The 71,216-nt window shown below is 44.5% G+C and overlaps 3 protein-coding genes across 8 annotated transcripts in view; all 3 read left to right on the top strand.

Annotated features, from left to right (window-relative positions):
* The first annotated feature begins 13,976 nt into the window (after positions 1 to 13,976).
* Positions 13,977 to 48,901, top strand: EPS8L2 (EPS8 like 2). Its single transcript, XM_026073174.1, has 20 exons — positions 13,977 to 13,997; positions 15,846 to 15,901; positions 18,854 to 18,956; positions 24,032 to 24,193; positions 25,128 to 25,277; positions 26,014 to 26,093; positions 27,075 to 27,214; positions 29,809 to 29,888; positions 30,952 to 31,078; positions 31,429 to 31,517; positions 33,950 to 34,024; positions 35,678 to 35,826; positions 36,105 to 36,231; positions 37,223 to 37,338; positions 41,376 to 41,487; positions 42,696 to 42,803; positions 44,333 to 44,474; positions 47,322 to 47,505; positions 48,414 to 48,546; positions 48,830 to 48,901. Exons 1-20 carry the CDS (start codon positions 13,977 to 13,979, stop codon positions 48,899 to 48,901), a joined length of 2,226 nt encoding a protein of 741 aa, XP_025928959.1.
* Positions 48,902 to 52,766: 3,865 nt separating this feature from the next.
* On the top strand, positions 52,767 to 61,451 carry TALDO1 (transaldolase 1). Of its 3 annotated transcripts, none has more exons than XM_026073212.1 (8): positions 52,767 to 53,019; positions 56,758 to 56,881; positions 57,376 to 57,483; positions 58,192 to 58,323; positions 58,791 to 58,966; positions 59,131 to 59,328; positions 60,398 to 60,543; positions 61,215 to 61,451. In XM_026073212.1, exons 1-8 carry the CDS (start codon positions 52,923 to 52,925, stop codon positions 61,245 to 61,247), a joined length of 1,014 nt encoding a protein of 337 aa, XP_025928997.1. In that variant the 5' UTR covers positions 52,767 to 52,922; the 3' UTR covers positions 61,248 to 61,451. The 3 variants fall into 3 exon arrangements, with proteins under 3 accessions (XP_025928997.1, XP_025928998.1, XP_025928999.1); XM_026073213.1 differs by having other exon boundaries at positions 52,959 to 53,019; positions 56,739 to 56,881; XM_026073214.1 differs by lacking the exon at positions 52,767 to 53,019 and adding an exon at positions 53,331 to 53,401.
* Positions 61,452 to 62,294: 843 nt separating this feature from the next.
* The window catches only part of LOC112969688, a 25,966-nt gene continuing 17,044 nt past the window's right edge, over positions 62,295 to 71,216 (top strand). For 3 of the 4 annotated variants that reach the window (XR_003254775.1, XM_026073210.1, XM_026073209.1), the window contains exons 1-3: positions 62,295 to 64,485; positions 65,972 to 66,823; positions 69,193 to 69,374. Coding sequence is in view for 2 of the 4 variants with exons in the window: in XM_026073210.1 (XP_025928995.1) it covers positions 66,554 to 66,823; positions 69,193 to 69,374 (452 nt within the window). In the remaining 2 variants the exon portion in view is untranslated. Of the gene's footprint in view, positions 64,486 to 65,971; positions 66,824 to 69,192; positions 69,375 to 71,216 lie in introns of those variants that run through there. The other variant, XM_026073211.1, reaches the window with a different exon arrangement.

Genomic DNA, 71,216 nt, shown 5'->3' with positions numbered 1-71,216 from the left:
GTTTCTCAAATAAATCAGTATTGACACTGAATTTTTTTTCATAGGCAAATTTCACTGCGAACTGGACCTCTCCCATTTAATTCCAGCAAACCTTAAATGAGAGCTCTAAGTCCATGGGTCAAGTCCTCAAGAGGGTAAATCAGCATTGCTCCTCTGACTGTTGTAAATCAGTTGCCTGTTCTTTCCCTCCCACCTCTGAAGGGCAATATGAGGTCTGCACTAATTTACAGCATAAATCAGTGGCGGTTGGCTGGACCAGCCCAGTGTTGCATGCGTACGCCCCTGGAGTTTACGCCTGGCAGAACCTGAAACTCGCCCAGCTAATTCAGCATGCCTTTTGCAAAGGACACTCAGCATGTGTTGGTTTCCCAGAATTTAAATGTTTGGGTCCCCTTCTCACTTGGATCCTTCCTCCCCCAACATTAATTTCTGCTCTGAGTTGGCACTTTTGGGGGCAGAGGGTAGGCAAGAACTAAAATTCCAGGGAGAATTATTTTATAATGAAACAAATCACACAAAGCTGAGCTGGCCTTGATTATGTGATTACGATGCTGCTAAGGCATGTTTGGAGCTTACAAGACTTTACATTTCCATGTTTCTCCTCTATAATCAGGCTGGATCCTTAGCCTGTGTAAACTGCCAGATCTCCAAAGAAATAAGCACAATGCTTCCCAAATTCACACCACACAACCATCTGCTCCRTTTAAAGCTGGCTAGTTAATGTCCTTCTATCATCTGTAGATCCAATACAGAGAGATGTCTAAATATTAATTCTAGGTGAATGAGGCCTTGGATTTAGGCTTCTTCCAAGGATGTTTTCCATAATATAGTACCCCTTCAACACAAAGCAGGTATGGGAGGAAGGAGGGCATGTACTGAACCATTAGCTCAGCTACTTCGGCTCTCTTGGGTAGTTTCCATCCAAATGCTAACGCAGCCTGCCCCATAATTGCTTGCCTGACAGAACAGGAGTGCAACTTGCAGTGATATGACTGTTATCTGAGGGCCAAGATGGCCTCAGTAGGAATAGGGACTTAATGGCCGTATTAAAGCCAACTTAGGTGAAACCCAACAGAGTTGAACCTAGTGACATATAAGAGCATTGTGATCAGACTGAAGCAGAGCAGCAGCTCCAGGCTGTCCACAAAAAGCCAGCTGGACAACAGAGGCTTATACTGGTGGGGGATCTGGCTCTGTGGGGTGCAAGGACATAGCGTGAAACTCATAGCACAAGTCCCAGCCACTGGGCCATGTACGTCCACACAGGACACAGCCCCGCAGCTGGTTATGGATGAAGAAGGTGGCTGCCCCAGTGTCACACTTGGAATTTCCTTGATCTCTGTCGGAATTGCCTTGATCTTCAGATATCTAGCGTACTACCATGCTTTTTTTTCATTGTGGCGAAAACAGAAGGGTACAGAGAGATGTCCATAGTCACCAAGGAAATCTTCAGAGAAACTGGCTTAAAGCCCTCAGATATCCTGAGTTTTGATCAGAGTTGGGTAAACTTTCTAGGTGCTCAGCTGTCTGTTGAAAATGCCTCAGTGGCTGAAGGATGTTCATCTGTCAGTCCTCCTTCGTCACTCTGTGGTCTGGTGCACCATCTGAGACTCTCCCCAGCAGTATGGGGCTGTGCACAGAGCACCCAGCTGGAACTGGGGAGATCCCAGGTCTGAATTATCAGGGTATATCACTCAATTATTAGGGTATCAGCCTGCTTGTATGGACAGGTCAGTTGCCCTAAGTTTCCCAGAAAAGACAAAAACACTGACCTTCTTTGTAGCTTGATTTTCCACCAGTAGGTCTCAAAAACACTTTACAAATGAGGTAAATGCTTCTGTGCTGTCTGTAGTGGCAGGGACTGACTCAAGTCAACTAGAGACAAGGGAAATCTTTGATACATATTCATCCTTACCTCATCCATTGATGGGCTAAGTAAAAATATGAAAAGTGGCAGAGCAAAACTAAACAGGATTCAAGAAAACACTAGACACTGGATTCACTAGAACAGCCCTGCATTTTTGTGTCGCTGGATAAACAGAATGTATTGGCTATATATAAACTAGCGTGGGGTGTGGGTACATATGTATATAAGTACACACACATCTTTGTCGACCTATTTGTTTTAGTTATGGACAGTATATGATTAGCGTCCTCCTCAGATTAAGCTATTCTAGTAGGAGCAAGAGCAAATGGATGATGCCTCCTCTGTGTGCAGGCACAGAGGGTGAAAGTGCTGTCCCCAGCTAGCCTCTGGGGAGTTTTCTGGCTGTCATGAGAGCAGGATACTTATCCTTCCCACCTCCCCTTAACGAAATGGTATTGCATTTGCTCAGCTCCATATTCTGGAAGAGTCTGTGGTTGCTAATAGGGAGAGAGCCCTGGCTCCGTGGGCAGCAGGGAGAATGGCTGGCACCTATCATGTTGCCACCTTACTCAATGCACAGCAACCAGCTGAATAAATGTTAATGCATACCATAAATAAATAAAGCTCCTTCTCCACTTACTGGCTTCTGTTCTGAACCTAGATGAAAGGCTATGGGGGGGGAAACCATTGTGTCTCTGGCAGAAGCCAAGAGAAAGGCTAGAAAGGAAGTGTTTTTGCATAGCGCTTTCTACAGCAGGCTTTTACCACCCTTTTCTGTGGCGATAACTAGGTGGACTTCTGCAGGCATTTGCCTAAACTGTTGTCATGGTCTAACAGCTAGTCCTGTGTCTACTGAAGGATTTGTCACTGTAACCATGAGGAGATGCATGCAGTCAAAGGGAGTTCAATGAGTATAGCGGGTTTCGCATGGGGCTGGAAGAAGGAAATGGCTCTACAGAAGTGTTCAGAGCAGCCTGTTTCTGTTCTTCTACCATGTCTGTCCCTGTGATGCTCAAATGCCTTCCAGCACCCTGCCAAGAGTCATGTCTGACTGACTCCTCGGGTATCTCTGCCTCTCACACACAAGACAGAGTGGCATCACTTCAGGTGCTGGGGCACACACAAGCACAGCAGGAAAGGGCAAAGCGTGGCTGGGCAGATGCTCCCAGTTGGGCTCCTTGGCACAGGGGTGGCATGGTGGGGCACATAGATGGAGGGACATGGCAGAAGTGAGAGATGATGGCCTGGCAGGAGGGCAGTGCCCGCCTTGCACACAAACTGTTGAGATGCAGGCATTCGGCTCCAACCTCCCCAGCTTCCTGCTTGATACGCTTGTCTCTGGGGAAAGACCAAAATTCACTGGGGCAAAAGGCTAGAAAATGGATTTCACTGCCTGTAGCATGAGTTAGGCTGACAAAACGTGTAGTTGAAAATCAGCAGCCTGCAAGGCACGATCGCTTGACACTGCATGACTCTTGTAATCCAAGAAACGCTTTCATGCTGTAACAGGACACGGGGCTCTAGCACAAAGACAACAGCCATTCCTGCCGGCCTGGCGTGGCCCAGGGACATGTATCATCTGCCCAGGGAGCTGAGCTGGGAAGCAGAGAGCAGGGGACTCCATTGAGCAGGCTGCACCCAGGAGATGGTACCCACTGGTCTATCTCCATGGAGAAGGCACTGGTAGCTGCTTGGCAGAGGATGCTAGCCCTAACTAGGCAGAATGCACTGATGGCAAAGCAGTAAACTACTTTTAATGCTCACGAACCAATGCCACATTCCCATCTCCTAGGGTTCTCCATGGACCTCCCTTATCTCCTAATGGGGCTTTCATCCCCCAGCCATATGAGGATGCCTCTGAGATAAGACTCAACAGATCTCTGCATGGCCCCCAGACTGTAATTCCTTGATCTCCGCTCTCCCCCACCCTCACAAGCTTGCACCCTGCGTGGACATAGCTTGAAACAAGGTCTTGGGGTTGTTGTTTTGAGAAAACCATTACAGACAAGGCACAGGGTCAAGAATCACAGGTCAATAGAAGAAACAATCCAAGAATTAAATTTATCTTTTCTAACCTCGAAGAGCATCTAACATACAGCAGTATGAATCAAAACAAAACCCTTCTCAGTGGCATAGATGAGCATGGATCTTCTGATGTCCAGAGCCTTGGACTTGCTTGTGCTAACTCAGGAATGGCCCCAAAAGCAGAAAGACAGAAAAACTGAGTCGAGACAGTCTTTCTTTTTATAAAGCTGCACTGTAAATATGCATTTTCTATTGATGGCTTGGCATGATGACCAACAAAAGGATCATTATTTAGCAATAGTTAATGGGTTTTGCCTGCCCAAACCATGAGCTTGTTAATTATTTCAACTGAAGACCACATGGCAGTCACACAGTTATCAGTGCAAGCACAGTGGTGCTGCTTCTTTCCCACAACCCTTTAGAAGAGGGCTTTGTACATGGATTTAACATACAGAGATTTTGTCTGCAGTATATGACCATGTAAAGAGTGTTGACTAGAAATCAAGCTCAGTCAGCTACACAGTTCAGCAGGAGAGCATCCCACGCATGCATGAACCCAAATGGATCTGGGCAGTAGCTGAACTGTGCCACGCAGACATGAATTCACATTTTATACCACCATGCCACTTCCCTCTCACCATCATGTCTGCAAGAAAGGAAGTTCCTGAGCACATGGGTGGACTTGTCCTGTACAACCGACACCTTGCTCTAGCTTTGCTGGTTTGTCCATGGCCTTGTGGCCTTGCTTGGGAGTCCCTGGTGTACCCTTGCCCATCTGTGAGGTCTGCACCTTGCTCAACTGCAGACGTCCTCTGTGTCTTTTAACAAAGGCTAAAAATGGAAAGCACTGGCATCCACTGAGACAATGTCTGAGATTCAATAGCATGGCAGGAAGGCCAGATGTTTGCTTTTAGGCACTGTAGATCTTACTTCTCACTCCCATGAGAAGTCAGCAAATGCCCTAATGCAGAATTCTGTTACTATCAGTAAAGCAGCAAGGTTGCACCCTTAAAACTATCATTTTATAGGGAAGTAATGCCTGGGATCCAGCAAAGAGCAACAGCCCTTGCTGTAGAGAGGAAGTACCACTTCTCTCAGACTCCCCTGCAGATTCCCATTTGAGAAATGACAGTGCAACTGAGGGAGCTGATGCTGACCACAGTGGTAGCAACCTAACAGGGATTTACTGGACCCAGTTCTTCTCATATGTAACACTTTTCCCGAGGGACCTCATCTCAAAAGACCTTGTTGAGTGTTCTCAGCATGGGAATTTCTCCCTGCCTGAGTACCCAGGGGCAAATCCCAGGTGTTCCTCTCCACCTGCTGGAGGTAAGGAGGGACAGAGATGTCACACATTTCCTCTGGCAGACTGGCCTCACTCTTTGGCAGCATAAGCATGGTACAAAGGTGAATTGCTGCTTGTTCTCTGCTTGCCCAAGATCTCAAGAGCACAGGGCAGAGCACATGGACACATAGCTGTGTCTGCCTCCATTCAGCTGCATGACTGGGGCCAACTCACTTCACCCTTGGGTATTACTCTTTCCCCTGCTCCTTCCCATTGCCAGGATATTCTGAAAGCTGCTCAGAGGTGGGACTGTCACTTCATGTCTTTGCACAGTGCAATGGGGCACTGTCCCAAGAACAGGGAGCTAAAGTGCTCCTGCAGTTGGTGGAGCGCTGTGAGTGAAAGGCCCAGCTCCTGAAGCAGTGCAATTTTCCCATGTGCTATTGCTGTTTGCTTCCCCAGCCCACTGCAAGAAAGCCCTTGACAGCACCAATCTGCTCTCACAGGTCCATATCAGAGCAGTGCCTGAGACAGTAATTCCTCATCTTTCCCGCCACCTGGCCTTGAATAACTCCATTGTCCTCCACCACGGCTCCCTCCCTGCCATTTCAGCCTCGTTCTTCATGTCCTCTTTCCCATCAGATTCCAGCTTCAGATTACCCCTGCTTCCCTCCAATGTTGCCTTGTGGGTGACCCTTTTATTTAGAGCCTCAGACATTTAATACTCTGGCAGGAAACAGGGCTGGAAGTAAAAAGGGAAATCAGCATTTCTCTTGGTTCCTGCAGATCAAAACCTAACAGTGGGCAAGCCTGGAGATGCATAGGCTCAGCTCAGTACTGACCAGAGCTACTGCTAGGAGCAGGCTTTGCTCTGTGTGCTGCTGGCTGGAAGCCTGACTGGTTCGCTTGGCCCAAGATTACAGTAATCTCTAGTAGCACATGCTCCCCAAGCCTGATGAGAGGGCTTTCTCCTGTCCAGAAGCAGCCAAGTCCTTGCTGCTCCTCATGTCACCCAGCCCGACTACCCAAAGATTTCCACTCCATAAACCAAACTTCTTTCTCAGATACAGGCACCCATAAAGGGTAGAGCACAGCCTGCTCTTAAGATATGGCACAGGGAGAAGGGCTCTGTGCTGGGCTGCTGTTTCTGCTGGCCTGTGACCAGCTCCTGTCCCCAGACCTTAGAGCTGCCATGCTACTGCTCCAACCTCCCGCAGTTTCCACAGGGAAGCCTCATGCCTGCATTGCAATGCCTTTGAGATGATACTTGGTGACAGGGGCTCTGCAAAGAGGGTTTTTACACCTCTGACTCTGTAGTGCCCACCGTTCATCTCCAGGTCCTTTTTCCTTGCTACTTTGAGACTGCTGAGCACAATATCTCTCCTTCCAAGTAGGGACTGCTCAGGGTTTATTCACAGGAAGATTTTCTTAAATGAAACTGGTTGTTGGATAGGCCCGAATACATGGGGAACAAAAGCTGTATTATTTAATAATGGCCAAAAAAAAAAGAGGACACTTTTTATTATGAACTTTTTTGGTTCTCAGGTAAAGCCAATTCCTCAGTTTCTTTATTTAAATCAAGATCCTCCAAATACTAAATACTAGCATATGATCTTCTAAACGTATTCTGAAATTCAAAAATACTGTTACTGGCCATGAGAAATTCAGAAAAAAAATATTTTGAATTGTTTAGTGAAAAATAATTTGTCATCCAGCTCTGGTTATAAAAGAAAGGGGACTATCTCTGCCCATGAGCTTCCCCTGCGTTTTCTCAATAGTCTGATTATTTTCTGCTGAGTGCCCCCTGGGTTTTTGCCCAGTGGACAGCGCGCTACTGTACATATTGCTTTACATCCCTGCATTCCTTGGCAAGCTAGATACAAACACGCAGTGTTACTCGATGTACACAGTCCTTGCACAACCTGGGAGGTGGGTCAGTTTTTTATTTGCTCTCCTGGAGTGGGTTGTGTCTCCAGCTAATAAAAAAGGAATGTGAGCACTTGGATTTGAGCTAGTGGCAAATGTTAAGCATGCCGAGGAGGAATTTAGCCTCATGACATCTACTAACGGCTGCTGACACACTATCAACAAAGCAGCTGACCCAAAGTCAATGAGAGGAGCCTTTAATTCATTTCAAGAGCTTCCAGGTCGTGCACTAAAGCACCACCAAAGAGTGATAGCTGCACCATGCACAGATTCCCAGTGTCACTGCAACCTTTACAGACAATTTCTGGCTGTTCTTAGGGCCAACAAAAAGTACCATGGTGGTAACAGGAAAAACAGGGAGCCTGATGCTTCGAAAGAAGCTGCAGAGATGCTTCCAAACTGGAGCCTGGGCAGCTGCTACAAAGCATTTGGTGGTGTATTGTTCCTGCTGCCTCTCTCCTTTCACTGGTTAACAGATATTCTTGCAATGATACAGATTTACTCGTCTTTTCAAGTTAATTTCTGCCTTGCAGGAAAGCAGCAGTCATGTCCAAGCATATAAGCAAGCCACAGGCCATGCAGCTAAGGTTGAAGGAGGACTCTTTGGCAGGCTTTTGGCATGGCACTGCTGCTACCAGCAAAACTTTTCTGTGGCATTGCTTATTCCAGCTCCTTCGTGCAAAACAAGTTGTGCTGGCCCAAGGGCTGTTAGGCAGCACAACACGGCACCTTTGCAAGCAATATTATTCCAGCCTCTTGCAGTTTTTCCTTCCTTGAAATAGTTATGCATTGTGGAGAAGAGTGGGGCAATGGGTGGCACATGGCAGGGCAGGAGAGGGGGGAGGCAGTCAGTATATCCCACGAGTCCTCCTCTGCACTGAGGCTCTGCCAGCCAGCCATGGGAACTCCAGAGGAAGGAAGTCTCCGCAACAGCATAAGCAAGATACAGACCTGCAAATGCCTCGCTGCTAGGAGCTCAGACACAGCAGGTCTGTGCAATGACAGAAATCAGAACCTTGACTAACCCTGCAGAACCTGGAGCATCGCCCTACCCCATAAAGAAGCAGGAACCTGTCAGATTGGCAAAGCTGTACTACCGAAGATAAGTGATCAGACTGCCAGATCAGATCTGGCTTAGTACTCAGATCCTGGGAATAGGTGCTATTTCATAAGTGCTTTGTAACTCAGGCCCAGCAAATCTGCATGATTTTCATTAGCAAACAGAGGCACTTGCTGCTTCGTTTCTCCTTCAGAGGGCTGTGTCCTGACCTGTTTGTTTGGCACAAGGACCAGCTCATGCTACACTGGCAGGTTACTATAAACACTGTGTGCACTGATATATAATATATAGATAATATATAAAATTGACAAGCTCCAGAAGGCAACAGTTAGGGCTTTCCCTAGGCTGTTCTAATGGATGTGGAGGCCAGAAAGGGCTCTAGTGGGATACAGGGAATCAGGGAGAGGTCCTTGGCCTGGTATTGTCAATGAGATAAACATAATCCTGCATTTCACCTCATTTTTGCTGTGGGCAGGGTTTTAACAGAAAGATGAGAAGTTGTCAGAGACATGGAGAACAGCTTGAAATGTGCCACCATACAGGCTCACAAAGGCTGACAAAAGCACAAAGACTCCGATATCAAAAAGAAAATTCTCATTTTCAAGCCAATTCATGATTCTCTGGCTCCCAGTTCATGACTGAAATGGGGGAGCTAATCATGCTCCTACTCATTTTGTTCTTGCAGCTCAACCCGAATAGCAAGCTAGGGCTTTTCTTTGTTAAATACTCCAGCTGTTGCTGGGAGGGAGCGTGTGGTCATTCCCAACTGACTGCTATTGTTTATGTTGGTGCAAAGGAACATAAATACTATCAGACAGGAATGGCAGGGCCAAATCTGCTCATGCTCACACCAATTTTACACTGGCATCTCAGCCCTGAATTGCACAGCACTGATTTCCTAGTTACACCCTGCAAAGCATCTCAGCTTTGTGTCTGTGTCTTTCACCAGAGCTTTCACCAGAAGCTCAGCATCCAAGCAACAGTTCTGACTCTGGACCCCTTCTAAATCCTTCTAGGATAACTAGGTATTTAGGTCTGTGGCCCCTGTTGTCCTACAGTTACAGCCTCTATAGAGATCAGGTGCACTGCAGAGGACATGCTCTTGCCTTGCCAGCACAAGGCATCTGAAATCTGCCTGCAAGGCTGTTTGCCAGCCTGTCTTCCAAACCTAACCAGACAGGGACAGAGGCTAAGACTTTCCCTCCTTGGATACAGTCTCCTTCCTGCAACCCACACCAGAGATGGCTGCATCCCACAGGGGTTGTGCAGATATCATTCAGAGGTACTACAAGAGCAAAGGCACTACCAAGGTATTATGGATATACTGTATCATGTGTTTTACTAGGCTGATATCATTCTTAGGTTCATTACAGACTGCTTCACATACTACTTGTCTATCACCCACATTTCCTACTGTGCCCTCTGCCCAGCAACAGCGAAACACAAATATGGGAGGATCAGGGAGGATCCTATGTGATAAAACTTCCTAATTAATCAGAGGAGGACGTGCATGGAGGGGATTTCGGGGCCCTTGCAACTCTGGTGTAACTGGCTGCATTTGTCAGAGGCACCTGTTTACACCACAACTGACTTTGGCCTTGGCATTGACTAAGAGCATAAGTGAGTTTTGTTTTGAGCAGTAACAAGAATGCAAATGGGACGGAAAGAGATGCTATCTTGGGACTGAGCGTTTGGATCCTGCCTGGAAGTGGCTTGTGAGCCCCCCAGGCTGCTCAGCATAGTACCACCAGCACTCCCTCCAGCAGCGCCCAAATTACTCCGAAACTCCAGGACCGCTTAGTGTCACGGCAATCCTGAGGCTGTTCTTCTGCCCTCTCACAGATACTTAACAAAAGGCAAAAAGAGCAGAAAGAAAATTCTATAACCCATTAACAACCCGGGGAAAGCAGAGCCCACCCCGTTCTGCCTGTGCACCCTGCATACCGAGGCACAAGCATCTTCTGCACTCAGCTGTCTAGGGTCACTGCAGTACAGTCAGTAACCACAGACGCTTTTGGCACATCATTCGGCTAACTTATTTCACACATCCACTTCAGGATCAGATGAGCTGGACCCCAGAAAAGCCTGTTTCTCTCCTCCCTAAGCTGACATTCCCCCCTTTGAATACTCACAGGCCACTTGGGAAGCTGGCAGCAGGCAGTAGGGACCAAGCCCAGGCCTCCCACTGGGTGTCATACCCCTAGGACCATCCTTTTTTCCATGCTTGAGCCCAACTGGTACATTTTGTTGGAGATGCTCTGCCCTGTTTGCTTAGCAGAGGCCAGGCATTAAAGATAAGTTCAGTCCTGCCCTCCTTTACACCACTACAAAGCCCAAGAGACTTTAACAAAGTTACTTCAGCTCTAAACCGGGTCCCAGAGGGCAGAATTTATCCCGCTAGCCGATATCTTGTGCACACACTCTGCCAGGGTGAAGGGAGTGTTTAGGGCCACATCCTAACTCCCTGGAAAAAAGGGCGTTGCATGGAAATGGGGAGAAAACTTGGCACTGAAGATGTGTTTTGGCTTCCTGGACCAAACTGATAACCATGTCTCTCCAGGATGTGAATTGATCCTACTTTTTTTCTCAATTATTATTATCTTTTATTCTTTCCGCTCCCTAACACAAAGCCAAACAGGACACTCTTTCTTTCCAGGCAGGATTTTAGCCTGCTATCATGGAAGTTCAGCTCAACACACAGTTTTGAGCCCATGGGTAAAATCTACCTTGTTACCTCTGTAGTGGTCTGAACTTTTTCTGTTTCCTCATGTGGCCACTGGTGCCAGTGGAAAACATCATTTCCACAGTGCTGTTTATCCATAAGATATTGGTGACGGATAACATTCTTCAGAGAATGGCTTTGCTGTTTTTCTTACACTTTTGGATACTGGGCAAGAAGAAAGCCAACTGGTTAGGAAAGGACTGAACAACTGAACTGAACTCAGTTATAGAATCTTTCACAGGTTTTTTTCTCCTGAAAGAGGTGTCTTAGGGCTTACTGGGCTGAATCCTCAGAGGCAATAGATGAGACGATTCCCGCTAAGAGATCTGGTTCTATGTGTGTCAATGTGCCACATGGCATCTGTGCTCGGGTCATTCAAAACTTTCTGGATGACCCATGCTTGTCAAACACCAAGCATTTAGGTTCAGCAACAGAGTGACTGTGCCCTTGCTCATACCAGCCCTTGCTCTTGAGGCCAGAGCAGCGGATCATACCAGCCACCTCCACCCTGACAATCCAGGATCTCCACACCATGAGTTTTATTTGTTACCTGACACCAAAAGCAAGGGACAAAGCTCTATTGTTTTCCCGTCTCTTTGGCTATCTTGGCAGACAGAAGGGAAAAAAGTATAGTAATGGTCACTGTGGGATCATGCCAACTTTTATCACCTCAAATGTTTGTTGTACTAGTGCCAGAGCCCTGCAGCAATCCTGCCCTTTGCAATCCAGCGCATATTATATCCCAATAGTCTTCTACAGCTACAGCCTCTCAAGACACAGAGCAGATAATTTACTTTAACAGCGGTGCAGTGGTGTTGCAGGTACTGATAGGAAGCATGGGGGGAAAAATGACCTACTACAGGGTTCTTTGTGCAGGGTTTTACGGCAGCGGGGAGGAGGGTTAGGGACAAGACCTGAACAAGAGTTCAGGCTAGCTCTACCCTGGCTTCATGCCGTGATCTAAGCTCTGACAGAGGCTGCCACTCGATCACAGGAAAAAAATTTTTATATTCCTGCAGCTCCATTTATCACATGGGGATTATACAAATTCTCTGCCTCCTAGGGACATAGTATAGATTAGATAACATGTTACAGCACTTGGGTCTTCTCCATTGCAAGATGCTGTAGAAATGCAAAGTACGAGAGGTGTCAGATAAACCAGGAGGGAAATTAGCTAATACTGCTAATGTGCCAGTGTTCATTCATATGAAATTAAGCAGATGGAGGACAGAGCTGTGCAGAAGGGCAGTGAAGGAGCCGCTCAGGAGAAATGCCCTGTCTTCTGAAGTCTTTTCTGAAGCAGGGAGTTTACCTGTTTAACATAAAGGATCCCATTTGAACCGTAGGGTTAAACAGCCGCAGATCTCCATGCAGGCATTATTCTAAATGTGGCATATTCAGTTCAGTCCAGAATGGCCAGGGCTAGAACTAAGCTAAGGCAAATAATTATGCATCCACAGAAAGGCTTGTAACGTTTCATCACCTTGCTTTAAAGTAAACAGACAAAACCCCCCTTTTTTTTAAAGTATCCGCACTTCTCAGATAGACATGACTTGAGATTGCCATAGTGATTTGCAGCCTGGATCCTTAAAATTCTTCCTGGATTTAGATCAAAACTAAGCACTAGGCAAGAAGGAGACTTCAGTTTTTCAGCACCCTGCTGTCCCCAGAAAGCCCAGGTGTCTTCAGGCAGCTTGGTTACTTTTGAGGATGCTGGGGGGAGACGGAGAAAGGAGAGGTTTCAGTGGGGGCCAGGTAGAGCCAACAAGATGGAAGAGATTTCAGGAAAAAGAACAAGCAGACATCTTAAAGAAAGGGACAGGAAAGAGAATATGCAGAAACACTCCCTTCCTTGGCCCAGGCAGCTTCTGGGACGTCACTTGAATGGCATCCTGAGACAAAAAAAGGCACATTGTTCTACTTCTGTGGCTTTTAAAAATAACACAGAAAGGCCCTCAAGGAGAATCAACAAAGGGACCTGGGAACCTCTGCATTTTTGCCCTCCTTCCTTTATTTCATTTGTTGCTGTTAGGTTTGTGAGGAGAGTGCTGGAGAAACAACGGATTAGTTGTAGATGCTTTACGGGGATCTGAGAACCTTCCTAAGTGATTGGAACGACTGCTTACAAACAGGAGCAGGCTGAAGAGAGAAAAGCCTGTCTCCATCCTCCTCATCTCATGCTCACTCCATCCTCACTGCAGCACATCCCATTGGGCAACAGGCCCTCGTCCAGGGCTTGCTTCTCCTGCTGGAAAAGGCTGCCGATAACTACAGGGGCCTAAGCACTGAGTGAGCTTATCAGCAAGTGCAGATGTCAAGAAACGAGGCCATGCAGAAGTCTGAGGTTTCAACAGGTTCTCGAGATCTTCAAGGGCATTTCTTCCAAACATTTTCTTAGAGGTGCATGCTGAGATCTCCGCTGTCCATGACACATGCAGCTTCTCTGAACTTGGAGGACAGAGCAAAGGCAGCAAAGAGAACCCCAGAAGCCAGCCTGGAGGCAACCAGACACAGTGCTGACCACTGCTAAACTCTGTGACCTCTTCTCCTAGCAGTAAGCCAGTCTGGCTGCAGAAACACAGATCCTTCCCACATTGCTGCCCGGCGTGACCCCTTCAGGACAGCAGGGCTGACTGCTGACCCTTGAGACGGGTATGAAGCTGTCTGCAGGGCTGCTGACCAATGCCTTTGCAATGAGGGGAGGAAGAGGAGGAGTGCAGTCTTTTCTGGAGAACTGAGTGGGGATGGAGCTGAGCATAACACACAGAAGGCAGTGTGTGAGCCTTCCCACTGAGCTCTGCCCAGTTCAGCATGATCCTATGCTAACTCTCCCTCTGGTAATCCTGTCTCCCCAGTATACCTTCCCTTCCTCAGGGACTACCAGCTCACAGTGCTCAATGCCCTTCCTGTCAGGGCTGGAGACATTTGCTTGTCCTAATGTAAAAAACTTGTGTTTCCAGACTGGCCACTTTGGCCTTTTCCACTCCCTTTTAAAAAGGAGGGGATGGAATGTCTTAAAATCCAAATTTGTCTCCATCCCACACAAACACAGTGTTCTCATTTCCATTAGTGTCATCTATTTACATGCGAAATGCTTGGTGAGGAAATTGAGGTTAGTGAGAGAGAAAGTTACTCACATTAGACATGAATCCCAACGGATATGTGTTGCTGTGTGCCCTTCTACTCCAGACCTTGCCCCACATTGGAAATAGGGCAGACTGCAATTAAAACACAGCAAACAGAAAATGCCGCTGACTCTTTAATGGGAGTCTAAGGTGAAAAATGGCCATGCTGATATACTGATTAATTTACTTAAGGTCACTCCAGAAGCTAATGGCTGAGGGGGAAGCTGTGCTGGCTGTCCAAGGTCTTTCCCCATGAAACTGTCTTCCCTTCACCTCTGATTCAGTGCTTGCAGTATAAAAGACACTGGCTCAGAGACTTACAATCTTAGTTAATGCTTCTGCCAGCGTGTCCGCCAATAAATCATTTCTACTTATGAACAGTGGCCACTTTGGTGCTACCAGGAATTAGCCCCTGAGACGAAACACGCTACTACGTTTTCAGTCATAAAGATACAAGGTGCAAAGTACATGGGTGTCCTGCCAAGCTAAAGGTACCTCTCAGGCTTAAAAATAAAAGGCATTAGTAATCGGCTTCTACCAACCCTCACTGGGTTCTGAATGAAAGCTGCGGTGTCCCTTTTCATCTCCATTGTCTCTAAGCCCCGTTTTTATACAGTTAGGATGCTCCTGCATTCGCAAGCAGGTTTGCCACCAGTGCTCACCCCTCTGTCTCCTGAGAAGTACCAAGAGGGGCACAATTTGAAAACTCTTCTGTGCTGGTAAAGGAGATAAGGTGAAAATTCCTAGCAAAAATCAGAGGGAAAGCAATCATTGGGTCCATGCTAGTTCTGGAGAGACACCTGCTGGCAATGCTTGAAGAGCCCTAACCAGGCTCTGAAATGCACTCAGTCCTCCCTGGAAGCTTGGCTAATAAAGCCTAATAAAAATAAAAGTATAACAGAGATGAAAAAGGAGGCTAGGGGAAAAGGTTCATACTAAAGCAGTGGAATCAAAAACAAAAGCACGCTGCAAATCTGCACGCGATCCAAGCCCTAATCCAAATTTCACCATCTCTTGTGCCTGACCAGCATTTCACAGCCTGAGTTCAGATCAGGGACAGCTCACTGGGGTAGGCCCTCGACAGAAACTTAGCAAGAAAACATTGAGAAAGACCTACAGTCTAATATACCTGAGAGATTTCTACTTGTTTAACTATAATCAGTTTTTAACTGCCCTCCCAGCCAGCACTCTCATTTCAGGACAGCCAAAGAAACCCAAATTCCCACTTGGTGTGAGCTAAATCAAAGTAAGCTGAAATAAGGGCACTCACAGGGGCTAGAGGGGCTGGTTCAAAATCATATCTATTTTCATAAAGACACCATCCAGGCATGTAGCTGCATGTTACATGCAGGGGCACACACACAGATGAGGAAGAACGTGACTTACTTGCAGAAATCCCAGCAATTAGTACCAAGGAACCAGGTCCCTCTAAGATATCTCAATTCCTGTCAACTTTCTGATAAAGATCAGTAGCAGATTCAGGCCAGCTTCTCCTCCCTTTGCACAGGATCTGCAGGCAGACGGCTTAAATAACACCTATTTAGGTGAGAAGTGAATGCAAAGAAGCTCCAGAACTAAGCTAAAGACCCAGACTGCAGGAGTCCCCAAAGCAGGAGTTTTTCTGCTCCTGTAACAGCAGCACACTGTTCACTGCAATTATTCCTTGCTACAGCTCTGATGTATACAAGGCTTAGTGGAGAACATAGCTGGCAAATTACTTTCCAGTCAACACTCAGGCTGTAATTCAATGTTGCATTTTCTCCATCATTAACACCAGTCTAAGGAACTGCCATCTTTCCGAGACTGCCCCCCATTTCTCTGTCCCATTGCTGCAGTCCACTGATGCCTCCACGCAACTGTTGGTGGGACAAGATCACTCAGATGAGCTCAGGTAAAGGGAGCGGATGCATGGTCTTAGCTGGGCATATGTGGAGCAGCAGTAGGAGCAGGTAGCAACATCTGAAGCTGGCCCTGCTGCCGGAGAGGATGTCACCCATTCACAGGAGTTTTTGCAGTTCCTGGTGGTGTTGGAGAAGATGCAAATAAAGGACAGGCTTGGTAGATCCGGTAGCAAACAACCCTGTGGTTTAGGAGTGACCAGGGGACTGTGCTTTCTTGGGGTGAAGTGACTGGACAACATTTCTCCTGGGACATATCAGTCAGAAGGGAAGGGAAAGGCTGATAGAGAGCATTGCTTCAGTCACTGCTTGTGTTGGCCTTCCCTTATGTGGGATCCCTGTTATTCCCTCTGCCCTTCTGTTTCCCCTTGGTAGACCTCTTTCCTCTCTTTTACATGGAAAGAGGTCTCCAAGACAGGAGAGAGGTCTCCAGGGCAGCAGACCCAGAAGTGGGGCAGGTGTCTGCACCAAACACCTTTCCCTCTTCCTCTGCATACCCCTCTCCCCGAACAGCAGCTTGGGAGTCCCTACACTGTCACTCCCATGCTGACCATGATAAGATACGCTTGTGCACACAGGTGAGGAAAGAAAAGAGTCTGTTAACAAATGTGCAAACAGAGCAAAAGCAGACCAGGCACTGTTCCCTTTCCTTCTCCCTTTGTCCCTGCTCATATCACCTACACTTAGTTTTCCTTCTTTTGTGGCAATGTGCACTCCTCCGGCAACGGATTTACTGTCTGGTTCTGTCCCCACTGAAGGCAACTGGGATGTAGGGAGAACCTGACTGACTTCCCTAAGAGCAAGACTCCCACATTACTCCCTCCTCAGGGCTGGAGCTTGCTTTCTTCTCTCTCTGCAAAGCAGCATGTGCCCTGCAAAACCTCATAACCTAGAGCAGGAAAGCAATGTGGAGGCAGACCAGGTCTGGTCCAGATTTGGCACTGAGATGCCACTTTACTGGTGGAAAGAAAAGGAATAGTAACTCCATACAATAGTAGCAGCAGCAGATCAGAAATAGTCACTTCTGTGCTTTACACAAGGGACAGAGGAAAAGAAATGCAAGACATGAGCAGGGGGAAAGCCAGAACTACCACTCGAGTTCCTTCCACTCTTTGAGCTGAGCTCATTTACCCAGAAGGGAAACAATTTACAGCAAGAGCGACCCAGGGAACACATGAGTGCATATACAGGCATTTTTCCTGCTGAATGAACTGAAAGGATGAGAAAACACTTACAGCTCAGTTTCTGAGGATGGCAAAAAGAAAAGTCAAATGAAACTCTCTGTCCCTGGGGATGTGCTACGTCACCGGCATCTTTGTTAGCTTGCTATCCCATTTCTCAAACTATCACCTAAAGGAGTGAGTAGATGGAGCTCTGGTTGCCCCTAGGCTGCCCACGCTGGCAAGGGCCTTCTAGGGACATCGAAGGATGGTAATTACTGTAGCAGACCCTGCTCCTTCCCACAGCTCTTTCCCACCTCCAAAAGTCCAGTCCTTTCCAGTTATATGCCCCTGTCCTTGCTGTGCTTTATATTCACTTCATTTCCCTGTTTACAGTTCAAAATAGAGTATTTTCAGCTTTCCAACTTTTTAATTAAAAAAAAATCAGTATTTTGGTTACAAGGAAAACTCCAATATTCAGCAAACAAAAGCATTACCAATATTTTCAATGAGGATTTGGGGAATGTTTTTTTCAATCAAAATGTGACATGCTACTAAAAATATAAACCAAAAACATATTTAGGGAAGTTCTGCATGGGTGTTGGGCTACTTCACCAAAAGATCCTTATCCTTATTTAAAAAAAAATGGAAACTGTCCATTTGCTGCATTACTGACTGACTTTATACCGGAATATCCATTTTCTAGGTACCAATCTCTTTAATGTGAAATTTGTTAAATGAGACCACATGTTCCATGTTTGAAGAAAAGGGAAAAAATAGAGAAGCCAGCATCCCAGAGAAGGCATTGAAGAGAGCTTTGAAATAAACCACAAATAAACTAGAATAATATATACTTTTTTAAAACACAAGGAGTCCTAACGTTTGTTGTACTATGAAATTCCTTTGGTTGTGACCTAAGACAGGAATTTCTAACACAGGTTATTTTCAGCTTAAGAAAGGTGAAAACACTTTCTACATTTTCTAAGCAAACCAGGGATCACAGGATGTCCTCTGCTGGTAAGGACAACACTTGGAGTTCAGACAGTCCCAAATCACTCTGAGACTGGGTACTTATTCCTCTCCTATTCATGCAAAGTATTTTGCAGCTGGAAACTCGACAATTAAATAATAGGTAAATTCTTATAGGATTGTATTCAATAGCCTCATGAAAATCCAAATATTTTTTTCCAGTTGCTCCTTTCTGCTGCTTTCCAGTAAGAAATGCAGGAAGTAATAACGATTCGTTGCCTCATAAAAATCTTGTTCAAGAAACTCAAGTTCTGACTGTCCGGCCTTGATCCCTACAACCCTTCTTATTTTTACACTGCAGCCTGCCAGTAACTGCAAGAAAACAAACTAAAAGAGTCACAATAGTTCAGAAAGTTTTTTTCTGGAGGACAGTTAAAAAGTGCTGTTATAACCAAACTGGTGGGTAGCAGCTGGATTTTTTTTTTTTTCCACATGCACTTCCCACCCCTGTGCTGGACTTCTCAAGATGCTCCTCACCTCCCCAGCCCTTTTTTGAGAGCTTTCTAATTATTTACTGTGTGTGGCTTTCCTTTGTATTAGGTTTAATTTCCTCTACAAATAGTGCTGACCTCCAGGAAACAAATTTTCAGCAGCATTAAAGGCAAGACACCTAATTTGCCAATCCTTGTGACAAAGGTTAATATGTTCTATTATTCCCAACAGTCCGGCTAAAGCAGGAAGCTCAGAGACTGCAAGAAAGACAGTAGCACCCCATCATGAAAGCTGTAATTCTTAGATCCTAATTTACCAATAAAGAGCCGTTAAACAGAAGGCTTGTTTTCTTCTTTTTGCAGAGCAAAGGAAGAAATACTCCAATTCCAACGTCATTATGCACGAGACTTCACAGTACCATGTACAGGTGAGTGCAATGAAACTTTATGGGACTAAGCAGAGACTTACGTCAATGATAGAGGCTGATAATGAAATGTGTTTCGTTTTCCTGAAACTTCATTAGGTCAAAGATCGTTTAGGAACCTTCTTATAATAAGCAAGTGTCACTGAAATTTTCATTTCTCCTGCAGGAATGTGGGACTTCTCCAGTCCTTACTGAATAATCAAGAATTAGCAAATTAAAATGCTGAGTATTTGGGGAATGGAGAATGGGGAAAAAAAGATGTTAAAAAGATAAAGATAATTCTGTGGAAGCAAACAGGAAATTGAGATGCTGTTGTTCGCTCTCCCTCTTCTGTATTTGAAGATGAGCAAAGGGAACTGTTCTCCCTCTTGTCACTCCATGCTTCAAACCCTTCTTGATCAGCATGGACAGACAGGTTAAAATGAGGGTTTCCATGGTGGCTACAGGAACTCATCTGCCCAAACCAGAGACCACATTGTTTATCATCTTTCACCCAGCAGTTCTCTCCCACTTGCTGTGTCCTCCCAGGTAATTCAAAACTGTTCAGCCATGAAAGACATTAAGCCAAACCCATCTTCCAGTGTCACTGACATCCACTTAAAAATGAGGAGCCAGTCTGGCTGTCCGGGGCCTGGCAATTTCTGGAATGTAACATGTTGGAGCAAGCCAGCAGCCTCCATACCACAGGAATAGACATACCTGTCCAAAGCCAGCTGCACCATTCATCACCAAGAACTGGACAAGACGAGAAAGATGAGAATTCCAGAAAGGAAAGCGCTTTATGAGGTCCATATTTTAGTAAACAGGGCCTTCTTTTCTCTGGTTTATGGCCCCACTTCAGCAAAGAGTTTAAGTACACACTTTGAAATAAAAAAGCCTGCTCAGTTGCTTAAAATGAAATTTAGATTTTAAGATATGTTTGTTTGGAGAGAGGCTCTGGTTTCCATCTGAGAAACTAACTTGATGACCAACCACCCCATTTTTAGTACCGGCCCACAGACATGCTTTCCATGGCAGGCAAATGTCCCTGATGACACCAAGGAAGAGAGTACTGCACCGCACGGCACGCAGCCCTTGCAGTGGAAACCACCTGTGGCTACATGCCAGTAGCTAAAAGGCCATGGATCCCTTTTTCTTCATGTCATCTCTCTGTGATTTCAACTACAAGAAGGTCAACTTGCCTTTTGTTTCAAGCTGTCATGAAGAACCCCAGAGTGAGCTCTACCTAATGAAGTCACTTGTGGAGACAGGGAGGGGACTTTAAACAGTGACATGTACACGAATCCTTCATTAATTATGCCATATGCCATTCATCTATGAGTCTATACCTTGAACTTTGACCAAGGCAAACAGAATTTCAGTGGCAGACAGTGAGGCAGGAGGAGGTTTTCTCATAAAAGGTATTTTACACCCTCAAAGTAATCTATAAACTGATCAAAGTTTAATAGTAGAGGGAATCATTGCCTGTTCTTACAGGAGTTACTATATTTGAAGCTCCCTCTGGATGAAAGGGTTTTTTAATGAGATAAATAAAAAATAACAGCAAGTTTCTCTCCTCCTCACTCTACCAGTATCTAAACAAAACAGAAAGAAAAAAATATTCTAATAAATCTGAGCCAGACATGTAGCTTTACCCTCCATGAAAATTAACTTACATAACAGTAAATAACAAAGGAATTTATGAAGATTATAAACCTGGCAGTTAAAATAGTAGAGCAGATAAGAATGCCAGTCATCAGGTATAAACCAATTCAGTTCATTGCTCGGAAAGCAGCGGATTTGTCACCTCTGCACAGATAATGTTGACTTTGTGAATACCTTTCACGCAGCATTTTACAATTACAGTAACACATACCTGAGCGTGTTCTTCATATTTGATTGCATGACCAATCCCAGCTTTTAATATACCTGCTCAAATAACTGCCAGGAGCTTTTAATATATTGCCTCACCCAATACCTTTGCTTTATGAACACAGAATTGGGTCTTCACTTAAAATCTGCAGTGTTTTAGCCTCTTCTCTGCTCTGTCCAGTCCCACACCTCTCTCTCATGTCCTCATGAATTATCCAACTACCACCTTAACAACAAAGTGGTCACCACGAATTCTATCCCTTCCTAATTCCCACCAGCCAAGTCCCATCACAGTCCTCCTGGGGATCCTCTCTCTAGTGCACTGAACTTGACTGGGATGTTGCTCTGTCTTTGACCACCACGTTTAAAGACTCTGCCTTCTCTGCCTGTCAGGGCTTTAAACTAGAGCCTTTCCCTCTGCAACCACCTCTTCTGGAAACAACTGTGACTCCGGTTCTTGCTTGTAGGTCCCCAAGTCCATCCAAGGCTCAGGTGCCTCATTCTGAGCACGCAGATCCCCTCAAGTCTGTCTGGTCCATAACAGACACCATGTGCTAAGCCCCTTCACTACTTCACTTGCGAGGCCCCTTCACTACTTTCTCCAAGGCAGGACAGGGCAAAGCAAGGCCAGCTTTTGCTACTCGATAACCCCCCTCCCAGTCCACATCCTCCTGTTTTTTTACAGGTAGAAAGGACTTCCTTCATAAAGCAACTCTCTCATCCTCCTTCAAACCGTGAGTTCCAGAGAAGACTACCCACTGGTGTTGGTTTTAGTCAACCAGCTCATGAGCTGAGACTGATAGTGGGAGCAGACTGATTCTCCCCCAGTCCTTTTCTGTTCTCTTCTTGCATTTTGCATCTCTTGCTTGCCAGTCCTCTAAGACAAAGACTGTCTTTATGTGCTGTGTCTGGAACAGTGGGCCCTGATCCCAATACAGCACCACCATAGCAAAGAGTCGGTACCAGAAAGAAAACTGACTGTTCCCTAAAGTGGGTATGATCTCTGGGATAAGTCATGAAGACAAGGGATCAGAGGGAGAAAAGCCAGGCACAACTCACCACTCTAAAACAGTCAGCAAAGGGCCTCTCCAAGGGCCTGCTTTAAATGCACCCCATTTTTTCCAGCTCCTGCTCTGAAATCAGGCTGCAGGATTTGAGTGTCAAAGACAAGCAGGAGTTTCCACTGCTACCATCAAAACAAACACAAAATGCCTGGCAGGACTGTTTCTGGAGTTGTTGCACTGTTGTCCCCATCCTCCCAGTGACTGTGTAACACATCTGCTGTACCTGCAGTAGCGCAGGTAGAGGCCTGCAGTACCCAGGTCCCACTGCCAGCAACATTAAGCAGCTCCATGGCTCTTCAGCTGAGCCGCACGCACCCATCCGATTTAGCAGCAACATGTCATTCAGCCTAATCAAGTCAGGGAAGCAACACTCAGGGTGTCATGTTGGTAGATGAGTTATAGATATTCCAGGGAAGGGAGAAGGACCTGGGACCTGTCCTGATAAGGTCTCCTGGCAGCAGGTCCTAGGACCAGCTGCAGCACAGACCACATTGATCAGGCCTAAAACATGCCCATCCGAAAACCTCCTACTTACCTCTTCTGGAGAATGTTGCTCAAGACAGGGATAGGGAAAACATCCAGCCACTTCCCCAGCAGGGCACATTCTCCTTCCCTTTTCATCACAGCAGGGCAGCAAAGGGAAAAAGGCGAAACAGGATCATTTCCTTTTGTTTCCCTAATTTTTTCCCTCCCTTGCTGTCACCTGAACACGTGGCCTGATTGTGCAGTCAGTCACACAAGGACAACTCCACAGAAAACAGCCTGGCCGCTCTCATACAGAAGTATTGCAAAAGCACTGCTGCTTTGAAGAGAAAAGCTCCCAGCTTATCCTGCCTTGCAGTCCCCTCTGCTGGCAGATGCACAACTGCTGCTGCGAGTGCAGTTTGTTCTCACTGGCCGAACAGCAGGAGGATCTGGAGATTAGAGAGAAGAGAAATAAGTTACCAGATTTCAGAAGTGGACTTCACCCACTGTTGGGGAGGACACAGCACTTGGATACAACACACGCTTGTCCCTTCTATAACTGCCTCCCGTCTAGCATTCACCTCCCTTGGAGCCCCAGGAGCAGCTGAAAGCCTGCAGGTGCAGCTCAATTACACAACTCTCCCTAAATACAACTAGTGCCAAGTGCAATGCCTGGATTGCCGCACGCTTCAGGACACAGTTAGAGCAGGGCTGGGAAAGCATGCAAGTGTGGTCATGTCCAGGACCTTACCACCTCATCAGAACTGCTCCCAAACCCAAGTGCACACATCACCCAGCACGAGAGAGGAGGACAGAACGGATACCAGTTTGGTCATGGGAAGAGCCCTAAATTGGGTTTATAGGACAGGTAGCAGGAGGCAGGAAAACCAGGGAAATCTAGTAAGGCCACAGTGCAGGACAGAGGCAGGCAGCAAAAAATCCCTTCTTACAGTCAGAGAGGCTGATTTTCACTACTATAAGGGCTGATTTGGTGATTTTGGTGGGAAGGTACATAAGGGCATTAAAGGCTGGAGCAGAGTCAGGTGTTGGGTTTGGAGCTGTCTTGCAGACTGGGAAGATTTGCAGTGCAGAAAGCTCTCTGGTGCAGCTGTGCTGTGTGTCAAACACTTCAGGCAGTAAGCCTGGCTAAAGCCCACACCTGGATCCCACCTCAGTCCAGAGGACAAACATTTGCCCAGGGTTCGTGTGAGTTCTTTGCCTGGGACAAATTTCACACAGGGACATCTTCTATGTGAATCAAGCAAAATGCAAGTGCTTTTAGCTTGGAGAGTTAAGCTTAAATAGTGTACCTAAATTTCCAACCCAGTTTAAAAAACTCAGGGGCCCAATCTGCATGTATAAAGCACTTGCAAACACACGCTGCTGGATGGGAGCCAGAGCTGCTCGAATTGACATATGATGAGATAAATATGGAAGTGGTGAAACTCGTTATGAAAACCCTTGCTGGGTTGCTCAACCCTTATGAAACTCTCATCTTTCACCCCTATGGACAGACCAGTACGGACTGGTACTACCAACCAGAATGTACACCTTCAGCAGTGACTCTTTCATACCCATGCTGTGAAAAACAGACAAACAATAATCCAAACTTTTGGAGGTGGTGTCACCAATGATTTATGGTACACATACCATCAAAGCTTTTTCACTTGTTTTTTCTTCCTTTCCTCCCAACTTTAGCACTTGGCCACCTTCATCATGGACAAGAGCGAATCCATTGTGACGGTGGACGATGCCATCCGAAAACTCATGTTGCTCAATTCAAAAGAGAAGATCTGGACCCAGGAGATGCTGCTGCAAGTGAACGACAAGTCCATCCGCCTGCTGGACTGCGAGTCGCAGGTACCCAGAGGGCTCCAGGGAAAGTTACCTGCAGGTTATTGGGTTTGGTGTGTGCCCTTCCCATTCTGCTTGGGATGGCAATTTCTCAGGAACCTGAATAACGGCAAATCACTACCAAACTCCACTCCTAGGTGTGCAGGGGCTGGCTGATTTTAACTCAAATGCAGGCAGTTGTGGGCTGATTTATTCACAAATCCAGAGAACAGATACTACCCAGATTGAAGATGCCTTGAGCTGTGCTCCAGGCCAGCAGTATAACTGCTTTCTGTGGGAGTGATGCAGACTTACAGGTCCATGGAAATCTGCATATAGCATGAGCAGAGAGGGAAGGACCTATTATTTGCATTATAGTAACATGCAGAATCCCCTACCCAAGAGAAGTGTCCCATTTTGACAGGCAATACATGCACACGCACACAGGGCACCCAATCTGACAGGACAGAACAGTCAGAGAGTGGGAAAAGGGTAGCACTGCCTGCACTTTAGCAATGAGAAACCAAAAAATATTAGTCCCAGGTCAGTGCCAGGGAGTCAGTGAGAGGGCAGGTTCTATCACTGCTATTATCCAAAAAGCATCTTCCCACTGCTCTGCTAGGACATGTGACAAGTGCAGTTAAAGCACAATAAGATGATGGCAAACTTGTTGAAGCCTCATGCTGGGCCGTCCGTATTCAGGACTCAGAGAAGAACAAGGGTTCACCTCCATTTGCCATCCACCTCTCTTCTATTTCTCCTGGGTCCCAAGCACACACTGTCCCTCTGCAAACTGTGACATGCATCTTTGAAGAGCCCAGCAAATCAATGCTGAGAAGCATAAGCTGCGTTAGGCCTCCTCTCTACTCAAACAGGGATCCCAGGACTTCATATACAAGACCGTTCCCTGTTAGTTTAATAGAGCTCTCCATTACCTGACCCCATCCTTTCTCTTTTTTAGGAGGAGCTGGAGGAATTCCCTCTGCCAACAGTCCAGCACTGCCAAACGGTGCTGAATCAGATGCGCTATTCCTCCATCCTCCTCCTGGTGTGCCAGGATTCAGAGCAGCACAAACCGGACATTCACTTCTTCAACTGTGATGAGGTGGAGGTGAGCAGAGCGCCTCCTTGCCAGTGGAATGAGAGTGGGGTATGCTGGGAGATGGGGTACTGTGCCTGCAGCCAGAAACCCTTCTGCACTGCTGGGCCATGTGAGACATGGAGAGAGGAACCAGCACTGTGTGTACGAAGGAAACTGCAAAGTGCAGTGTGTGTGCAGGAATGACTGCTGGCTGCATGGATGTATTGATATACTGGCACAGCTTTGTTCTTGCATGTTCAAAGGTGTGGACTGGGCAAAGCTATGAGTGTCCTCATAGAGAGAGTATTTGCAATCCACCTGTAAGGTCCTTTCTAGCCCACCTCTCCCACTCGTGGCACCAAGGCTCTCACCGGCACATCCATCCCAGCAGCACAGCATCCAATCCCACCACAGCGCATCACGCGCACAGTCTGCTTGCCTTATTGGCAAAGTTTTCCGGGAATTATATAGGTGGAAGTTGTGAGCGGCCCTAGAGGTTTGCCCAGCCATTGATGCCTTCACATTAACGTCCCTAGGCTCCCAGCCCTCCTAAATTGGCACTCTCACCTATCCACATATTCTCGCACCGTGCACAGTTAGAAATGTTTGGCTGCAGCCTACCCCAAGGCCAAGCAAGCTGGTGACAGAGCAAATATGCCTCCTGGCTCCCAGCTCTCTGCCAGCCATTTCTTCCCTTGCCCACTTGGAGTTGTCAACCCTCTCCAAAGCAAAGCCCTTAGTAAAACATCCCTGTTTTGTCTTTGAGGCGGAGATGGTTCATGAGGACATAGAAAGTGCCCTGGCAGACCACAAGCACGGAAAGAAGATACGGCCACAGACACTCAAGTAAGTGCTGCAGGGCTGCAAGATATAGCTGGGAGTAAAAAAAAGCCCCATAATCGTATCTCCTGCAAAGAAAACTCAGGGCGCAGAGGCTGCCAAGCCAGCCCTGGACCCCATATGGATCCAGATGCATGTAAGATTTTAGCCAGTCTGAGCTCAGGGTTTAAAGCTGAATGAGAGCTAGATCTGATGGCATGAAGCTCTCACATACCCTTCTGGGCAGTTTTGTCTAAGGAAGCTGGAAAACAAGCCTTTTCTCGCTTGCCTCATTGCTGCGGCAGAGCCCAGACAGAGAGGTTCAAATTCCCCGTCAAAGATGATAAAGGCTGCAAATCAAACTCTCCCATAATTGCCATCTTCATGAGGACACAGATAAAAAGCTCACTTAGGCCTGCTAGTTGAGTCCCATAGCAATTTACAGTGGATCTGAATTTTGGCTGTCATTACTTTTCCTTGCTCAAAACATATCCTTTACATGCCTGGGAATGGAGTCTCAATCTCCCATGAGCCACCCCTCAGGGATTTTATACTCTGAAATGAAACACTCTAGAGGAACTCTACTGCTGACTGATTTCAAAGAAGGGTTCTTGAGTGTTGTGACAGAGCCAGGAAAAAATGGTTCAGGCGGTTGACTCCGTGCAAGGTGTCTCACCAGCCTCACAGACAGCCTCTGCTCTGAAGGACCAGCCAAAACAACCCTGCACCACTACCAAATGCTGTTTACTGAAAGTACAGGTCTTCCAGACCAAACCTGGCAAGTCCCACTTAAACCAGTCAACTGCTGGAGCTCTCCTTTGCCAAAGATGCGGGCTTTCTGCTTGCAGCCACCCCTCCCAAACCTGCAAGCCTCTGGGCAAAGGGGGAAATTCAGCCAATGCAAATAGCATCCCCTGGAGTGTCCGGTTCTTGCTCCTACTGCTGCATTCTCACAGTTGGGAACAGGATCGGCAGCCACTGATGCTGGCTTTGCTGTTTGTCTTGCAGAGCAAACCAAGAAAAGATAAAGCAGAGACAGTCTATCCTCCCACCACCTCAAGGGCCGGCTCCCATTCCTATCCAGCATGACATGCGAGGCTCACCGATGAACCGCAACCGGGTGGCACCTCCTTCCCAGCACGATCCAGGTACTGGGGGTGATCAGCAAGTCTGTCCTGGGAGTGGGTGACTTGTGCAAAAAAATCAGCCAGGACAGCCAATCCTCCTGAAAGGGCCTGTAATGGTTTTAGGCCCTGTATCGCTGGAGCACAGAGCCTTTTCACAGTGTTATGAAATAACACAGACACTACCAAACACAACATTTTGTTACAGCTCTGGCTGTGCTTTATAAATGCCTAAAAATTGGGCAGCGGCAAACATTTCAACCCTCTAGGCTAGCAGTAGGCATCTTCTGCTAAATGACAGCTCAATAAATCAAAGCTCCTCGAAACTCCTTGTAATGACATCTGTGTGTTGTGGACACTGAAATTCCTAAGAGAGATGAAAGCTCTTCATGAAACTGAGCAAACACATGAAGCTCAGACCAGGTACTGGTGATCTTAAAATGTACAGACAAGATAGACCTGGGTCAGCAAGGCAAATTCCTGGCCTTGCTGACTACACAGGAGCCAAAATTTTACCCAAAGAAATTAAGTGGTTTGCACTAATTTTGCTAGAATCAAGAGTGAAAATGCAGATTTAAACTCATCTCTCTCATGTATTAACCTAAAATCTTATTTCAAAACTGTCCTGACTTCAGTCCAGTTTTAGCTCTCTTGAAAAAAACTTGTATTCTTCTCTGGAGGAAGAAGTAACAGAAATAAGTTCCCAGATTCTTTCACTGACAAAAGCTCGAATTGACTAAAATGACCAACAAATGCTGAGCCTTTCCTACCACTGCCTGTTTTACCAGTTTCTCTTGGGGTGTCTGCACTCTTAATTTCTAGGTTCAGGGAAAACATGTAATCAAGGTACAATATGAAATACTCCAAATAGCAGCAGAGGAGAGAAAATACTCTTTTCCCTGGGATGGGATCTGAAGCCAAGGGGCTGATCTAGTCTCCTGAATGAAGAACCTATTTTAGATCCAGCTTTGCATAATGCAAATAAGATATGGCTGAGCAGAAGAGGCAGATGTGCTGGTTGCTTTTTTTTTTTTTAATAATTCATATGCATATGATACAGATTGCCATAAAAAACTTTCAGTTCTTCAGGGCTTCATGTTCCTAGGCAGGGCTAGAACCAGGCTTTTCTCCAAACATATGTCCCATTGAACGCTGAACAGCTGTCACAGGGTTTTTAGCATATGCAGGCTGTAGCTATTGCAAGGCAACAAAGTCCCCCTGCAAGGAGGTCTGCCACCATGTCCACTCAAGGACACTGCTCCATGGGTTCCCAGCAGTCCACTACAGACCTCTCTATAAGCACTCTTACGTGCGTGAGGAGCAGCTTTCCAGGCCCAGCCAAGGTCTGAAATTCACATTTGATATATCAGAGCTAGACCATCTATAAACACCTATATGCTGATGCCCAGCAGCTTTTCATGAAATGGCTACCCTTAACTCTTCCCTTCCCACTATGCTTAACATAAAGTTTTAAGTCCATTACATCAACAGGGCTGGGTGCTTATCCAGGCAGAATTTCTGAACTTGAGAAAACAGAGCCTGGTATGAAAGCAGCTGGCAGAAGAAAGTCTTGACTGATGCCTGTTTGCTGGGATTGCTTCTCTCTTGAAACAAATCTTACTGCTTTTTCTACAGGCCTGCCAAAACTAATCACCTAATCTTAACACTTAAAGATGATGTACATTTTTCACAGTCTTCTGCCAAAAACTGCCTTCCCAGTTCTCCCACTTTGTATGTTCTGGTGTCTGAACACCTGCTATTCTGGCCCTTTCAAATCCCGTTTCACTCAGTTGATACATCACTCTTTTTACAAGAGGCTACCTGAGCAATTGCTCACATTGAAATATTGCCATCTCACCTTGTGTCTGTCTTCTGAAACCTGGGAGGCACTTGTACATTTATTTATTGCAAGAGGATGCTTTCTACACCCATTAAAAACCCTTGAGAGACTGCACACAAGTTTGTACAAAAATGCTGATTTTTGCGCGGGCCTGCCTAAATGTCTGTCATGCAGAATTCCTGCCCTGATGCAGTCTAGCAACTGACAGTAGTATTTATTTCCAGGTCTTATTTCTTCATGGTCATCCACTGACTAGTCAAACTCATATCCATGGGACAACCAAGGCTCCTGTGGAGAGCTGGAGGTTGGAAGAGTGGGTATGAGTTATTCCCATCGCACTTCACATACACTTGGAGCGCTTAGCAATGGGAGCAGGGGCCATTCAGCTCCTCAGTGGGTGTAAGCTTAGTTCAAAGGCAAAGGAGTTAGTGACTCACAACAGCTGGAGATCTAGGCTTGCAGGTCTCTGCCTGTAGCTAGCAGCTGGTTGCTCTTTGYGATTCATTCACTGCCTATATTTGAAAACAGGCAGTGTATTGACACGGAGGGTTGGCAGGCAGATGCTGTGACCCTTGGAAATTGAATCGGCAACTTTGATCACCTCCCGCACGAACTGCTCTTTGAGAGCTCCTGAGGTGCTTTCATAACCCACAATAAATGACTAAACAACCCAAGTCAAGAGTTACCATCCCACGGGCCACAGTTCCTGTGTTAAATGGAGCCCATCCTCAGCCTGTGATGGTAAACATCTTTTTCTCTCCTCTCCCTTGTTTGGCAGACTATGAACGACGAAGCTCCAGCTCCCAGGACCACGAAGAATCCCGAGCTATCTTAGCACAGAAAATTGAAAAAGAAACGGTTGGTAACAAGAGTGGTGCATGGTCAACAGACAGAAGGAGGGGGGAAGAGAAGGAAGCAGGGGGACTGCTCCATGAAAAAACATTTTATGCATAGGTCGAGGGAGGTGATTCTCCCACTCTACTCAGCCCTGGTGAGGCCMCATCTGGAGTACTGCGTCCAGTTCTGGGCTCCCCAGTACAAGAGGGATGTGGCACTACTGGAGCAAGTCCAGCGAAGGGCTACAAAGATGATTAGGGGACTGGAGCATCTCTCTTAGGAGGAAAGACTGAGAGAGCTGGGCCTGTTTAGCCTGGAGAAGAGAAGGCTGAGAGGAGATCTTATCAACGTGTACAAGTATCTGAAGGGAGGGTGTCGAGAGGATGGGACCAGACTCTTTTCAGTGGTGCCGAGCGACAGGACGCGAGGCAACGGGCACAAACTGAAACACAGACACTTCCATCTGAACATGAGGAAAAACTTTTTCACTGTGAGGGTGACAGAGCACTGGAACAGGTTGCCCAGAGAGGCTGTGGAGTCTCCTTCTCTGGAGATATTCAAAACGCGCCTGGATGCAATCCTGTGCAATGTGCTCTAGGTGACCCTGCTTGAGCAGGGGGGTTGGACTAGATGATCTCCAGAGGTCCCTTCCAGCCTCAGCGATTCTGTGATTCTGTGATAGTTTAATCATTGTTAAACTGGCACCTACTGCCTATAAAGATGAGGTGAGCAAAACCAAAACTCCATCGCTGGGTCAGCTGCAATCTCTTTTTGTCCTCAAGTAGCTCTTCTGATTTCAGGACTGCTGCTCCCCAGCCCACAGCCAAGTCTTAATTTTCCTAACATCCATTAGCAGGGGACAGTTATCACATTGACAAATACAGCAGACTAACCCAGGCAGAACTTTGTGACTGAAGAGTGATGCATTCAGCTTAATTTCATACCTGTATTCCCCATTCCTGTCCATTCTTGCAGGAAAGGATGTGGGCAGGCACAGATAGGTACACGCTGGGATTTGGGCTTCCCAGATGCATGCAGTCCCAATTCTCTTTCACCTTGTTTTGTCGTGTTTCTGTCCTCACAGCAAACTCTGAACTGCACTCTGGATGACATTGAAGTGTTCGTTGCCAGGCTTCAGAAGGCTGCAGAGGCATTCAAACAGCTCAACCAAAGGAAGAAAGGGAAGAAAAACAAGAAGAAAGGGCCAGCAGGTATATTGCATCAGCTAGAACAAATGGGCAACATGAGGCATGGATGAAGGTTGGGAGGAAACCTAAGCAGACTCACACCCTAGCAAGGCCAGGTCAGTGCAGCAGTATGGCTATGGATCCAAAAACAGATACATCAGATCGGTAGGTCCTGCTGCTCCTTAGGAACTTATTCCATAGCACACACAACCTCCAGCACAGAGAGATATGTTTTGGCTTTCCTCATCTCTTGATTCTGAGTTGTTCTAGTCACAGCACCCATCTCTGCTGTCTTGTGCATGCCAGAGACCCGAATCTCTCCTGGAAAAGGACGTTCTAATTAAAGTGTCTTTCTCTCCACCTTCTCCTAAAAGAGGGAGTACTGACTCTTCGAGCAAGACCCCCAAGCGAGGCTGAGTTCATCGACTGCTTCCAGAAAACCAAACTGGCTTTTAACCTCTTGGTAAGACACAGAGGGGTATTTTGGTCCCATGCAGTGATAGGGCTGTTTCCCTATATATCACAATTACTAAACATTTAAAATGAAATTTGAACCAAAACCACTACCGAAGTACAAAGGTATGAATTCCAGATTTCTCTGCCATAAACAATCACAAAATAACCATTGTTTCAGGCTTGTGCAGGTTTCTCTGGTCAAGTTGTTAAACTGAAAATAAAGGCATAAAGTCTAAATTCAAAAAACGCACAAACCTTCCTGCCTGCCTGTGCAAACACCAGCATCATGCTCCCATGCAACAGGCACTAGGACCCCTGTTTCACAAACACRTTGTGCAGATGTGCATCAGCTCTGCCAGAAAAAGGAGCAACCCTTTCCTCTCCATACCTTCCTTCTCTGTAGGACAGCACAAGCATTTGTGCCCCTGCATGGGACTGGGGATAGCATACACATTAAAACAAACCAATTTCTTTTTGCCATGCTAATTTTAAGCCAGATCAGTTCCCTTACTAGATTCATCCTGTGGCTGCAGAGATGCTAGTCCAGCCCAAACTGAGTGGTGACACAGGATGGGACTGAACAGCCAGGGTCATGGCTTGCTGATAGCCATACCAAGGCTTATATAGACATCCTTACTGTTCATATTCAATTTTGTTTGCACGCTTTAAAAATCTGGGTGATTCTGTGAGAACTCTAGTCTTTGTTATCCTTCCAAAGCATAAAATTTAGGACTTAAATATATATACAAAAAAAAGATAAGTTATGTTCCTGTTTGATTCTGTGTACTAAACAGCTGTAAAGCTGCCTCAGCTAGGGGTCTGGGAAGTCTCCAGTTATAACTGATCACACTGATGTCCCCCGTTGCCCTGAGATTTCTAGCTCCTCCTTTGTTTCTCCTCTGGAGGAGCTGCCTTATTAAGAAGGGGATGAAGAGCAGGAACATAAAGATGTTCCCAATGCTGCCAATTCTGCTTAATTAGGTATGTGAGCCCGTCAGGGTGATGAGCCAGAAGGAAGTTCTATCAATTCTGACCAAGCTTGCCCAGTGAACACAGCCTAACAAGATCATTCCTGAGAAGTTAGTAAGGCTGCCCTGAGGAAGCAGCTGAGGATTTTCCAAGCAGAAAGAAATCCAGGCTGGGTTATTGCATCCCAGCCCTTTCTGGCTGCTCACACAGTCGAGATAAATACAGTATAGCCAGCACAGTCAACCAAACCCTTAGTCACAGCCTATGTCTACACTGGAGTTAGTGTCCTATCCAGTACAAGCCAACTTGGCCACTACCAATAGCATGATGCAGTCGCAAGCACTCATTACTCATTTGCAAGACTGAAAATCTGGGTAAATACTCTGACACGCAGCCCCACCAAGCTCTGCATTGCTACTGCCCCCCTATCAGCAGCACGTGAGCTAACGTGTAGGAAATTCATTCATGTATCTTAGCTCTCTCTGCACTCAGGCCTTGGACGTTACTGTCCATGGGTACACAAGCCCACCAAGAGCAGCTCTTCTCCAGGCAAGAAGCCAGGGAAAAGTAAGAAGGAGGCTGGGGTATCCAGGCGGAGCAGCACTGTTGTGTCTGCCCCCAGGACTTTGTCACGTGCCGCACAGCTGCGCCCTCCTTGTGAAGTGCCACTTTGCTCAGTTGCCCTGTTAACATCAATTATTTCACACTTTCCACTCCACATTAATGTTTAATCGCCAGCATTTAAAATGACTAGGCCTTGCATTTTGGTAGGGAAGGGGTCTGTTTTCCATTGCAGCAATACCAGCAGCATGAGACATGAGAAAAGAATAGAAAGGAAGCACAAGCTTTCTCACCAAGCTTAGCTGATTGCTGTTAATGCAATGCAATTCTTACTGTAAAGTAATCCTAAGCATTTTGCTCCTCCATTCCACTACAGTTTATTTCAAATACCAAGCATTTCACTGGAGTGGGCAGCTCTACATGCGCTACACAGGCAAGACCTTGGTGAAGATTTTTCCCTGCGGCAATTTGCCAAGGGACCGTGCAGAACACTCGCTCTGTTGTTTTCATTCACGCGAACTGACGGGATTTTCAACTTTGCAAGAATCAGAAGCAATAGGCCTTCGATTCTTCACTAATGCTTCCAGAATAAACCAAGGCTTTCAGTTTTCTCTCAAAACAGCTTTAAAGAGCCTGATTTTTACAGAGCAGCAGACGCTTCACCCCTTCCGAAAGTCAAGGCCCTTAGGAATGGACACCAAATAGAAATGATCTAAAACAGAATGACTCCTACTCCCCAAACATTTAATCTTCTTCCCTGATTTGAAGTGAACTATTAAGAGTTTCCTTTCTTTTCAGGATGTATTGTTAACTGTAGCCAGATATCAGTCAACAACAATTCCTCCATGTCACAGAACAGAAGAGTCAAAAACAGGTTAAGATTAAATGAGGTTTCCTTTCTCTTTTCAGGCCAAACTGAGAAAGCACATCCAGAACCCAAGTGCTTCAGAGTTGGTGCATTTCCTATTTGGGCCACTGGAACTGGTAAACCTTATTCACAGGCCTTTTTATTTCTAGTGATGCTGAGAGACTGAATAGACAGGACACTAGAGTGAATTAGGTAAAAATTTCTACACCTCAAGAGGAGTCATATTCTGCCAATACCCTGCAATGAAAAGCAGTAAGGATGAGTGATCTAACTAGTTTTAAGAGGGAGCATGGTTGTTTTCTCTCCATGTGACACAGTTGCTACAATCTGCAGGGGATTAAACTTAATGACCAAAGAGGTCCATGTTAATCCGTCATCCTAGGATTAGGGTATATAAATGCAAGTAAGACATTACTAGCAGTCAAAAGGAACTTGACCTGCAGTAACTATTGCTACATCTGCCATGGCAAAAATGCATGGGTCAGCACCAAGTTACTACAGTCAACTGCCAGATGCAAATGAAATCAGAAGGTTGGCGCGTATTGTGTGGTCCTCTTTGGGCCAACTCCCCCGTCAGACATAGCTTTCTACCCATATGACTTAGTCCTTTCAGCCTGGAGAGATTCATACTTCAAAAAAGAAGTCTACGGTTGAGTCTGAGATCATGATCGCAGTGGCAACTATTATGGCAGGGGAGAGGACACAACCAGCCCACCAAGCGAACTGTCTCAGGGAAACCCAGCAGCCACTGCCTTTGCATTCATAGTCAGCTAAATTATGCAGAAGAGTTAGGAGACTGCTCAGAGCTGTATAAAGCATTCACAGCAAAGTCTAGAAACAACACCGGCTCAGATTTAATTTCCAGCTTGAACTAAATGTATCAACACAAACCCTAGCAAATATGAGTTGTTTTGCCACATTAATAAAAACTTGGTGTGAACAACAGTGTGAGCATTCTGTAGTTTCTATTTGGAATCAGCCTAGTCCCACCTTCAAGCAAACACGGCTCAATATTTGCAGGTAGGAAACAGGTATCCCAACTTGAAAAAGAAGCTACAGGTGACACAGAAACCCTAAGTTATTCCATTTTTTAATGTGGCAGCTTATGATGTATCCTATCTCCAACAATGGCTAATTTTCAGTTCAGACATTGCTCTGACTGCAACAGAAAAATTCTTGCTTTCCTCTGAGCTGTCCCCTCTTCTTCAAAGATTTAGGTTGATGCTTCTTGAAACAACTGAGTTGATCTAAGGATTACCTGTTGTCAACAGGAGTCATGCAATCCCTTGGCACGAAGGCTTGCCCTTTGACTGTCGTTTTATCCCTTGGAGAACTCAGTCAGATCACAAAGTTGGCAGGGGAACTATTTGCCTTATTTGTCTGTTTGCTTTTTCTTAACAAAAACTGCCTGTTGAATGACTGTCAGGACAGTGCAAGGATAACAAGAGGATGCTGGGGGAGCACAGCATCCCTTTTAAGTAGCAGCAAACCATTCATTTATTTCAACTGTGTTGTGAAACCTCAGCCTTACGTATGAAGGCACAGAAGGAGTTTTAGAACTGCTAGTCTAATATGAAGTGGCATGGTTTCAGAGGTACTCACCATAGAGCGTAGAGTGGGTTCCTTTGGAATGGGCATGCACAGAGACTCCAAAAGATCAGAGCCATTGATTTTTCTGTCTTTGATTTCTGTTCTTTTGTGTGTGCTGCTTAGACATTTTGAACCCCTGCAAAATCTCTTGTATTTGCATGTGTTTGTGTGTAATCCAGATTGTCAATAGCTGTGGTGGCCCTGAGCTTGCCAGGTCTGTCCTCAGTCCGCTTCTTTCTAAAGATGCCACAGATTTCCTCAGAGGACACCTGACACCAAAAGAGATGAGCCTCTGGGACTCCTTGGGAGAGACATGGACCAGATCCAGGTGAGACAGGGCTGCCAGTTCACAAGGCTTCTCAAGCACTTGAGAAAGACAGTAGGGATGCTTAGTTTTATAGCTATGTCGGAGGGTCAAGGATAAAGGAGGATGTGGGTCTGTTTCACCCTAACCCTACAATTTTAATGGTTGCTTACAGCTCAGGGCATAGCATTTCACATCCTCTTTGCCCTGGTGACCTTGCCTCTGCCTGACACACAGTAATGGAGGGTCTCAGACCCATGCTCCTTGTGACCCTCACTGCTTATTCCTGCTTCATGTCCTAGAGCTGAATGGCCTCGAGAAGCAAACATCCCGAGCTACATTCCCAAATTCCGCAACGGCTGGGAACCGCCCATGGAAATCTTCCGTGGAGCTCCCTGGGAAATAGATATCGGACACTTGCAAGAAGAGGTTAGTTTTGTGCTCCCAGTCATCCTCTCCCTTCCTTTCCCCCTTCCTCCCACTTTCTCAGAGTGAGAAACATCTTTTGCTGAAGCCCTTGATGCTTTACAAGCTGGAAAGCAAAACTCATCCTGCCTACAGTAGTGAGGTCCTTGCTGGGTTTTATCATGACAGATTGAGACGTCAGTTCTCTGATTTACCTGAGGGAATGCAATGAACTGCAGCACAGGGCTTAACTCTGTTATTGGAGTGAAGTTCCAAATGACACGGTATATTAGCATTAAAACAGAGGAGCAGAGATCTGGGCAGAGTCTGCTGCTTGGCCAATACCCCAAGTGCACGGGATTTTGCTGCCAGTACCAAATCTCATAGCCTAATATACTCATGCAGCAGAGGCACACACAAATAGGCTAGCAGTTGTTGGGCATCCCTTTCAACAGGTCAGCCCTAGTCCTTCCTAAAAGTGAGAAGCTTTGGCAAGGTAACATGGAGCTGTCAAATCAACCATAAAGGATGAATAACCATCAACTGTACATAAGCTCAGCCTGCAGCTATTTTCTCTAACCTCTGTATTTGGCACAGAGGAAACCAGCAGTATTTCAGGGAGAGCAAAGCTGTCAGGTGCTTCTGACATCTCAAATTCTGGTCTGACCCATCTGTGCTACCATGGAGTTTGTGGTGGTGTTTAACAAGTAGTCAGCTCAAAACTCAGTTGGATCTGCTCACTCCACTTAAATATGGAAAGAAAATAAAGCCAAAAAAGGGCAAGCAATAATCAGCCTCAGCTCCTGAAAAATGGGAAACAGAATATCTGGAATTAGGTGAGCCTTTAATGAGCCCCATGGATGCTGGTTTCCCTGAAGAACATTTTTTTCTTTGGTGTGTGCCTCATCTTGACCAAAAGCTTCCAGGCCGTGATTCATCTACCATTATCACCTTCCTCATCTCTGACAGAGCTTTCCCCTTCCCTGGTAATACTGACTCTGTTTTACCTTTCCAGCTATCATCAGCCAATGGATATCCTTACCGTAACTCCTCACTCAAGCGTGGCCAGTCAGCTGATCAGACGCAAGCTGTGGATGCCTTTAAGCAGAACGTAACTCAACATGTAAATAGGTAAATATCAGCACCCCCCTGGAAAGTGGTGCCTTGGCTCCCAGCTGGTAACCTCAGAAGCACCCACCACAACTTATCATGACACCAAGATGTTTTGGCCTTTAGATAACTAACTCTCTGCTATTATTAATCCAGTTAGATAACTCTCTGCTATTATTAATTCAAACTTGTTAATGAGATCAAGAGAACTCAAAGATCCAACAAGCAATTATTCATGTAAACAGTGTCTGCTATTTAATCACCAGCTGGTCTGCAAGGAAATAGGTTACATGTGTTTTCCACCACAGGAGGCAAAAGTATTGACTGATTTATCTAGTCCATCAGTATGTTTTGTTTCATAATGTCAGTCCACCAAATTAATACTAAAAATCATGTGCAGAAGATAGCATGCTGCACTCTTTGTTCACTGAACATTTAGAGAAGTTAGTAGCTCTCCATTCAGCCTGAAGACACAACAGCTTGTGTGCAAGGAACTTTTTTATGAGGAGGAATCCATACTAAGGCATGAGCACATGCAAGTTTTCTGCCATTGAAAAATGTAGTGCTTAGAAAGAACAGTTTGATCTCAGCAGCATTGCATGGAAAACATTTTAACTGAGGAAATGCTGTTTTGTTTCACTGGAGGCAGAAGTTCTTCCTTTTGCTTTTGGTCACAACCAAAAGGAAAAACATTTACTAGAGGCTGGATAAAATGATAATTTGTTTTCAGTGTTGCCCATCTCTCCATCAAGAGACTGCCATGAAGTTGACTTCAGACAACTCTTCTTAATGAGATAAACCCAGAAAATGGAAGAGACCCTCCTCAAAAAAACCACCCTCTTGGGTGAAGACCGGGCCGTCCCTTTGCCTCAGGCTTTTTCCAAAGGATGGCTCTTTCACAATTTAATCAAACACTGTGCCCTGCTGTTTTCTATCATCAGTTACTCAATGGTAAAAAGTCCTTATGAAATTATTATTGGTTCAAAATTTAGGGGCTTTTTGTTTGTTTGTTTGTTTGTTTACACAGGTTTATGCCTTTCAATTTTTCATGAGATCTCTGAGTTTCAACAAACTCTTCCCAAATTACAAATGAATTCTCAGCCATACTCATCTGGCTTTACAGTAATTTGACATAAGTTATGAACTGTCTTCTGTTTTGCCCAAGCACAAGCCTCGATTACACTGAAGGTCCATGAAATCATTTAATATTAGAAGTCCAGACCCAGCAAAACACTTAACCATGCACTTTTTTGGAGCCAGCTCTAGACTGGAAAAAAGTTTCAAGCCAGACTGCCTTCTCATGGCTTTATGTTCTATTCTAAAACCTTTATGAGCTCTACTACTATTACCAAAAGTTCAGTTTCATAGCAAAATACCTCAAATCCACTTATATCAGCAAAATAATTCACCCCATCAAAGGTTCTGCTGGGACCATAAAATGCTACAGACACAGTTTGTTGAGTGGGGAGAGAATTATGGTAACAAATTCTGTTTTCCAGTTCCATCTTCCTCAATGAAGTTATGAAAAATGAGGAAAAGTTAGTTTACAGGCGAACGCTTAAGTCCATCTTAAATGACTGATAGATAAATGCACTTAAACAAACATGTTCATCTGTTAGTCTCAACACAGAAAAACTACAAAAATTAGTATTGAGTCCTGGAATACAAATTAGCAATGTGCCATTTTGCAAAGGTGACTGTTTCCCTGAGACACCACCCAGTTTAACTACAGTGGGGACTTACTGAACAGTAGATGAGGGTCTCTCTTTTTCCTGGGATGGGTGTCATCAGTTTTGGATTGGCAGAGCTATTTGAGTTGGCTGAGATGGGAATTCCAAGTGATAAAGCAATTCTTTTTACTTTGGAATATAGTTTATTGATGTGACAAAAATTTATGACAGAGATCTCTTTCTGAAAGAAAAGCTAGGAGTTAAAAGAACAGAAAAGAATTCAGCCAGAGGGTTTCACCAGCTTTTTGTTCCTCTGGCTTCACCTTTCACCCATCTTTCAGACTGTCAACAACAACTTTTCCTTATGGATAACATTTAAGAAAAAAAACATTGAAGTCAATGGTGCTGAAGCAGATACTGAAATTGAGAATGGGCTTAGATGCCTTCTTCACTTCAGACTAGACTTGAGCCAAGTCTACCTAGATGTTTGCCAGGATCACAGTCCTGGGACAGCTGCATCTCCTGGCATACCCATGCTTTTTTAAGGGTACTTTAAACTAGTTCTCTAACCAAAAGACACAATTTTAACAAAAATACCCATGCATCAGTATTATTATTTACGCCATGGCTTTTGGCTGCTTAGAAGTGTCATGAAAGCCCCAAGCAATAATCAGCAAAGGTCTCTCATGTAAAATCTAGGTGTGCACAAAGTGCTCCTTAGCTTTAAACTCCTCTGGCCTTCACTCCTTTTCTCATGAGTCGTTTACCTTCTGGAAGGCTACAAAAGAAATGACTTCTACATAGCACAGGCATTCCTCCCTCTCCCTGCCTTCAGGGCATTGCTGGGTAAGGCCACCACTCCCTTTCCTTAGTGGCAGATTCAATCTGCCTGCAAGCCTGCTCCAAACTCTCCCCAGTTACACACTTACAACTTATACATTGCATGTGGCTGCAACAAGACCAAGAGCTGTCCCAAATCAAGCAAACTAAAGACAATGCTACAGTCATGGGCATGATATAAAACCACTAGACCAGTGGTTTCAACCTTCTTCAGACCATCAAAAGCTATCTAATGAAGATAGTAAAATGAACTGAAACCTAAACATAACGGACTTACTTTTTAAAGTCATTTTACAGATGCCTCAGCAGACAGATAAGAGTCCACAGATTATAAAGTCACTGATCAAAACCAAGAACTCAGAAATGGGCAAACATAATGATAAAAACTGTAGTCATTAGCAGCACTGGAACCACCGCTTCACTGAGTTGCTCTAGCCTTGACATAAATTGGTGTAGCTCTACTGGAAGAGTATCCGACCTCCTGTTGGTATGCTCGCTATGAATATAAGCACTTGGGAACTGCACTGTGTAGCTGTGCTGGTCGCAAGTCATAAACAGAAAGATCCAGAGAAAGTGTGTCAAAATAGTTCTTACCCTTGCAGAACTAGGTACAACAGGTTTCCCACACTGCCAACATTTTTGGAATTAAAAATATAACACTATACCCATCCTAACTGGAGAAGTAGAAGATGGAAAATTTTCCTAAGCCAGGCTTAAAAACCATGAAAAATAAAAGATTTCATTTTGGGTCACAAAAAAAAACTTTTCTTCCACTTTTCACCAATTTTCATTTTTAAAGATCTATTATATTGATTCCATATCTCTCTCCAAATGAAAAGCCAGTTTAACATTGAAAACCATATATTCTTGTGTCAAAAAACTTCCAAGCAAAATTCTTAAACACATTCCCCTTCCTCCACATGTATTTTAGAATGAAAAACATTCAAGCTCACTTTTCCTGTGAACCTGCAGAATTTTGCTTCAGTGGATCAGCATTGCCTGGTTAAAAAAAAAAAAAAAAAGGACAGATTTCCAGTCATTTCTACTTGTGCTCATTTTTGATATCCAGTAGCATCCCTCTGCTCCAGCTTCAGAGCCTGCTTATCCCCTGCTTTGGCACATGGGACAGTTTCCCAGCCATCAGAATATGAGTGCTTCACACTTATTTTTCACAAGGGGTAGAATCAGGGTATTTTATTTGTGCTTTGTCAGTCTCCCCAGTCTTTGCTGCAGCAAAAATGGGGACGGGAAAAACTGTCTTTTGTCCCACTCTGAAGGCGGCAGCCTCATTGTCGCACAAAAAGGCCACTGTCCAAAGAGCCTTTTTTTTTTTTCTTTAACACAGGGTGTTTACTAAAACAAGGGATCAAAATCTTCTGCAAAACAGAGGAAAAAGGGGGCACTGCCTCCCTCTAACATAAGCATAAAACCAGCTCTCTACCTGAAGTGGCAGACAGTCATCACCACTTGTCTTTTGCGAGTGGACCTATATTGTCCTAGCTATTGGAGGGTCCTCCACTATAACTCCATTTTTTTACTCTCTTGAAGGAATTTTGAGGCACAGGGAATGGCCCCACCGAAGAGATATGCCAAAATCCGCTACGATTTCACTGCGCGAAATGCCAATGAACTCTCAGTGCTTAAGGATGAAATCCTGGAGGTAGGTGAAGGTGCTCAGGAACAAGGTGTGCCCTTCTCCCCTTTCCAGGAAAAGGAGAGAAGGCTCAAGACCGGCAAGTGCCAAGTCTTTTTCGCTTGGTATTTTCTGAGTGGCAACACAAAGCTTTGTTCAAATGTAAAGCTTTAAGCCTGAGCTGGAGCAGGCTGATTGAATGCTTCAGGTCATATGCTCAGCTGAAATGTGTCAGTGATGCCTTTTCTTAAGTAACGATGAGGAGGAAGGAAATATATCCCTGTAGCACACTACTCATTCACTTACTGGGCCTATGTTCATTGTCACCAAAAAAAAGGGGGAGTTATTTTCCAGGAAAACATCCTTTTTCTTAACCTCTCTCTTACTGCAACACCATTGGTAGCTGGGGAATGTAGAACACAACTCGGGTTCTACACACTATGACAGACATATGACTTGAAGCAATGTAGCTAGAATAAGAAAAGTGTGTGGTGCCTTGCTAGCAAAGTTCAACCTGGATAAACTGATTTATTTCAAAACCAGAGTTTCTCAACTATAGATCTATCCAGAGCTAAATAGAAATAAACATCAAGGCAGTGCAGTAATACCGTCACTCAGAAAAGTTTCCTCACCATACAGTGATTTTTTTAAAATCAGAGTTCTGGGTAAAAAGAAGCCTGCTAAAAGGAGCAAGGGGGAGATTGCAATAGCAGATATCTCAGCGATGGGGCTGCCTCCTTGCCACATCATGGTTATGATGCAATTATGCTATGTTATGACTATATTGTCTGTTGTGATGGGACATATTGTGATCAAGTTATATGACAATCCTGTAGCTTTTTTTTTTTCCTTCCATCTCTGGCAGGATTACTTTTAATGTTTTCTAATGCAAAAAGACAAAGCACACTCAGTCACTGAGGAAAAAGAGAGAGAGAGAGAGAGAAAGAAACAGGCAAATTAAGAAGGAACTATGAGTTTGTCAGCACCCTGGATCTATATTTTCCCCCAGAGGTGCTCTCCTATAGGCCATTATGATATGTTTTTGATGGTTTTCAGGAAATACTTCAGTCCTGAACTGGAAATAGTGTAACACAGGTCTGTTTGCCAGTTCCTGGACTCTGTGATGTTATTCTGACAACTTCACGTTACCGTGTGTTTTCCTTTCACTATATGCCATTCTCTATGCCATAAATCCAATGTTCTCACTAGCAAAGGTATTTTTCTCCTTTTCTCAGGTGTTGGAAGATAATAAGCAGTGGTGGAAATTGCTCAACCGGAGTGGACAGGCTGGTTATGTCCCTTATAACATCCTGGATGTGGTGAAACTGGAAGAGCTCGAACAGGTCTATAGTCAGGTGATATTTAACTGGTAATTAGCTACAGGGCATAACTAGCCACTGAGAATAACCTTGTAATTAGACTTTCCTGGATTTCTTAGGATACTGCGCACAGGTCTGCATGAGCCAGACCTCCCCCACAAGTAAATGACCCAGGATCCTGGAGGTTCCCGAGTCTCCTATGCTAAAACTCTCACATTTTGCCACAATCTTGCCTTCCCTCTCCCCAAACCAGGCATGTTGATCCCATCTGCTCCACAGGCTCACATTTTTCTCCCTCTCTGTAATGCTAAGCACATTGCCCACCATCAAGAGCACCTGGCAAGCAGGGTTATGGGGCAGGTGAAGGCTGAGGTCCTGTGCTGTAGAGAGCAGCCTGCTACTGAGAGGGACCCTAGCTCAAAGAGACACCCACCCCAAGCCTAGCACCATGACCGGGCATCCCAACAGAAAAGGTCTCATGTTGAGGTTTCATGTTACCAAATATCTGCTGGTCCCACTGGCTTGAAATAGTTCCACCTTTTGCATCTCCAAACCCACATGCTTCTCAGCCTATGGTTTACCATCTCCTCTTGTTGTGAAACCCTGCTGCTTTTACGGCTGTGCTGTGAACAGGATGAAGGAGCTAATGCAGCCGCAAAAACAAACTTTACCCAAAAAGCTGAGGTTTTTGTTGGGGATTAAATTAAAAACAAACAGTTCTCTCATCCAGTTCAGTTCAGCACCAGAAGATATCAGAGGGGTAGGAACAGGTTATTGGAGTGGAGGTAGATGGTAATACCATCTAAGTAAATATTAATGGAGTATTGCTCTCAAGCACCTCGTATTGCAAAAATGTGGAGGCAGAAAGTTCTAAATGCCCTAAGGAAGCACAGAATTGCTTCCCTTTTCGGTATTTCACAGCTTGGGCAAAGGACAAAGTGCCCCAGCAGACCTCTAGGCAAAAGCCCTCTTAGTCTAATCAAAATGATGTCAAAAAACTCTCTCCATACAGCTCTGGGCATTTGGCAATGGTCCCACTCTGCACCCAGTTACTAGAGCATTGAAGTTTTAGCTTCAAATGGCATTTCTGTTTTTCTCTCTTTATATAAAAATATTTTGCTTCCCGTGCTCTCCATCTTTAGGGACGTCCTATGAGCAGTAATGTTTGCATACCGAAAGGCTACAGGGCTGAGTCATGCTTGCTCTGAACTGTGAGAGCAGTCATCCACAGCAGTACAAACTGCGTATAAAACACCACGCCTCTCCACGTGGTGAGCGTAGCACAGGCTTCCCCAGGGTGTAAATGCCTTAGCAATAGGCCTTTGGTTTGGTTTGTATCCTTACTTACAAGATCCCCCCAGAGGGAGCTTGTTCCACACAGCTCCACCTGAGTGCACATGAACCTCAGCTGAGTGCTGCTAGATCACCACAGGGAGGACAAGACAATTTGCCCCTCCATTTGTTACTTTGGGAGGGAAGCAAAAAGCTTGAGAAAATGAAAAATGAAAAAAAAACAAACAACCCTTACACATTTTTTCTTTCTTATCATCTAGTCTAATCAGAGGTACAAAGGAGATCTGAGTCCCAGAGGATACGGACCATCCAGCCCAACTCACAAGCTACCTGCCAGCTATGCTGGTGATAAATGGGGAAGTGAAATGTTAGCGCGCAACTCTCCCCAGGATGCCAAAGAACGTATGTTTCCCGTATCGCGTTCCTAGCATCAGGGCACCTCTCACACCAGACAGAGCGACCTCAGGCAGCCAGAGAGCTTGGCACCACAGTTTTGCATTTCAGGACTTAATTGAAAAGTTTCTGTGAGCACATGCCTTTGCTTGCTGTCTGTCCTAGAGGTTTTATTTCTCTCTCTCTACTTTTACAGTAATGGTCTATCTGCTGTTTGGGTTGCTATGTGCATGTGTCCAGCACTACCTGTCCAGCGCATGTTCACTCACACAAGGCTCTGCACAAGGAGTGCCCTGCACCTTTTAAATAATGATAAGCAATAGACTACCAGTGATTTTAGAGGAGATGTACAAAAGACCAGGCCCTGAGATTTTAGAGAAGTATCTTAGGAAGGGTGCGTGGGAGCACAACACAGGAAACCCTGGTATTGCATAAACAAATATAGTGGGCACACAAAAATTACACGTTAGCTTAAAAAAATGATGGAGAAGTGGAGCTTTTGGAGCAAGGTTAGAATCACTTTATTCCCTGTAAAAGAACGGAGATAAGTACCCAGGAACTGAGCAAGGCCTAGTTCTGGTCAGGGCAGGATTTCTGCAGTGCAGACACCTTGAGAGACTGTCAAGGAGCTAACTTACGAGATGTTCTTCACACCCTCTGTTACCCTTGGGATGGCAAAGCCACACAGGGCTCTTTCTCCAAGGAGGGACCAGACAGTACAGCAGCCAACAGATCAGTCCTTAGGAGTTCACTGACTCACAGTATGGGCTGTCAAGCGGCTTGAGACAAGGAGGGTAAAAAGGTGATTTAATGTCACCTGGACCCTCCTTCCACCTTAACCTTCCTCCTCTTCCCACTTCTACTGAGTGCCCTGTGGCAACCAACGTCTTTAGGACACTAAAAGCAATCTAGTACCACAGGCACACAAATCAACTCCACTCACCTCCCTCATCACACCCTGGATACACTTTTAGCAAGCTGTCTCCCAAAGGCCACAGCTAGGGTTCATCCCCTCTTCAGCTCCTGCAGACTCCTCAAAGCAGGAGCCCTTTGGGGATAACAGAAAGGCCCATAATATAAGCATCACAGTCAGGGATCTATTAATAGCACTGTGTTATTTCCCACAGTCTTCAGGAGTTTCATGGAAAAAGTGATACTGGGTAATATATCACAGAAGTTTTATGAGTGTGTGGCTCCCTCTCCAGTTCATGCTTCCTGCCACTTCTATTTACTTGCACAGCAAAAGCCAGAGCTCTGAGGATTTGGATCAGCAAATTACTTATTAGAAGCAGCAGTGAGTACTGAAAAGTAGAGGGAGCAGGGCTACAGCTTAAAAACAAAGTTCAAATTGTAGGTGCTCCCAGACTCTGCCTTTCACACCAGGAGAAAATGAAGAGGCACTAGGAAGAATATAAATGGCAAAACAGGGGTATGGGAGAATGGCAACCCATTCTCAAAGACAGACAGTCGGGCCTCCATGTTTGCTCTCACACATGGTCTGGGTTTTTCTCCTCCCTGCTGCTAAGTTTGCAGGGCAGTTTCCTTATTTTAATAGCCTGAAGGGAACTAAGTAACTCAAAAACAGGAAGATGATGAATTAAAGCAAAAACACAACAGCAACAAAAGACTTCAGGGAAAACAGACCCTGTCTCTTGCTTACCAGCTAGCAGGCAGCACCAGTGGGAGCAAAGAGACTGCCAGGTCAGATATTTTACACTATTGAGCAAACTTCTGCTAGGAGGTTTTTATGTCCTTTGAATGAGGTTTGATAAACAGGAAAGGTTAGCAAGAAACATGGCATAGGTCAAAATACAGAATTTTATACAGATTAGGTCAAAACACAGGTCCTTACCAACACCTGCCATAGATACCAGTCACCCCAAATTAACATGTTCTCAAAACATCCTCTGATTATTTTGTCAAATATGACACACTTTTCCCCCAATAAGTGCTCTTCAACAGAAGTTTTCCAGTCAGTCTAGCTCCTGCAGACTAAAAGCAAGTACAGCTATAGATGTGAGCTCTCTTTTCTCATACCAGACCAATCTCTACTCAAATATGGATTGGAGAATATGTGTTTATTAAGTGAGATGGTTTAGAGTCTGCTGATAAATACCATGACAGAGAATACATTTTCCTCTAGAAATGATACAGCTGAATCAGTGATGATCAACATCTGAAACAGATTTCATTTCTCCTGGAAGCAGTAGCATTTGTACCAAGACTCTCCAATTAGCCAAATGGACGTGACTGAAGCAGTGAGGCCAGAATCTCGGACATGCAGTGCTTGTACCAAACCATGTGCCTGTCCTGGGGGACAGTCACACTGTAAGAAACCCATAAGCAGCTTTTTAGATTCAGCAATTGCTGTGTGGGCTAGGAGCATTTGGTTATTTTGCGATTCTCCCTCTCCATCACTCTGGAGAAGAATTGCAGAAATCTAGGTTTCTCCCAAAGAGAAAGTGAGGTTTCAAAAGCTGAAAGAAGTTGAGAATATTGGCTTGGGAGCACAGGACATGGAGATTCCTGCAGTTTGCTCTGGCTGTCTGTGAGCTCTCCAAAACTGTGGAGGTCTCCCTTAACACATTTGTTCTTGATGGAAATTTGAAGGTCAAAATGTCATTGCTCAACCTATTGCTCTAACAGAGCATGCTCTTTAAAACTAAAATACAAAAGTAAGCACATCCCTGCGTTTGGTGTGAGTGTTTACAGAGTTAATAAAAATGCTAAGCCACATTCTGATCTTCCTTACAATTTCAGTGCAACCACAATAATTTAACAGGATTTGTAACTGGAGACTTAATTTTTCTCACGACTCTCTACTTGTCCTCTAAAAGGTGTGCCTTGTTTCCCCAGAACTCATGCATCAAATGGATGAGCTGAATGACGAGTTGCTAAAGAAGATCACAAACAGTAAAATTCAGCCTCCCCAGAGGAATTTCAAAGTGGAAAAACCTCAGCAAGTTCTTGTGCCCCTTACCTTTGAATCCAGTGCTGAAGAAGTCAAAGCTTGGCTGGAGGCAAAGTCATTCAGCAAAGGGTAAAATCTGCATTGCTACTATATGAAATGCTGATACTTCATTTAAAAAGGAGTGGGGGAGGCAACTTGCAACATTTCAACTAGATTACAAGTAACTTTTATTTACTTATAGCAACTGTGTTGCAAATTAGATTGCAATCATATTTAATATGGTCTATATGACTAGTACAATATACAGCCCAAACTTACTCCCTTTCATTGTCCTATGTTATCAAGTAAGTGTTGTCTTACGCTATAGCAAAGCAGATCTAAGGAGAAGCTGCAAATAAAGGAATGGTCTCGCTATCCCACAACCTACAGGCAAATGCTCTATGACTTCCTAGCGTGGGCGCTTATTTGGACCCACAGTCAGCCAGTTCAGAGTGCTGAACTTACAGAAAAATAACTAACTAAACATGACCCGAGAGAGACTCTGAAATACCAATTCCAGACCACTGACTGTCCCCAGAGGAACTGTCTGTCCTAAAGGATCTCTGGCCAGACCCTCAACCAGGGTTCGCAAATCTTGGCAAACACACGGGCCAAAAAGCTGCATATAGTTGAGGGTCAAAAGTTATACTCCCTGCTCACTCTGCACAACTAGCTAAGAGGGGAAGCCCCAGGATTGCTTCCCAGATGAGACACAGGTTGGGGTGAAATCACTGTGTTACCTGTGGGGCTGGGCATGCACTGGATGCCAGGGTGACAACTGTGACACTGGCTTCACCCTGACAGCTTGCTGTTGCTCTCGCCAAGGACTTGGATTACCCAAGAGCTGCCACGTGGGTGCAGTCCCAGTGCCTGCCATGTGATATGGTCCTGATGCAGGGGCTGTACTTCAGCTGCTCCTGACCCTTTTATCTCTGACATCTCACCTTTGGGGAGAGGCCACATGCAGCACAATTACCCCCTCGCTTTGTGTCTTCCAGGACAGTGGATCACCTTGGCATCCTTACTGGAGCTCAGCTTTTCTCCCTGAACAGAGATGAGCTAAAGAAGGTGTGTGGTGATGAGGGAAACAGAGTGTACAGCAAAATCACAGTGGAAAAAAACCAACTAGAGGTAAGTAGCTTTCTGGACAATTCCTACCTGAATGGATGCCTCTACCACCAGTGTCAGGGTGTCCCTTTAAACAGGCAGTTTCAAAAAACAAACTAAAAATGCAGAGAATTTTAAGCAAAAAGGCCCAAAATCTGTAAGGCAGATCACCCTGGCTCTACTAAGGAATCTGCCTTCTCACTGGTGTCACTGATACTAGCTCTACTCTTATGGCATTAGTTAAATATTATGATTTAACTATAGCTTTAAGTTAAAATTCAAACTTGCTGTTTTGTTTCCATTCTAGAAAAACAGAGGGGAGTCAGAGCTCCAAGAAATTATGAAGCGTCGCCAGGAGAGGATTGATTCTGCTAATTAAAATTCTATCTGCTTTTTTCATCTATTAGTCATAGTAGTACAGAAAAAGGGAATGAAAGCAATGATTCCCAGTCCAGACAAGAGGCAGAAGTGCTCCACACTTAGCAGTGTAATTGCCATCAAAGCGACAATTCCTTGAACACTGTTGATAAGGATAGACACTAAGACCATGTCCCATCGGGAAAGCTGTTTTAGTATTGCATGAAGTATTTTTTTTTTATATCTATATATTTTATACTGAAATTTTATGTGCATGCAGTCAGAGCAGACCAGAATTCACACAAATTTGAATGTACGACAACGGCTGGATTCAAGCAAAAAGGACCCCGCAAAGCTTTTAACATAGGGTTATATGCGCTCCCAGCCCCCTCCCCAGCATTACTCTGGAAGAGAGAGCATGGCACACTGCACGGAACAAGCCGGCCTGTATGCTTAGAGTCTGGACCACGGAAATAAGTCTTTTTTCCCTCATCTTTCATTTCCTTCTGTGTGGCAGATATCCCTGGTATCCCACTAGCAAAGGCTGGTGACAGTTTACTGTCCTGCTGTCCTCCCATGCCCTCTTGTTAGATGAGGTTAGAATTGCAACACACATTATCTAAGACTGGGCTGCTTCTTTAAATACATGTACCAGTTACTGCAGTCTTTGAACAGCAGAAATGTGTTTTCCTTGCATAATAAAGAGTAGGATCTGAGCAAGGACTGAAGCGAGTTCAGCCTGATCAGCCCTGCTTACGCAGAGGCCAGCAACAGCTCAGGCTCAGGGCAGCTGTGCAGCAGCTTGCCTTGGCACTGATCCTGTATCGGAAAGCTGTAGTATTGCCAAACCCAGGCCTCAAACAATGAGAAGATAAGCCCCTAACATTTGCTCCCACCTTTAGTCACACCCAAAGCCATTCCCAGGGCATTCATGATTCATCCTCACCTTCACATCTGAATTGCAAAGAGCACTCTGAGAGGCTTCCTAAACATCTAAGAAACTAAATAGCACTTGGAATGGCTGTTTTAATACAAAATAAACAGCTACATTAAAAACATGGAAAATATTATCTAATTTAGTAGATGCTGTTGTTCCTCACTTCCTGTTTTTCTTAATAATGTTATGTGCATGTGTATATATCTATCTAGTAAAATATCTCTTTGGACTTTTACAATCTCTAAACAGAGATGAGGAAAAACTCCCTGAAGAGCAACTGTGCATAAGTCATTTACGCAAAGTTTTAAAAGCTCAAGCAAGCATATCATAGATTTCTTGTCCACATCAACATTGGCACTCACTGTATTTACATAATATCTAATTTTCCTTATAAACCCACTTGATAGGAACACAGTAAAGCAAATACATTTACCGGAACCGCTCACAAACTGCAAAGTCTTTGTCTTTCTCATTCACATGTTAACTTTGATTAACTTGAATGGAAATTCTGGCCCAGACTCCACAAAGACTTACACATGCGCTTTCCTTTACGTGCTGTGAATGGTCCCATCTCCATTGGAGAACACAGTCACCCCCTTGAAAAGTGAAGCATGTGCCTAAGTCTTTGCACAGCCAAGGCCAGTGCTCACACACTTAATGAAGAAAGCTGTGCAACTATAAAGCAATGGCTGGGGAACAGGTGTTTTAATTAAAGAACACTGATGCATCTCTTGATTTGGGCTTGTTTTTCCAAAAATGTTTCTAATGGATAATGTATTTTCTTAAGCTTTAAAGAGACCATTGTTAGCACCAGCAGAATTAGGATACAGGCAGGGAACTTGTAGAAGAGGATCATGTCTTTAGTCACATCAGTCTTGCCACAGTGACTGGAATTTGCAAAGGACACTGGTCTTGCTCAGGGAGAAATGAAGAGGACAATCCTCCTGAAAAGCCCTGGCTCCGGATTAGGGTAGAGAGGAGAAACAGGTGTGAACACTGGGAAATCATTGGTGTTATAAGCACAGGAGGCTAAATCATTTCTAAAATTAAAATAAAAGCAAATGGTGAGCTAGGAAATATGACACCATTCTTATCTTTGTATATAAAGAAAAATAAATCACACAAAACTATAGCTACTTGGGACTATAATAGCAGCATATACGACAGTTCTGTAAAGCTGGGAGCCACGGGAGCATTTCATAAAATGAAAATGTAAGTAAACCTTATTGCAGAAGTCACTTTTAAAATTTCCATATGACTGAGCTGTGCATCTGTTATATTTATACTGCCTGCAGATAATGCTATAACGTACTGTACATTAATGTAATTGAACGAAGGATAAAATGCTATAACCATGCACTGTATAAGATTTATTAAAATAGTTAAGTTATACTTATAACTCCATCTTTGTCTCTCTCTCCTGGACATGAGTGAAAATAAGAGGACACAAAAACAGTTGTTAAGGCCTGGCTTTTCATAATGAGTTGCTGCTATGAGTGTGTTAAAATACACAACAGAAGATATGAAACAGCATGTTTCCTTTTGTTTTGGGGGACTAACATTCAAGAAGAAGGATGTTATGGCCTTGATAACTATTCGTATCTAAAAATAGGGGTAGGTGAAAATCCCATATATGATAGCAAACAAATGCTGGGAAGTCATGGGCTGAATCCCAAACTTCCCCTTTCTTGGCACGTTGAAGCACAAATCTCTCTCACCCCTGGATGATGCAACTCAGACAACACACCAGCATTTACACATAGAGACACTGTCCAATACTACATTTTGCACTAGCAATCTAAAAATGCCCAATCCTGGTCAATGACAGCTAAAGGAGGGCTAAGAAGAAAGGGAAGGGATTTACAAAGAAAGCATTCTTGTACAAGCTTTGCAAGTCTTGGCAAGGTCTTTGGAGACAATGAGAATATGTTTCCTACAGCAGTCATACAGTTCAGCCAAGCCTTAAAACTAATGCTTCTTTCCATCATCCTTTCTCTGGGTTGGACAAAGTACGAGAAGTTTCTACAGAGCTGTATTCGGGTCTGCCAGGCAGCTAAAGGGAAACCACTGTCACAGCTTCCACAAGTGAAACAAGACCAAATCAGGGGAATAGCATGATCCAAACGGCCTCTGTTTAAAGGCCAAGTGACAGATTCTGCAACATTCCCAAGTCCCATTCCCTGTTTCAGAAGCACAACCACATTAACTGGGCCTCTAAATAACTAACGTAGAAGATCACCTCTGAAACTTGAACAAAGTTGAGGAGAACTCAGCCCCACGTGCCCAAAGATTACGTGTTGCTCCGGTCAGGGGGTGCTGTCCGGAACAGCGGCGCAAGCCGGAGCTGAGGCAGCCACGCCACACGTATCCTTGCCGCAACAGCGGGGAAGGAAACGTGCTGCCACGCAGAGTGCCTTAAGCAGGCTAAAACGTGAGGTACGACTGCAGGCTTTCCCCGAGGCTGTGAAACGGGGCGGGTGCTTGCCGGACAAGGAGCAGCCCTGCTGAAGCCATCTTATCTCACCAGCAATGGACCAGGGCTCCTGGAGCGGCCTCACAGAGGCCACCCCGCCAAAGGGAGGCCTGGGCAGCCGGTGCCCTTCCAGGCAGCCGAACCCGAGGAGACCCCGCAGTGCCTCGTGGGAGCTCCTGGGGACATGACGGAGGGCTGCGGCTCCCTCGAGCCCCGCGGGACACCAGCCTCCCCCGCGGGCAACGGCGGCGCAAGGGCAGCCGCATCCCCCTGTCGTCATGGTGACGGGGTTCCCGACCCCCCTCCTCCGGCCGACCCTCACCACCCGCGAATTCAGCCAATCAGAAACTTTCTTCCTTCCCCCGCCCTTTCGCGGCTCCTACTGGCCGGGTCCTTCTTCCACTGCGCTCTTGATTGGCTCGCCCTCTCTCTCTCCCCGCCCCTCCGCCCTTCTCGGAGGGTGATTGGCTGCGGAGGAGCAGGGACGGGTAGGGGGTGCGCCCCGCCTCCGGCGGGCAGGCGGTGGCGGCGCCACAGGTGTCGCGAGCGAGCGAAGCGAGCGCGCAGGCCGGTTCCTTTCGGGGCATCCAGGATTCCTTAAAGGCGGCGCGCGAGCCCCCCCCTCCACGGACTATGTCGGTGTCCCCCGTGAAGCGGCAGAAGATGGAGTCGGTGCTGGACCAGCTCAAGCACCACACCACCGTGGTGGCCGACACCGGGGACTTCAACGGTGAGGGGAGGCGAAGGGCGGCGGGTGGGGGGAGGGGCCCGAGCCGGTGGCCCGTCTCGTCACCGCACCCCAACCCCCTTCCCCGGGCAGTGGGCGCGCCCGGCCGAGGGAACGAACCAGCGCAGCCGGGGGGAGGGAAGGGACGAACCACTGCGGGGGTGGGGGGCTCCCCGCGCGCCCTGCGGGGCCCGGCCGCTAGGCGGGCGGCCGCGGCGCGTTGCGCAAGGTCGGCGTTGGGAAAGGCGCCGTTGCCGAAGGCGGCCCACGGACAGCACGTTGCGTTGCGGCCGGTAACTTTCCTGGCTGCAGCATTACTGCAGCCAAGGGTAGTCAGGCCTCTTGAAGGTCCCAAGAGCTAGAAGGGCACTACGTTTCAGCGCTGGTAAGTTATTCCAATGATCGACTGTTGCGGCTACTGTACTAGTTACTGGACTCCTAGACTTTGCAAAGCCTGCCTTTGTAAGAAACCTTGAACCACATAATATCTTCGAAACTGAGATCTGAGGAAACTGCTCGTATTAAAATGTGTTGTCTCTCCATGCGTTGCAAGCTACTGGTAGTAACACCACTTCTGCAGTTACAGCATAAGTGGTTCTTACCCCGTTTATTTTTAAATTGAGATTGAAAACTGATGAGCAAAGCTCTCTGCCAGTTAAGTTTGCAGGTACTTGTTTCTCCTTGTGCTATAGATTACATTTAAATCCAGACCTTTGTAACTGGCAGGTTGTAGGTTGGATCCAGCTCATCAAATACATTTGCCAGACCCTCCAATGACTCTTTCTTTTCCCCAGGGTTTGACCTGGTGCCTTGTAGAGAGAATGTACAAACCCAGACATTCAGCACCATGTGCTGTTACTAAGATGTCAAGCCTGCATGAGTCACTTGCAGAGGAAATCACATTTGTTGGTATTTTAACACACTTATTCACTTGTCCAGTTCAAATGTGGATTTGGCAAACATTAGCTGAAGGTCCATACTAAGAGGCAGACTCAAAAAGAGAAGTTCTGTGGGGCTAATGAAATTGCTTTTACCAAAAGCCAATGCATTTTTTTCCTATATATATTTATATATAAATAGGAGAAGCAAAGCAGTTGTGAGCAAAGAAAATAATGCAAGAGTGCTTCTGTTTTTTTTGTTTTTTTTTAATCTCATGAGAATGAGCAAGCACTCCCCTTTCTTATAAAGGGAGGTGGAGTTAGATTATGAAGCCACTTGTTCCTGAACTGTCATTGTTTGAAGTCCTGTACAGACAGGCAACTTTTTCAGTTTATCAGAACTGAAAAATCCCTCCATTGAATTTCACTGGGTTGTGTAGAGCAACATGTTTGGAGTCCTGTTCTGCCATCATTCAGAAGCCTGCAATAATCTGTCTCCTACATAGTTAATCCTATAGTGATGAATAAGCAATCTTAAATGGCTACCATCAAATGTCTTCCTATGTTAGTGAATTTAAAACTGCAGAGAGTTAGCAACAGCTCAGGTATGTGTCCCAAAGATAAAGCTGTGTGTTTATATATGTGTATACATTGACACTAGATAACACATACCTGCTGTATGTTTTGGACGGTCTGATTTCAAGAACTGGGCTGAGTGAAACATGGAGAAACTGTTACTTGTCTTGAAGAGCTGGTCTTGCATGACAGGGAACCACAGCATCTGAAAGGTATAGAGCATTGATGCCATTTTGTCAAGCATTAAAGTTAGATAACTTTAGGCCTGTAAGATTTACATACCTTCAAGTAAAACGTGTGCTGAAGTTGCATGAATCTAAAACACTCCCTTGTCTACAGTAGGGAAAAGTCATAATAATGGCAGAGGGTGTGTGTGGTAGGAAAGGGGCTGAATGCTGTCTACTGGAAGTTTTAACATGCCCTTTCAAACACTTTTGCAGTTGATCTCTGGCTACCAGTTGTTGAAAACTGGCACGAGAATAACTGCACCTCTTGTCACAAGTGGATCACTTTTATAGTGCGAACAAGGCTATAGTCAGCATCTGACTCCTAGTTCAGGTTAAACACTTAACTGATTAGGGTGCAGTTGTTGCTAGACTCTATGCCAGTTCTTGTGTAGATATAAAGCTTGTCTGCATCATGCTCCATAGAAAAAGGTGCTGGTTGGAACTGCTCCTGAAGCAAAAGACAAACTCCTTCACTTGTATTTGTAGAAGTAGTGGTGATTTCTTTTGTAGCTGAACTAGCTTGTTTTGCTTTTTGTCTAAGCCAGACAAATATATGCTTACTCTTCTCCCCAGTTCTCCTTGTGGTCACGAGACAAAAGGTGGCCCAACAGTGGATGGGATTCACAGACCCCCACCGAAAGCTTGTGCCAAACAGCTGAAATACAGGCTGTTTTTTTGTTTGTTTTTGAAAGAGCTATTTTTGAATTATACCATCAGCCCTATTCACCTCACATTGAATTAGCATCTGGAAAACACCAAATAACAGTTATCTTCTGAGTGTCTATAGGAATACCTACCTAACCCTTTATAGAGAAAAGGGAATCAAAGAGTTTGTCTTAAACACTTGCTTTTAACCTTTAGGAAAACTGGGTAAAAGACTTAATGAGATTACTAATACTTATTGCCAGAGACCTGTAAGATTCTTCACAAATCCTGCAATTCTGGAGATAATTAATAAGCTCTGTCAAAACATACTTGTCTTAAATTGTTCACTGTGCTTCAGAACTGAGTTTTGCTAATGTACATCTTTATTTTAAGCAATATCCATATAAATTAAAGAGTATTTTGAAGGACCTGTTAGTATGGAATGGACCTATCTATGCAAGGACCAGAATCACTGCCTAGAGGAACTCATTGGGGAAAAAAGTACTTACTTTGTTTTTGCAGTGATAGAAGAAAATAGTACTTTATCAACTTGATTTTTCATCCCTGACTGCAATATGCTGAGGAAAAATGTGCTGGTAATAAAATATCTTTATTTTTGACATTCAGCTGTTTTACCAAGAGAGTTTGTAAGCAGAAATCACTGAAGGGCCTGTAGAGGCTCTCATGCATGTGCTGAGTCAGACACTGCATGCCAAGCAGCTCAACTGTGATTAGGGCCAGAGAATGCACAGTAACAGCCTACTTTGGTAAACAACTAATATCACCTGGAATAGGTGTAGTACAGGGCTTAAGATAAGCCAAAGTTTCAAATATCGTATATAAGGAAGTAAGCCTGGTAGTACAAGGAAGTTACAAGAACAGAAACTAAGAAATTGTGTGCAACTACTTAAAACGCAGTAGGTAATGATTTTTTTAAAAAAAACTTAAAGAGATGAATATCTTTCTGGTTTCAACAGGTTCACACAAATAAAAAAACCCAAATACATAACTGCTAGAAAGGGAGAAAGGTTTCTTTTTCTTTCCTCCTACCCTGTGATTCTTGGAATTCAGCTACATTGTGAACATAAGGATACATGTAAGAAATTTCAGATTAGTATGACTTCTCTTTATGATGTCATTTCCACAAGTTTATTTCTTTTGGGTAGTGCCTAAAGTATTGGGTAAACTTTGCCTGATCTTGTTACTGTAGCCTTGTTATCCTTGAACTGGAACATCTGGCAAATCTGCCAGTTTTTAGGTAGTGGTATTTAAACAACATTTTACAGTAATCTGTTCTATCATGAATGTTACTGTCCTACAGCCATAAGTACTTACATTCTTATATATCTGAGTAAAATCCTTTTACTTACTCAGGCCTGCTAATTATTTTAAGCAGGCTATTTTTATTTCCCCAGCAATTGATGAGTACAAGCCCCTAGATGCCACTACAAACCCATCTCTGATACTAGCTGCTGCTCAGATGCCAGCTTACCAGGAACTTGTGGATGATGCAGTTGAGTATGGAAAAAAACTTGGTGGGTAAGTAAAGGTTTGGTGGGGGTTGTTTTGTTTTGTTTTCTATCTCAGTAGATCTATATTTAAGATGCCTTGTTTATGTAAATAGCGTTTAATATTATTAGCAATATTCTAGAATTTTCCCTCACATGCTCATGGGCATTTCCCTTGTCCCAGAAAGCCTCAATCCTAAAGAAAAAATTCTTGTTGCTAGTTTCAGGTGTGCTTTTTAGAAGTGCACCTCCATTTAACCATTCTGACATGACATTCTAGGATTTCTCAGGAAAACAATCTGACTTGATAGCATTATAGGAGATGGTGTATGAAGGCTAATATTATTGGTGATACATGGAAGAGAGAGAGGGCAGAACATGTACACAGAGCAGAAGTGGTTACTTGAACAGTGGAACAATGTTAAATGGGTTGTAAAATTCAGATCTTCAAATCTATGGCAAAGCTTGAAGACATTACTATTCCCCACCCCCAACCCATAGAAGTAATTGTATTCTTTTTTTCAGGTCAGAAGATGAGCAGATCAAAAATGCTTGTGACAAACTTTTTGTATTATTTGGAGCTGAAATACTGAAGCGGATACCTGGCCGTGTGTCAACAGAAGTAGATGCAAGGTTAGCTTTTTTCCTTTGGGTTACCCTGTCTATGTATACATACAAAAAAGACATTACATGAGTTGGAGAAAGATATTCTTGARTGGACAGCTCATTGTTACAAGACTAGCAAAAACTTGTATTGCTACTATTYGTTCAGTTGGAGAACTGGTTTCACCTAGTTTGCTTGACCAGGATTTGTTCTCATGAAGTTTTGTCACCAAGTTATAATCAAGTAATACAGAGTTTGAATTTTGGTCATCCTCCTGTAGTTCCTTAAGCAAAGGAAATCTTATGCTTCCAGTATATTTAAAATTTTGCTCATTCTCTTCTGTGTGGTATTGTCTTATCCTCAAAAGTAACCAAAAAAAAAATGTTTTTAGCAGTTTATTGCAAGACTTGCATAGGATTTGTCTTTGCTAATTCATTTCTAATTTTCAGATTCTACATTCATTATGAAAAACTTAATAAAAAATTTAGTCTATAATTCTCAAAGTTATCTCAAGTTCTGGATCCTCTTAATCAAAGAGTAGCAGTGCTGCCATACAAACTGCTTGATGGGATTACAAGGGAGTATCTTCAACCAAGAAGAAAAAGCTATTGGAACAGAGATGCTAATGAAATAGGACATAGGACAATGTCCTGAATGTTTTTGTGAGAAGGAAAAAAAAAAAAAAAAGAATTGGAAAAAAGCTCTTGGTTTTAAGCAGTCCTGCTCTTGTTTCAAAGGTTGTCCTTTGATAAGGAAGGAATGATTCAGAGGGCCARGCGCCTCATTGACCTTTATAAGGAAGCAGGAATTGGTAAAGATCGTATTCTCATAAAGCTCTCTTCAACATGGGAAGGGATCCAGGCTGGCAAGTAAGTATTTTTGTACCTGGTACACTGATTCATAGCATGTTTTTGGCTGTTCACGGGCATTTGACAAATGTRTTCTACACTTAAAATAAACAATTGTTTTGAAAACATTGCTCCAGGAAATCTGTTACTAGGGCTATAGCTAACAAGCAAGGTGCTATACTAGAGCTTTTAGCTGAAATAGGAAAAGTTTGTTTCTATGAGGGCCAGACTGTTCCTAAGCAGAATTTCCTGAGATACCATGTTAAGTGGTCTGCATTTTATGCAAGGAACAACACTGAACAGATCGCTTGTTTGACAACATGCATAATAGTGCAAAACATATGGTCTGTTACCTTAAAGCTTATACACYGTAGCACACTTCTAACAAGGTTTTAAGCCAAGAACTTCAGTAGTTTAACCTACTAGTTTATTATGAGAATGCAAAGTCAGTAGGTGAGAATCGCCATTAAGTCAGCCTTTGTCTACAGGGTTCTGGAAGAGGAGTATGGGATTCACTGCAATATGACCTTGCTGTTCTCCTTTGCTCAGGCAGTTGCCTGTGCTGAAGCTGGAGTTACTCTGATTTCCCCATTTGTAGGACGTATCCTGGATTGGTACGTTGCAAATGGGGATAAGAAAACCTATGAGCCTTCAGAGGATCCAGGTAAACTTGCCTTTAACACATTGCTAAAAACATGTTAACTACTCATTCAAACTGCAAGTTACTTTTATAAATCCTCTTATGAAACACATGACTGTTTGTGTGTTATGAGTAATCTTTGAGCTTCCCATGAATTACTCTGAAAGTTGCTAATTTCTCCTCTTTAGGTGTGAAGAGTGTCACTAAGATCTATAATTACTACAAAAAGTTTGGCTACAAAACTATCGTGATGGGTGCTTCCTTTCGAAATACAGGAGAAATAAAAGCACTTGCAGGCTGCGACTATCTCACTATTTCACCCAAGCTTTTGGCAGAGCTCAGCAAAGAGTATGTCAAGTTAACTCCCACACTCAGTGTTAAAGATGGTAAGTCCATTTTTATTGTAATACAGCCTTGTTCTGTCTCCCTTTAATACTGAGTACTAGCAATATATGGTCCTATCTAGTTCTGTGCTGCTTGCTTCCATTCTGTTTTAGGATAAAGCTTGAACCCCTCTCTAAAAGGGGTATTACAGTTGCATTACAACTGTAGTGCAGTTGCTTACAYATAGTCACTTCCTTAGGGTCTGTTTCTGCTGAGCACACTATCCAGAATTAAGATATTGAGTGTGCTTAAATAATGTGCCCTCTTGTGGGTTCTCCTTTCCTCACCCCCAGAAGACAGAGCAGAAGAAGGAATTTTATACTTCTTATGCTTGGGATGAAGTGTTACTAAATATTARCAAGGATGACAAACTTTGTTTAATCATTATGTTAACAGTGCATTAGTGAATGTTCTGTTAGTCCTAGATGTGTAAAGAGTCTCCCCCCCGCCCCAAAACTGTAGAAATGAATCATATACAAGACTAAGTGATTTGTTCTAGTGATATTTTGCTGTGATGGTTTTGAATATACATTCCCACTGCACCATTTTTGCTTTTCCTTAGTCCTACTAGAATTTTACTGCAGAATTTAGAAGCTCAGAGTTGTGCACAGCTGTAGCTATGGGTTACTATGTAGTGTGCTAGATAGCTGGTAGGCATATTATCAATTGGACTTTTGTTAGGCACTTGCYAAATAATCAAAGACCTAGTTGTTGAGCATGTTTGCTTAGATTGTCTCATTGCCTTAGGACTTTTGCATAATTCTTGCTAGTGAGCCTGAAAGTATCGTACCATTGAGAAGCAGATACAAGATAATGCAATACACATGAATATTGTATTTTAAGAGAAACTGATTATCTAGATTTYTTAACACACTGAAGTAATAGTACAGARCAGGAGTGTTTTCACCTTTACATTTGAAAGTGTACTGATGTAGCAAGTCATGTTGAAAGTKGTGCTTAGAATTTTTCAACTGTTAGAGATGGTCAGAAACTTGAAATTTTTAGGAAGTTTGTGGTATTTGAATCAATACCAAGCTGATAATTTTTTTTCTTTCAATTCTCCTTATACAGCTCAGGCATGTGATCTTGAGAAGATCCACCTGGATGAGAAAGCATTCCGCTGGCACCACAATGAAGACCAAATGGCTGTGGAGAAGCTGTCAGATGGGATCAGAAAATTTGCTGCTGATGCAGTTAAACTGGAGAGAATGTTAAAGGTAGATGCTATATTGTGCTGCATCTTTCTGTCTCTCAGGTTCCTCCAAATAAGCAGCTGTRGGTTAGCTGAAGTAAGACTAGGAACCTGCTAGCAAGTCTGATCAAGTTTTATACAAGTGGTGTAATAAGYAGCAAACTGACCACCTACATGGAATGAACTTGGTGTCTGCATTTGAAGTAAGCTTTGCTTTACAGCATGTCAAGAAGGAATTCATGCCAGGTGTATATAGACACATCTGCTGGGAGCCCAAGGCAGTATTTAAAATGGCAGCTAATCAAGATAACACTTTTGTCTTAAGTGAAAAGCCCCTTAAGTCTAATTCTAAACATGTTAGCTTGTCAGCAGTGATACAAGACACAAAGTTAATACTCTTCAGATAGCAAGTTGGAAATAAATCATACTTCCACTCATTGTAGAAGGCACCAAGAACAGACACGTTGAGTATAGCCAGGCCATGTGAAAGTTTTCTGTCAATATAGGGGAGTCTTTAAATGGAACAGAGTTGTGTGCCAAGGAAAAAAAAAAAGTATCATACATTAAGTATACCTGATCTAGGCATTGGTTCTTGGTGACTGACAACTTCTTATATTGACTAAAGCCTGCGTTATTAAAGCACAGTGCACTTCCCAAACCTTCGCTAAACTGCAGTTTGTTCACTTGTTTTTCTAGGAGCGAATGTTCAGTGCTGAAAATGGAAAGTAGGAAAAATCATCATTTTCCTGGCTGGTCAAGACTGAATGAGTGGATCATTTGAAGTTAAATGGATGTACAAATGTCTTACCTGTAAAACTTATATGCTATATATGGATAGATTTCTGTATTATGCTTTTTTAATCAATTTGCAAAGGGACAAATGGAAATTCAATTTTTGTGGCATTCTTGTCAATACATTCAAATTAACACATACTTTCCTTTAACGTGATCATTTCACTGCTGTAGGGGATTCAGTTCATTGTGCTGACATAGTATCAATATTCCAATCAAAGTTATAATGCTGCAGTTTGTATACAAAAAAAAGGACTTTTTTTAAATCCACTTTCCTAACACATTAAGAAGGTAGTTTCATCTTTTCATAACCTTACTGTGACTAAAAAGGAAAAAAAATCCCTTTTTCTAGCCTCAAAGAGAATCTGATTAGCGGTTGGGCTTTTTCTAATGAGCATTGCCTAAAGCTGGTTAGAAAAGTAACTTCTTAGGTAGTGACACTTAATCATYGTAATACCAGAGAGTTGGACATAGAGGTGGCTCTGCTACTATGTGAAAGAATAAGTAAATGAGACTGAATGTAAGAAAGAGGCTAGTCCATGATTTCTTGTTAAGATCTCTAAACATRAATTCTCTGCTGTCTTGCCTGTTCAGCACTGTGCAATGAACCCATGTTCCTGCTTCATTGCAGGAGAGAGTCTATACCAAGTTAGTCTTTTTCTTTATTTACCACTGGGTGTCCTTTCTAACAGCTCAGATTTGGAACAGTCCTGGCTGATCTAAGGACCAAATTAGGGAAAAAACACAGGTTTGAAAAGCCCCCTATGGTACAAAACCCACAAGTATTCTTAAGTCTTGCTCTATAAGCCACCATAGTAATGCAGTTCCTTTCCCTCCCACTGAAGTTCTGTTTGCAGCAAGGCACTTCTGCTGCCATTTGTGGGTCTCATCTGAAGAACTTGCTGTTAGGAGCATCAACTTCATTACAATAGTGCATCAGCAGCTAATCAAGCTTGTCCTATCCCTTCATCCTTGAAGGAAGACAGTTGGGAAATGATCGTGAACAATGCTTCCAGTGCAACTTTGCATATGTACAGTAGAACTACTGTGTTCCAGACTTTTCTGGTCATCTTTTCTCTGCAGCCAAGGTGACAAGCAGCAAGTTACTGAATGCTAGACCTGGACTGTGACCACACCTGGTGACTGCTATCAGAAGTAACACTTARATGTTTTTGACAGGAGAAAGCAGCATTATTACAACAAGCAAATTTTAGTGATTCTGTCAAACACCAGTTTTGTTTACCACTTGTCTAATGGCCCAAAGCAAGCTAACAGCAAGGAATCAATTAAGCTTGAACTAGCAGTGCTGTTTCAATGCAGACATAAGTTGCAACTACCCTTAATGTCAATGAAGGTTAGGTGCATTTCAAAATTAGAGAACTAAGTCTCTAGAGCAGATAATAAATAACTGACAACTGTTTAATCTGAGTTGATAGAATGAGCATGTGAATATGATTCAGGATAGTCAGTTACAGCTTTGTATAATGTCTTGGAACATGTTACTACATTGCTTTAAGGCAGTCAAAAAACTGCTGCCAACCCTACCATATCAACAAAGTTTCTTTTTTAAACTCTGTATCACCCCCTCCCTTTCTCTTTGTCCTTGAGCTTCCCCTTTTGTAAAGGGATAAGCAGTGGGGCAGTCTTTCTCTGAGGAATGACCTAATCCTAATGCAACACTTGCCAATTAGAGGGACTGCAATTAAGCAGGGATGTATCCGATTACCTTTCATGCTGTATTTGGTTAACACTAATTAAATCTATCTCTTACTGGTTTATATAGGTCCAGTTCCATCAGGAGTAGACAATAGGTTCCTGTTTATATGTAGACGCAGTTATCTGTTTCCTGATAGAGTTGTCTGAATTTAGTCTCCTTTACAGAAAGGCAGCTCTAAGRCTATATATTACACACTCACTCACACTCGCTCTGCAGCTTGGATAATACAAGAAAAACAAGCCAAGGAAACAAGTCAGTAACATTAGCATGCCCTTGAAATTAGTTACCTTCTRCTACAGTTAGATGAAATTCTCTTGTGGTATATGCCCTCTTTCAAGTAAAGTCATGGAGTAAAACTGTGCAAGACCRCTGGAATATTGTATCATCATCTCCCACAGGCCTGACAGTAGATGCCTTAAAAATCCAYGTACTGTTGCACTTTCTAGTACTTCTCTACAGTGAATGACGCAGACAAGAAAGTTGGTTCAAAGCAATCATCAGTGAGGTTCAAGCAGGAACAATGTTAGAAACTCCCCAARAGCAGCTCTGGAAAACTATGCTTCCATTTTCTGAAGTGAAAAGGAGTTATTTCTTCTCTAGAGAAGTGGCCCTAAAAAGGCATAAGCAGTATGTTAAAACATTGCTGTAACAAAGTGGGAGCTATCATTTCAGCCAAAGTSACAGATGTCAATGAAGATCTGGTACAGAATCTTATCAGAAGTGTGCCTACGTAGCACTGTATCTTCCTAGCCTTGCCCTGGAGCTATCCCACACTGGGCTGGGAATATTGCCTGATGAAGCTGCYTCACAGGATGGAGCCAGATCCCTCTGCTTTACAGCAGTAGACAACTGCAAGAAACAGTTCACTGCAGAAAGCAAGCTCTTAAGAGAAGGGAAGGGGGAGAGGGAAGTCACCTCCCTCTAAAAGGTCAAGCTAGCATTAAAAGCTTTATCCTGCCCACACCTCCTTACAATGTGTCACACAACCATCTGACCTACCAGTACAAGTCATGAACTTCACGAGCCAGYGCAATGGTTTAGGCCCCCATGATAATTAAAAACCAATAGAGTATTTTGTATTATGCTAAAGAGGAAATTGAACCGAAAATACAGCAGAGATACCATTGCACAAGCTAGTAAGGCTCTCTGCTTCAGCTCTAGCTTTCTCAGTCTTTTTCCTAATTTCAGCTCCAGAGCATGAGATGAGGAGAGAGGTTCTAGCTTCATAGCACATCAGTTTCCAAAATAGGCAAGCYTGGTTCCAGCTGTTAACTCCTATAAAAAGTATTAAGTCATGACTTCCTCAGGCAAGAGAATGAGGCTTTCATCCAGTCAAGAATTAAACTTCYCTGAGTAACTTAAATAAAGCAGCAAAACACCACAGTGGAGACTGACAGCTTCAGACACAATAGACCAGTGACCCACAGCAAGCCAGAACTGCAGATGACTTCTGAAAAGGTAACACAAGCCACAAGCAGTCACTTAAACATGTTTTCTAATAATTGCTGTTACAATAATCCTTCTTAATTGACAGAACAGATTACAGGGTAGGATGGGGTTCCTCAGCCACACAAAGCTTTTTCCCTCCACAGCCAGTTTACCTAATCTAGTAAATTGTGAACAACGCTATRTAAAACATGCTAGAAGATGGCTCTCTATTAACTACTGATAGATGAAAAGCTCAAATATTTCCATATTCTGAAGAGGAAGATCTGGGTCTGTAGAAGTGGCAAAATGTGATGCAACTGCTGTATTGAGACCTGTGCAGTTGCCATTTGTCTCTCCCTGAAAAAACAGGAGACATTCCTCACATTCGCCAACAGGTGATAAACCTCTCAAAGGCTATTACTTCACCTAGATAGCTGGATGATATTCAGCCTGCCATGGCTTATCTTGCATTGAGGCAAGCACCTCCTAATGCCAGATTTATTCGCAAAGGAATTAGGAGGTATTTTAGGCCATTACCACATTCTTACAGGTAGAAGGGTTCAGACATGATTATACTGCAGAGTGCTGCATGCGGCAGAGCTCCCCAAGTAGCACCAATCCTGGCTGGTCRATCTTGGTTCCAGAAGCAACACAGMAGCAGCACCTGTCTGAATTTTCCTTTTTAAGCCCACTGGTGTCAACAGTTAATCTTTTCAGATTCCTTTGGCTCAGTCATTCCCCTGCAATACTTATTTATTTGGCACTAAAAAAAAAAATATCCAAGGTAATGTAGTGCTGTCTGACAACCCTGGGGCACTGACTTGCCTTTTCTGCAGGAAAAGAACATGGAGAGCTACARGCCAGTTTCTTGAAACAGCTCAGCTATGTGCTTACTGTTAGATCATTTCTCTGCATCTAGCCTGGACTTTAGCTGCTATTGACAAAGGGTCAAATCCAGAAGTAGCTTCCTTGACACAAACCTCTTCCCTCACAACCAAAGCTACCAAACCACTTCATCTGGACCAAGACTGACTCATAGGAACATCACATGCTAATCATAGCTCAAATGGACAGTGGTTATCTAGAGATAAACCCTGCTGCCCACAATCCTTTGCAGCTCAGACCCCTTCCTCCCATTTCATTTGCAGAGTATGCGACCTCCTATTTCACAGGACTTCTGTATCAGATCTTCTCAGGAAGATCTGCTGGGCCATACCTGGTGAACACTGTCAGAGGTCCACTGAAATCAGTGGAGTGGCATCAATTTAAACTCCCTAAAAATCCAGTCAGGTCTTTACCAYACTGTATATAGCTCTTTACAAATAAAAGCATTCGTTGTCACTGAAAAATTGGTGGGGAAGCCAGAAGTTTATGAAGATGCTGTCCTTTCAAACAGAATTAGGAACTAGACACTGAACAGAGGAATCCAAAGTTGCCTTCTGACTCGCAGTCTGCAGATGGATGACTGCTGCTGTCCTTTCAGACTGCCTGAAAAATGTTTTTTTCCCATTACCAGCAGATTTGCTTTTGCACAGCCACAGCATCACAGCACAGGTCAGCAAGCGACTGATAGTCATCAGATGCCAGTCCCTTACACAGATAAACATGACCTACACGTCTGGATGCAGTGTCATATTGCCACGCTTGGAGCTGCCTCTGGCAAGCTACTTTTTTCCTCATTAAAAAGTTCAAACCCATGTCATCTTCTCCCCAATTTTACCACGTGCCCTACAAAGTTTTTAAGCATTTTGTTGTGATGGTGCCACCTGCCTTGTAGTCCTCTCCTGCATCGCAAAAATGCCTGGAAGTGACAGCAAAATGAACCACATTCATCACCCGTGAATCTTCAGCCTGCCTTTTGATAATGACCATAGACAGGTCTATGACTCTTCTGCTGGTCTGCAACACAAAGTACAGCTGTCTGGTTTATCTCTCATTTACARTTTAATATCATCACAATCCTGGCGAGCTGCCAGCATCCTTTCCCCACTTCCTGCAGTTGTGCAAGTTGCTCCAATCGGAGCCCAAAGACCTCCATGCAAAGGCCGACTCGAAGCTCTTAAATAGCCTGGAGGGGAGGAAGCAGCAGTTCTGGTCCATGGATTTGAGCCATCAACAGAACATCACCTGCCAGACCCTTCCATCCTGTCCTGCACTTCACTCAGCAATCAAGTCATTTACATCCAAAAGCTGCGTCCTTGATCTCCCTGGCTACCAAACAGTTCAGTGCAAGGAAATGCCTGGAAGGTGCCTGGTCTTTCCTCTGTGGACAATCCTGCTGCCCTTGGGAAGTGCATTTTCTATGCACCTTTCATACCTGGGATCCTCTTTTAGCCTGGAGTCCTCCTCCCATGAGAACACAACCCAGGTGGGTCCCTTCTCATTTAACCTATTTTGCATCTTTCCCTTAGTATGAGACAGAAATCCAATAGAGATTCCTTAGACTTCTCTATGTGACCCACTGCTTAATCAAAGTCCCTCTGTAGGTTGTTGGTACATGCTGATAGACTTTGAAATGCAAATGCCATTGTATGTATATGGAATATTTTATCTCATGTATCACATCCTAGATCTTGGTTTATGTTTCCCAGGACAAAAACACCTCTGTCAGTGATGGGGATGAACTACCATGGGATCAGAATGCAGTGAGGTCTTAGAAGAGGGTAACCACCAACTGACTGTCCCCCTCCCTCCCCTTTTCCAAGGCATGTGTAACATGGGAGAACCGTACACCCATTAATGGTGTAGATCTGACAAATGTGCGGGACTGATCTTTTCTAGGCAAGGTCTGTCAGACACAAATTGCTGCCCCTTCTCTTCCCCAAAGCCTGTTTGCTCTGCAGCTTCCTCAATTAGAAAGAAGTTTTTTTTTTTTTTCCTAAAGACAAACACATACACACACTCCCCCCACTCAGCCTTGAAATACTGACAGATCCAAAGGAGCTACTTGGGGAATGAGGAGCCCAGTAAAGCTTTCTGCCCTGGAATTGTGTCCAGAGCCCTGCTGGGCTGCTAACATCACCCCACAGCTCTGTAAGCGACCAGCATTGCATCGTGGCAGGGCAGGAACTCAGGCCCGCAGAATCTGGGGCAGCTGCCAGGCATCCAGGAGCTCCAAGCCTGGGCATGCAGTGGGGAGCCCTATCCTAACCACCACTCCTCACCTCCCCTTTCCTCATTTTCGTATCCCAGTAGCCAAGCTCCTCCAGAACAGGGCTCCTAGAGTCTGCACTTTCTCTGACAACACCTTGGCTATCTCCCAGACTTCAGYCTCATATGGAGAGCCTAGCAACTCAGAGCAGTGTGGATCAGGCCCTCACCTTTGCAGAATATCTCACCCAGCTACAGCTGCCCCACTTCAGCCTCAGCCAGTTCCTGTTATGACCATGGATCCTTCTTAGGAGTCTATCTTCAGCCCATTTGCTACTGTCTTGACTCAGACTTGCCTGTCTGCTCTGTTTCTGCCTTGTATTGCATCTTTACCCTAACCTATTACCAGGAAATAGCTCCCTTACTCCAACCAAAAGCCTCTCCTTGGGATTGCAGCACAGGGCAGCGTGCCCACATGTGTGGGTTCACACACACTTCCCCCCAACGAGACTAAACCGATGCACCATCCAGCTGGGGGTCTTTGAACACTAGCCTGATGTTCCCAACTGATTCAAGGGTATTTGTTTTTTGTCGCTCCATTTCGGATGAGGCAAAGCTGTCATCCTAACAGTGAGAAAACAGCTCACAAGCCAGTTAGACATACTGAATAATCAAACACTAACAATACCAGTCACAAGCTAGAAACCAGAGCTGGACAAAGCACATTCAGCAGATCTGTGCCTGTTTCAGTCTCTAAAGACTTGGGCTCGTTTTAAGTTGCTCCAAAACTTTTTGTGCYGCAACACATTGATATGCTGAGGCCCATTTGCTCTGGAAGAGCATAAACCAAGACCATCAGGGTCACAGGCAATGAGACTCACTAAGCGGGGATCTGGTCCAGCATAAGATGAACAGTTCCACTGATCCCAGTAGATCCCTACCAGTTTGCACAGTGGTGGTTTATGAACCCTGATGCTCAGGCTCAGTGGCCTAACAGATCTGAAACACTCCAGACTCCTGCCAAATGTTTCCCCAGGGCTGGGGTTTCAGCAGGAAATACACATAAATGTAACAAGCACAGGAGGCTCACATTTGTCTTCTAAGCTTTCATAGTAGGTTCCAGCTATTCTCCAGCTGTTCAGGTTTGCACGCTGCTGAAAGTGGCCAGCTCAGAGCAGAGAAAGTTCTTACATGGGGAACAACCTGGGAAAGCAAAAAGATATCTTTCCGGTGACTCATTGCAGGACCCTACAAATTACTTACCAATATTGGTTAGGTTTCTGAAGGGCAAAAATCTCCTTATGCATGCAGTTTAAACCTCGCATCTCAGAGCAATTCTGTGAAAAGCAGCATGGTCAGAATTAAGACGAGCTCAGCACCTTGAAGGCTCTGTGCTGTTTTCTTGATACTGCCTCAACACAAGTGAGCTGTTTGTACTGTGGTCAGGGAAAGCCACCCTGTATTCACAATCCACCTGCTAGGCAAAACTCAGCCACACTGCCCATAGCAGATTTCCTCCACTTCCCTAGCTAGGTAAGGATACCCAGGAGTGGAAAGCCCTTGGTCCAAAGCAAAGCCATGAAGAACTGCTAGATTCTCTCCTGCTGTTCGGGAACATCACATTAATCCTTCATATGCCACTGTCAGGTGCTTTTATACTACCGAGGGATTGCTTCTCCCTGTTCCAGTACCGAAGATGGTATTTGCAAGGCTGTAAACTGCACTTCCAGGCTCCCAGCGGCAGAACTGGAAAAAAACTCCACAGCTCCATGTCAGCAGGAAGGAGAGGCCAATCTCTCCTCTACCTCCTCCAAAACCTTCTACCTGAGGTAAGGGAAACTCTGTAGCTTTCAGCACTATTGCCCAAGATTAGATTTGAGGCAAGAAAGAGGCTTTTTTTTTTTGGCCTTTGTTGCTTCCGAGGTAACCCTGAAGCAGCTTACAAACAGGAACCTTTAAGAGCAGGAAACAGTGTCTCATCCCTGCTTTCCCCTGTGGCCTCGGGCCAGTCTTCCTGCTGCTCCACATCCCCTTGGAGGTGAGTGAGGGGGTGTTGGATTAGCTGCTCCACTACTTGGGAGATTTGGATTAAATTCCTGGTTCTGCTGTAGCTTTCCAGGTGCCTTGACACAAGGAGCTGCCCATCTCTGTGCTGCAGTTCTTTGTCTATAAAATGGCAGCAGCACTAACCTTCCAAAGCTCTCCCAGACTTGGGTTGAAGGATTGACAGCTTAAATAGACAAGACCAGACACATGCACGCAGTACATGGGATCACTGATTATAAAACCCTGTCACACAGCACTCAGTCAGACACAAGGACAGAAAGTATCCTGAAACTTTGTGATCCCACACACTCAGAGYAGGACTCACAGCAAACACAGCGTAACAGGGACCTTAGCAATTGTTAAGAGGTCACACTTACTACATCTTTTCCCATTAGTTCAAGTGCAGTTTCCAGCTCAAGTCCTTTTTAGGGCCCGATTAAACAGTAAAAAAACCCTTGTGGATCAGACAGGAAAAACATTCTCCTTGCTGTTCTCTGTAAAAGGAAGGCAGATTTTTTACAGCTCATCTTGAAGATTTCTTCCTGTACATTTATGTAGCATAAACAAATATAGTTTATAGTGTGCCTGGATCCATCCTGTCCCTGACATGTTCTAAAGTGAAAGTCAGGATTTATGCCAAAACGCATACAAGTCAAATCAAAATGGGAAGATGCCCAACGGCAGGATGCATCCCTGATGGGGGGGATGAACAAGAGCAGAGCCTCTGCCACACAAACTCAAAGCAAGMGCAGTCATCACCAGAGCACAGGATTTTGCACATTAGACACACTTGCAGCCTTCTCACTAGGAGACAAACAAACTGGTCTAAGTTGGGTAAATAAGCTTCACTCACTGAGCTACAGCTTTGACATTCAACCAAGGCCCCTTGCTACTTCTGTACATGCACTGGAAGCACGATTTCCTCCCTAAAGGGAAATGGAGGAGTTTTTGGGTGGCTCTGGGTCTACCAGGCCCTTGCCTGGGGTCACGCAGAGACACTTGATCATTCTGTGCCCCAGTTGTCCACATTCAAAACAGTGACCCTCCCCGAGTTGAGCTCGCACTTGCCCATACCATCTCTTCCAAACATATAAGGGACCAAGGTATGAGCTACTCACAGCACAGCAAATTCCTGTGGCCTCATGAGACACAGAACATGCTGTTCTTCCACTAGCCCCACAGGCTCCTGCACCCTCTGAGGTTTCAGCTGTTGCTCACTTCCACAGTTCTTGCAATAACAGAGTAACAGCAATCCAATAAATATCACTATCACACTACTTTCTTACAGGGATCTCTGCATTTAATTCTGCAAGAATTAAAGAACAGCAATGACAGGGTATGTGTTAGGTGTCACAGGTCCTCCGGCAAACTTGTTCTCATCCATGTATCTGTCCAAAGGCGCATACATTATCATTGGTTCAGATGTTTTAGTGGCTATTTCTTGAACCAGTTTATATTTCAGCTGCTTTTTGTGGCTGCTCTGCTTCATGTGTTGATGTTTCCCATCACACAGATTTGAAGTATGGTTTAAGTCACTGTCATTAATATCTACTTCAGGGGAAGCCAGAGCAGAATGTTTTTATGGAAAAGTTCAGAATGCTGAGTTGAGGATTGAAGTCAACCAT

Source organism: Apteryx rowi, unplaced genomic scaffold, assembly GCF_003343035.1.
Source record: "Apteryx rowi isolate R43461 unplaced genomic scaffold, aptRow1 scaffold_363, whole genome shotgun sequence".
Classification (NCBI taxonomy): Eukaryota; Metazoa; Chordata; class Aves; order Apterygiformes; family Apterygidae; genus Apteryx; species Apteryx rowi.
The sequence above is the reverse complement of the archived record's forward strand: the minus strand, read 5'-3'. Positions and strand labels throughout refer to the sequence as shown.

Coding starts and splice junctions, on each gene's coding strand:
- EPS8L2 (XM_026073174.1), top strand. CDS start 13,977: ATGCTTGGTGAGGAAATTGAG. Junction 24,194..25,127: donor TGCTGGACTGCGAGTCGCAG/GTACCCAGAGGG, acceptor TCTCTTTTTTAG/GAGGAGCTGGAGGAATTCCC. Junction 47,506..48,413: donor GCAAAGTCATTCAGCAAAGG/GTAAAATCTGCA, acceptor TGTGTCTTCCAG/GACAGTGGATCACCTTGGCA.